Source organism: Monodelphis domestica, chromosome 1, assembly GCF_027887165.1.
Source record: "Monodelphis domestica isolate mMonDom1 chromosome 1, mMonDom1.pri, whole genome shotgun sequence".
Taxonomy (NCBI): Eukaryota; Metazoa; Chordata; class Mammalia; order Didelphimorphia; family Didelphidae; genus Monodelphis; species Monodelphis domestica.
In genome coordinates this window covers 501,124,414-501,196,502 of record NC_077227.1, presented here as the reverse complement: position 1 = coordinate 501,196,502, position 72,089 = coordinate 501,124,414, and the positions used below count along the sequence as shown (strand labels likewise).

Genomic DNA, 72,089 nt, shown 5'->3' with positions numbered 1-72,089 from the left:
TCTAAGGTTACATTGAGAATAAACATCAGAGGTGGGATCTGAATCCAAGTTCCCTGGTAATAGCTTAGCCCACATTAAGTGCTGCTCCCTATATGAAGATGTAAACAAGCATTTATTATGTACCGACAGTGTACCAGGTGCTGTGTTAAACACAACAAATATTATTCCATTTGATCTTCACAACAATCTTGGAGGTAAGGATTATTATTATCTTCGTTTTACAGATGAGGAAACTGAGGCTGACTTGCTCAGAGTCAGCTAGTAGGTATCTAAGGTTAGTCTGTTCAACAGACTCCTGCCCTAGCCCTCTATCTGTTGTGTCACTAACCTGCCTTTCCACCTAGAAGCATTTCCTGAGTTTCTTAATTATCAGTACTTTCATTCCTTCCTCAAAAGATCTCTTACTTATCTTAGAGCCAGCTACACAGTACAATGGATAGAATGTTGGACTTGAAGTCAGGATAACCTGATCAGGTATCTTGCTTTTGGCACAAGCTGTGTGACCCTTGGCAAGTCATTCAACCCCTGTCTCAGTTTCCTCATCTGTAAAATGGGGATAATAATAACAACTCTCTCTCAGAGATGCTTAAATATCAAATAAGAATATGGGTAAAGCACAGTATAAACCTAAAATACTATATAAATGCTAACTATTCTAATTATTGGTATAAGTGTATCTCTGTAATAGAATATAATCTCCCTGAGATCAGGGATGATCTTTCATTTTGTTTTTGTATCCCTCAAACCTAGCATAACGTCTTACACCTAAAGGATGCTATGTTGAATTGGATTATTGAAATGAAAAGTCCCACAGGTAGAATATAATGGTAAACCAGATATAAATATCATAATATACTTTAAAATATATAACTTTCCCTCACATTTGCTTCTCATTAGAACATATATTATTCAAATAATCCAAATCTTTGAAATGTATGGAGAAAGGGAGGAGCCAAAAGCAGGCTTTTAAAACCACAAGATTGGAATCCCTAATTCCCCTGTTCTGGCAGGTCATATAGTTTGGAGGACACCTGTCCAAACTACCTGCCTTCTGACTCTGATAAGATCTATTTTGTGACTTTGGGCAAATCACTTTATGATAACTATCTTCATTTACCTCATCTGCAGAATGGGAATAACCATAACAAGGTAGGCAGAAAGACTTAAAAAAAATTATTTCATTAAAGTTCCCAGGTATCTCCCTCCCCTCACTGAACTAGAGAAGGTGTCATTTGACTCTCTCTCTCTCTCTCTCTCTCTCTCTCTCTGTGTGTGTGTGTGTGTGTGTGTGTGTGTGTGTGTGTCTTGCTTGTTTCCATTTATCAGTTCTTTCTCTCTGGAGGTACATATACATAAATCATTCTCTTCTCCCCTCCATCCATTAGAGATTTCATTTGAGATTTGCAATACACATACACAGATTAAAAAAAAAAACCTATGTCTTACTAATTTCTCTTCATTAGTTCTTTCTCTGGGAGTGGACACACAAGTCATTCCTCATACAATATTTATGTTATTCTTTATAGTTTTTCTTGGTTCTGCTTATTTCATTTTTCATAATTTCTTGTAGGTCTTTTTAGGGTTTTTACAAAAATTTTACCTGTTCATTTCTTACCTTGCAGTAGCATTCCATCACAATCATATGCTACAACTTGTTTAGCCATTCCCTAATTGATGGGTATCTCCTCAATCTCCTACCACAAAGAGAGCTGCTACAAATATTTTAGAACATAGACATTCTTTTCCCTTTTCCCTAATCATCTTGGGAAATAGAGTGGTCTTGTTGGGTTAAAGTGTATACATCTTCAGTTTTACATGAATTAGGGCATAATTCTCAATTGCACTCCAAAATAGGTTGCATTAGTCCACACTTCCACCAGCAGTGTATTAGTGTTCCCATTTTTCTACAGCCCCTTTCAGGCAGCCTCCTAATTGGTCTCCTCTATTGCTCCTCTTCAATCCATGGATACAAGTTGATATTCCTTAAAACACGGATATGACCATCTTTTTCTCCTGTTCAAGAAATTCTGGTGATTTCCTATTGCCTCTAGGATTAAACACAGACTGGCATTTAAAGTCCTTCCCTCTCCAAGCGCTTTTCTTGCCCAAATATGCACTCTAATCTCCAGACAAACTGTCCTATTTACAGTCTCCCATAGAAGACATTCTATTTCCTATCTATCTCAGTGCCTTTGCACATTCTGTTCCCATTGTGTAGGATATTCTCCTCCATCTAGCTCTTAAAATCCATAGTTCTTTTCCAGGTTCAGCTCAATTGCCACGCCTTATTAGGTCATTCCTACTTTCTTCTTTTGAAAGTTCCGTGCCACCTCCCCACTCCCATTACCTCAAAGAAAGCAGAACCAAGAGAACAATATGACAATGGCCACAGTAATGTAAAGGAAAGTAACACTAAAATACTTCAGATCTCATATGAATGCAGTGACCAAAGGATTCCACAGGACTGACGGTGAAATAATATATCCTTTTTCTCTGTGGAGAGGTGATTGATTGCAGGTGCAGAATCAGGTGCTGTCAGCCAAAGTCAAATAATGGCTTTGTTTTGGATAACTCTCTCTGTCTCTGTCTCTGTCTCTGTCTCTGTCTCTGTCTCTGTCTGTCTCTCTCCCCCCCCCCCTTTCTCTCTCTTTGTAAAATCCTCTAACTTAAAATCTTTCTACTACTCAGCAACCCTAGGAGAACTGACTTTCTAAATGCTACATTATTCATTAATATTTCCCTAACAAAAATCCAAGGAAATCTGATGTTTCCTTTAACATGATAACATATTTTCCCTTCTAAAATACTTAATATTGAATTTGTTTGTATTAAAAAAAACTACATGAAGCCATTTTTGCCATGGAAATAGTTTTTATGTCCTCTGTATATCCCTCCTTTTCGTCTTCCCCCCAGGTTTGCCATCCTTCAGATTTATGAATTCTATCAATATATTGATTTTAAGTCCTAATATTCCCTGGTGTGGTAGAAGCAATATTTCCTAGGGTCCTGCCACTTGGGCTTAACTAGCTTTTCCTAAAGCCCTACCCCCTGCAGACCAGGGTTTGTTTTTTTTTCCTTAAAAGGTATGCTAGAGCCAGCTCATTCTGGCTCTTGATAGCCTCCTTAAATTTTCAGTGTGAGTATTTATACTAGGAAATCTGGGAGACTACAAATCAAAATTTGATTTAGTAGTTTGTTTATTATCTAGACTTAAACAAGTGACAGAGAAAATGTTAATAATACAGCCTAAACTTAAAAGTGAATCCTGGTACACAGTTGTTTGTTACACATTTATTATTATACCCCTGGTTATGCCCTACTGAATCAATGCTGTTACAAGGGAATCACTTTAAAAGACTGATATATATTAATTTAAGGTCGCCAAGGAATCAGCTATGTAATTCCTAAATGAAAAACTCAAGTCAGCCGTCAGCCTTTTTTGGAGTTTAATTACAATAGGAGCAAGAAAGGAATTAGAGATATATAGAGAGAGAGAAAGGGGAGAGAAGGGAATAGGGCTTAAATACCCCTTCTGTTTAGGCTGGGCCAAAAGGCCCAAGCCCTTAGATAGCTGGGGCAAAGAAAAGAGATCAGTCCCTATTACTCACGTGTCCAAAATGGAGAAACAGTCTCAGAGGCCCCCACCTTCAGCTTCCTTCAGAGCAAGCTTCCTCAGAGCCCAGGAACCACCGACCAAAAAACTCAACAACCACCACCTCGAGTCTCCAGACCCTCCTATCTTTAAGGAAACCATCCAAGTTGCCTCCCCTCAGTCCTCACATCTACCAATCACTCTTCATCAATTTCCCTGTCAATGGAGGCTCTCGCTTAACCCAGGACCGCCCAGAGGTTTCTGGCTTTTTGCACATGTCTGTTGAAGGTCATATTTTCCAATGATTAAATCTATACTCCTTTGCTACAGCCCTTTCTAAATCCTGTTAACTTGAGTATGGTAGAGATTGGAATAATTAAATTTTGATCTAGGCTGCAGCCCTTACTCAATCCTATTAGGACTGAATAGGGTGGAGATTTATTCCAAGTATCTCCATTGTATCAATTCTAAATCAATCAAGACTCAAAGAAATTCCTGTTCTATGCTTAAGCATAGGTCAAAGTCCTTTCCATTGTTCAGAAAAGGGTTTCTGTCCTAAAGTAATCTTAAGAAGGGAAGAGAAGGAACCTCCCATGCCAATGGAGTTCCCATTCCAATAGACTATCAGTAAGAAATTTTCCAAGTATGAAATATCCCAATGGTGAAATTTCCAACATTTATAAGTCTAAGGAATTTTGAGGTTTACAATCCCCCCTGATGATCATTGGGAGACTAGTCTCCCCATTGATCATTTAACATAATCATTTTGTAGTTCTAAATTCACTTCTAACTAAAGATATACACAATATTCAATTTTCTAAGAGAAATTAGAATAGTGAGAGAGGAAATAGAAAAGAAAAGAAAGCAAAACCAATGTTTGCTAGGCGCATTGACAGAAAGCCAAATTAGGGGCAGTCCCTTTTGGCATAAATGTTACAATAAATGTTCAATCAAAAGTTCAGTCCAATCAATCACATCCAAAGTTCATTCTTGGTCTTCTTGATGAAGTGTAGGTTTTCGGCATCTTTCTGCAACAGTTCATTCTCTGGATATAAAAGTTTCAAGCTTCTTTCTTGAAGATCTTTTCTCGAACAAAATCAAAATCTTTGAAAATTTTTTATAACAGTAAAATCTTAAACAAAAGTCTTGGATTTTTATAAAAATAAAATCTCAAACAAAAAAAAATTCAAAAATTCTTAGATTTTAAATTAAAATACAATCCCCCCTGAAGTAAGTATTAAAAAAAATATATATATATCAAGTTTAGCTCAGAATGCAATGTTCAGTTATGGGGGTGTATGTGTCAATTATCAAAAGGATTGAAGAATAATCAAAAATATAAGAAAAATTCAAAATAGACCTTGTATAGGTCCAGTTTAAAGTAATTTCTATTCCACAAGTATGTAGGACAGAATGCAGTAATATTTCACTTAGCCATTTGTAGCCAAGACTACAGGAAGTTGCCATAATATAAGAAGAAAAGAATTAGAATTCTATTTTGATGGGGAAATGTCATTCCCTTGTCTGATTTTTTTTTCTTCAGAGATATAGGGAGCCAGCATGATAGTCAAGCTTTGTACTTGTTTGAGTATTTTGAAAAGAGTGTAGATACAAGGAAGTCCTACGACTTAAACATAAGTTAAGCGTCGCAACCTTGAGTCTCACTTTAATATTTCATGTGTGCTCTATTGGCACTATTCAGGTTTAGTCTGTGCTCCTTGTTTTTATCCCTTTTCCTGGAATCAGACACAAACATTAATCACAGTCCTATAATATTTTATCAATAAATGGCAGGTTCCCATAGTTTAAAGCTTTTAGGCATATATTGATATTATAGCAAGAGTATATATATTAACTTGTATTACTGCAGGGAAAAAAATATTAATATTAATTATGTGTACCTTCAGTACAAAAAATGAGAAAAAAAATCAAATATTCTGATCAAAAAAATAAAAAGAAATAAGAAAAAATAAGGGAAAAAAATCAGTAATTCAATATATTCTTGAAAAAAAACATCCATTTGTCTATGGATTATTATCTCCAATTCATATGATAAGATAGAGTCACAATTCATATGATAGGATAGAGTCAATCAGTCTCAGCAGAAGATGCTTTCTTCACATGTGAGCAGTGAATCCAAGAGTCTCTTTCTCCAATCTTTATAGATGTTGGAGTAGTTAATAATATTTGGAATGGTCCTTCCCATGAAGGTTGAGTTGCTCCAGTTCGCTTGAAATTCTTGATATAAACTTTATCTCCTGGGTTCAGGTCATGCAGAGAAAAGTCTAATGGTCCAGCTTGTACTGCAGCTCCGGATTCATGAAGTTCACGTAGTTTGTGCTGTAACTCCTGTATATAGGAAGCAATAGTAATATCTCCCCCTAATAGCGATGTATAAGCCGGGGAGAAAGGCTTAGCCTGTATAGGCGGATGTCCAAAAAGCATCTCAAATGGTGAAATATGTAAGTCTCCTCTAGGCCTGCTTCTAAGATAAAATAGGGCCAGAGGGAGAATTTCAGGCCATTTTAAATGGGTCTCAGTGCATAATTTGCCAATCATAGTCTTAAGTTCTTTATTCATCCTCTCCACTTGGCCTGAGCTCTGGGGGTGATATGGAACATGGAATTTTGGAGTTATCCCCAAGCAAGAATATATTTGATTTAAGACAGAATCGGTAAAATGACTCCCTCTATCGGAGTCAATACGTGCTGGTAGGCCAAAACGAGGAATAATTTCTTTTAAAAGTATCTTTGCAACAAAATCTGCTGTGGCTCGGGTCGTAGGAAATGCTTCCGGCCATCTGGTTAGTTGATCTACAATTACTAGACAAAATTTATAACGTCCAGCCTTTGGCATTGTTATGAAATCTATCTGTAGGTGTTCAAAAGGTGTGTAAGCCAGAGGACGTCCCCCAAAGGCTTTTCCACGATATGCATGTTGGTTATATGCCTGGCAAATAGGGCAGGCTGAACATACTTTAGAGGCTACAGTAGTTATACCAGGGGCTATCCATACTCTCTTGACAGAGTCCACAATGCCCTGGGTGCCAAAATGACCATTTTTATGAATAGATTGGCAAATTTGGTTATAGAAACTTCTAGGGAGCAGGGGTTTTCCTTCAGGTGACACCCATACTCCATTAATTTGTTTTGCTTTAAATTTTTGTTTCCATTTTTCCACTTCCTTTTCATTATAGGAGAGTGATAAATTTAAATTATCAGTGGTTGTTAATGTTAAAATTAATCCAGGTCCTTCTATGGCTGCTAGTTTTGCAGCGGCATCTGCTCGGTCATTTCCTCTAGAGACAGGGTCAGAGCCACCTGTATGGGCAGAGCAATGAACTACAGCTAGGGCTTTAGGCAGTTTGAGAGCAGAAAGAACTTCATTAATAATTTCTGCATTAGCTATGGATTTTCCAGCTGAGGTTAAAAATCCTCTTTGGAGCCATAGCATCCCGACTGAGTGACAAATGCCGAAAGCATATCTAGAATCTGTATAAATTGTTGCCTTTTTATCCTTGGCAATTATACAAGCTTGTTTTAGAGCTATGAGTTCTGCTCCTTGAGCGCTAATGTTAGAAGGTAGTGAAGCTGACCATTCAGTGGCAAATTCTGAGACTACGGCAGCTCCAGTGTAACGTATGCCATCCCTCATAAAAGAGGAACCATCGGTAAATAAAATCAGATCTGCATTGTCTAAGGGAGTGTCCAAGAGATTATCTCGAGGCTTTTCTGCCATGGACACTAATGTTTCACAGTTATGTAGTGGTTCTCCTGAAGTGGGTAAATCTGGAAGCAAGGTGGCAGGGTTAAGAGTTGAACAGCGTTTCAAGGTAATATTTTCACTATTTAATAAGGTTATTTCATACCTTGTAATTCTCTGATCCGAGAATGCCTGTGTTCTATGTTTTACCAATAATGCTTCAATCTCATGTGGGCACATTATTGTTAATGGACATCCCAATACTAAATCAACGGTTTTTGTTACTAGTAAGGCTGTAGCAGCTACTCCTCTAAGGCATGGTGGTGCTCCTGCTGCTACTGGGTCTAGTTGGGCAGAATAATAAGCAATTGGGCGCTGAGAAGGTCCCAAAGTCTGAGTTAACACACCAGAGGCTACTCCTCTTCGCTCATGCACATATAAAGTAAATGGCTTGTTGTAATCTGGGATGCCTAGAGCAGGGGCAGACATGATAGCCTTTTTCAGATCTGTTAGAGCTGACAAGTGTTCAGGCTCTAATTTGAGGGGTTCAGGAACTGAATCCTTTGTTAATGCTATAAGGGGTTTAGTGATTTCCCCATAGCAAGGAATCCATTGTCTACAAAACCCTGTTGCTCCTAAAATTGCTCTCAGCTGTTTCTTAGTGGTAGGAGCACTCAATTTTTGAATGTTCTCAATTCGTTTTGGAGAAATATAACGAGCACCCGCAGTCAAGATGAATCCCAAATATTCTACTTTTTGGAGACACCATTGAACTTTATCCTTAGAGATTTTATGTCCTCTTTTGTGCAATTCCAAAAGAAGGTGTTGCTATCTTCTTGACATGTTTCTGCATCTGTTGAAGCCAAGAGTAGATCATCTACATATTTGATTAATTTGCTATTTTTAAATGTTATATTGTCTGTGTCTTGGCTCAAAATTTGCTCAAATAAGCTCGGACTTTCGACATAACCCTGTGGCAGCCGACACCAGGTATATTGTGAGCCCTTCCAGGTGAAAGCAAAAATATGCCTGGAGTTTTCATGTATTGGTATGGAAAAGAAAGCTGAACACAAGTCTACTACTGTAAAGTATGTAGCTGTGCTAGGAATAGATGAAATAATAGTATGTATGTTAGAAACTACGGAGTGTCTCTTTATAACGTGATTATTCACTGCCCTTAGATCCTGTACGAATCTATAGATGTGCTTGCCATCAGGTCCTTTTTTTGGTTTTTTAATTGGCAGGATGGGCGTGTTGTATTCAGATTTGCAAGGGATTATTATTCCCTGTTCTATTAATGAGTTAATAACTGGTGTAATACCCTCAATTGCCTCCTTTGAGAGGGGATAATGAGGGATAGAAGGAGGTGGGCTAGATTTAGTTTTTATCTGCACAGGAACAGCAGATTTAAGTAAGCCTACATCAGAAGAAGATGTGGCCCAAAGAGACTCCGGTATATCTTTAGGTATTTCAAAAATGGAAGGTTCTTTTGCCTCCTGGTTTTCAGAGAGAAGTACAGGGAGTAAATTTAAAGATTCCTCTGGTACTTCTAATGATAATGAGCCATCTGGGGAGCAGGTTATTGTGGCTCTGAGTTTGCATAGAAGGTCCCTTCGTGGTCGCCACAATGTTACAAGGGAATCACTTTAAAAGACTGATATATATTAATTTAAGGTCGCCAAGGAATCAGCTATGTAATTCCTAAATGAAAAACTCAAGTCAGCCGTCAGCCTTTTTTGGAGTTTAATTACAATAGGAGCAAGAAAGGAATTAGAGATATATAGAGAGAGAGAAAGGGGAGAGAAGGGAATAGGGCTTAAATACCCCTTCTGTTTAGGCTGGGCCAAAAGGCCCAAGCCCTTAGATAGCTGGGGCAAAGAAAAGAGATCAGTCCCTATTACTCACGTGTCCAAAATGGAGAAACAGTCTCAGAGGCCCCCACCTTCAGCTTCCTTCAGAGCAAGCTTCCTCAGAGCCCAGGAACCACCGACCAAAAAACTCAACAACCACCACCTCGAGTCTCCAGACCCTCCTATCTTTAAGGAAACCATCCAAGTTGCCTCCCCTCAGTCCTCACATCTACCAATCACTCTTCATCAATTTCCCTGTCAATGGAGGCTCTCGCTTAACCCAGGACCGCCCAGAGGTTTCTGGCTTTTTGCACATGTCTGTTGAAGGTCATATTTTCCAATGATTAAATCTATACTCCTTTGCTACAGCCCTTTCTAAATCCTGTTAACTTGAGTATGGTAGAGATTGGAATAATTAAATTTTGATCTAGGCTGCAGCCCTTACTCAATCCTATTAGGACTGAATAGGGTGGAGATTTATTCCAAGTATCTCCATTGTATCAATTCTAAATCAATCAAGACTCAAAGAAATTCCTGTTCTATGCTTAAGCATAGGTCAAAGTCCTTTCCATTGTTCAGAAAAGGGTTTCTGTCCTAAAGTAATCTTAAGAAGGGAAGAGAAGGAACCTCCCATGCCAATGGAGTTCCCATTCCAATAGACTATCAGTAAGAAATTTTCCAAGTATGAAATATCCCAATGGTGAAATTTCCAACATTTATAAGTCTAAGGAATTTTGAGGTTTACAATGCTGTGTTCTTGCTGAGTATTCTTTCTCTGATTTAAATATCCTTTCTCTTCCAAGCCTAAGTAAATCTCCTCTTATTAACTGTTACATGTTCTCTAAGCACATCATTTTGTTCCAATCTCAAAATTGAGTTACCACCCTAACCTTAGTCAGATCTGGCCTGCTGCACTTGGCCAAACTAATTTCATTAATATTATATACATCATTTGCTCTTTTCTCCCTTTCTCTCCTTCACTGAGATGACTTACCATTTTAATAAGGTTAAGACACACAAAAGATAAATATAATACAAATTAAGTACTGATATTTTGTAGGTAAATTTGCAATTCTCATTCTTGACTTGAGGATTTCTATTAATGGTCACAATAGTATGCCACTATTACTTATACCAGGGCTGGGATAAATGTATTCACTCATTTTAGGAAAGTAGTTTACTTTGACTCTCTTGGTCTGGTTCAGGTACTTATTTTTGTACTTATGACCTTCCATTTGGATTTTCTGGATTCTTATGTGACTTTCTGATAAGGTATAGGTCTTTCTGATAAGGTGTTTCAAGGGCTTTCCTTAATCCAACTTTTAGTTTTCAACTTTCTGTCTCTTGTGCAGCTACTCTAGGGTCTTCTGATGACTCTTTTATGCACTATAGTGTCGAGATTAAAGTGCACTCATTGAATATCTATAATTAGCAGGTAAGCCTGTGATACAGGTAAGAAAATAACCCCCATTCTTTGGTATGTTTTGGGTTTGCCCCTGAGTGTGGCCATTTTCCCCCAGACCACAACTTTCTTCTCCCACATGGATAATTCATGGCATATATATAACTTCCCTTGATAAATGACTACCAAATTTCTCACTCCAGAGGCTTAAAATTAAAACTTCAATGAAATTTCTTCCCTTCATTTACTATTTATTTGCCTTTTCATTTACTTACCAACTTATAACTCCATAGCACAAGAATAAGTGGTCTGAAGTCATGTGGTTTGTCTATCTGTTATTTCGTAGTTTATATGAGTTGTTAATAAATTTTTTAATGTAATATTTTCATTCATTTAGCTCATCTTCCAACTAGTAAGTTTTGGACTGAAGTGCAAATTTCTTTCTTGGTTTGTTCCATGCTATTTTCTGGCTTCTTCCATTATAATCTTCCTAAACACAATTAATACATAAAAATGAATCACAGAGAAATAATGGTCATTGTTATACATGGGACAAATTGGGAATTAGAAATAGCTTAAGGAAATGTAGAAATTATGTAGAAAATGCCTGCTAGTTTTAGGCAAAATGGGAAGGGGAAGGGTAGTTAACCTTTACTGGTATCATTTCCTTAAATCTCAAGGAATAATAACTGGTTTTTAGTTGTAGTCCATTCTAGTCAACTCTATAATTTTTTTAATTGAGCAAAGACTAAGCTGCTGTTTTTTTAAAAAAGCATTTATTAAGTGCCAACTATGTGACAGGTACTGGGCTAAACACTTTACAGATATCTCATTTGATCCTCACAAGCACCTGGGAGGTTTGTGCTATTATTATCCCCATTTTACAGATGTTGAAACTGAGGTAGAGGCTAAGTGTCTTGCCCGGGGTCATGAAGTCATAAATGCCGGGGGATAGATTTGATCTCAGGTCTTACTAAATCTAGGCTTAGCACTCTATCCAGTTTCCCACCTAACTATCTACTAGTGCCAACTCTTCAAAATCTAGTAGGCTTTGAACTCATACCACAGGTTGCCTGCAAGCACTTTTCTCTGTCTTTCTCCATCTGCCAATGCACTACTGCTCCTTTACAAAATTCCAAATGAACTTCCCATCTAGCTCCTTCATCTCTACTTTTTCCCAAACTGAAGCATCTGCCCCCCAAACTCCAAGGAGACTTTATCTAGGACCACGATTTCCAGAATTCAGTTAGGTTTAAGACCCACCCTCTCTGCCCACAGAGGAAGCCTGAGTACTCAGTCGAATATGCATTCTAGAAATCAATAAAGGGACAGAACATTTTTTCATGATGAAAAGTTAAGATTTATGTGTTCATTTTTAATTTTATTGTGGAAATGCATTGAAGATATTTTCTTCCTGTATTTAAGAGTGTAATGTGTTGCCCTATATACAAAGAACACTTTGGTTTATTTTTTAAATTTGATTTGAAGTTGGGAGAGGCTCAACGGGTATTTGGTAACCTTGAACATAGGATCAGAATTCCAACTAAACTAATGCTTTATTTCTCTCAAAGTTGATATTAAACCCATGATACACTGAATTCCTAATGTTGGATTTAGGCTGGCACAAGATATCTGGTGTTAAGGACCTTTCTTCATCAAGACATATGATTTTTTTTCATGGTGGACAGACACAGATACAGACTACAAGCCCTCTGCCACTGAGTAAGTGATCTTTCATGGTTGTTGTAGCTGAAATGTTAACTCTTCTGAGGGTAACCTGGTGATTTGAGCCTCTTGGAACTAGACTAGGTTGGTTCTCAGATGATAGTCACACAGTCCGTAGCTGAGTCTATAATCAGTCAATCACAAGGCACTTATTAACTACCAGGCACTGGGGATACAAAGACAAAAGTGACACAGTCCCTGTATTCAAGAAGTTTACAGTTTAGTTTGGAGAGATAGAATAATGATCAATCAATGAATGAAGCAGTAAGCATTTATAAATGTCTCCTGGTTCTAGTTCTAATTTTCCAGACTTTGCCATAGTTCCTCAGCTGCTAACACTCTGCCAGCTAATGCTGGTCTCCTTATCCCATTGGTGAATTCTTATTGAGACTTCCATTTTGAAGGGCCTGAACCAGCCAACCTTCATTTACCTTCCTGGATCTGCACTAGACCTTTTAGACTTTGATGCCATTCCTCCATAGTGTTTCAAACCTTGTTTTTCAGCCCTCTCTCGTGACTCATCTTCCCCCCATTAAATGTAAACTCCTTTTGTGCAGAGACTGACTTCCTTTTGTTTGTATTTGTATCCCTAATGGTTGGTGCAATGTAATAATAAGTGCTCAGAAAAAAAATTTTTTTTGTCTCATGGATTAGGGATTTCGATAAGAGCTGCTGGGAATAAAAAAGAAAGGCAAAAATGTGTTTCCTTCCCTCAAAGAGCTCACATTCTAATGGGAAAGGCAACATGTAAATAATGGTAACATAGAACATAGATAATAATCATAACCATAATGATAGTGATGACGAACATTTACATAGCACTTTAAGCATTGCAAAGCTATAGATAAAGACAGAGATATATAGACATATTGAGAGATAGAAATATATAGCTATAGCTCTATTTCTCTATATGTGTATGGCAATATAAAGCGCTCTCTCCCTCTCTCTCTCTCTCTCTCTCTCTCTCTCTCTCTCTCTCTCTCTCTCTCTCTCTGTCTTTGTCTGTGTCTGTCTATCTCTAGTTCTAGCTTTATGGTGAATTGACTCATTGGTCCTACTCCGTGTGCCTCCCATCCCCACCCCCACCCCAACTATGGCCATGTCAAGGGATCTCTGCTCCAGACATTAAAGTTGTTCCAGGTGCAGAGCTGGAAGAGAGCCACAAAGAGCCTCCCTGAAAGGTGGGGAGATCTGTTACTTTAAGTGGGAACTATGAGTATAAATAAATATATGTATATAGTGTGCATATATATGTTATATACATATATACACACACCATACATGTATATAGTCATACCTCATTTTATTATACTTTATTGTGCTTCAAAGATATTGCTTTTTTTAAAATTGAAGGTTTGTGGTAACTCTGTTGGGCAAGTCTGTTTGCACCAACAGCATGTGCTCACATCATGTCTCTGTGTCACATTTTGATGATTCTCATAATATGTCTCACTTTTTCATTACTATTACATCTATTACGGTGATTTTTGATGTTATTATTGTAATTTTTGGGGATACTACAAACTGTACCCATGTAAGATGGCAAACTTAATTGATAAATGTTGTGTGTGTTTTGACTTCTGTACTGACCAACAGTCCCCATTTCTCTCTCTCCCTCTCTCCTTGGGCCTCCCAGCTCCCTGAGATACAATAATATTGAAATTGGATTAGTTAATAATCTTTCAATGACCACTAAGTGTTTAAGTGACAGGAAGAGCCAATCAACGTGGCAAACTTCATTGTCTTATTTTTTACAATTGCCACAACTACCACAGTCTTCAGCAACCACCACCTTCATCAGTCAACAGTCAGAGAAGAAACAAGACCTTCGACCAGTCAGAAGATTATGATTTGCTGAAGGCTCAAATGAGGGTTAGCATTTTTTTTTAAGTATTTCTTAGTCAAGGTATATACATTTCTTTTGGGGGCATAATACTATTGCACACATAATAGGCTATGGTAAAGTGTAAGCAAAACTTTTATATGGACTAGGCAACCAAAAAATTCATGTGACTTGCTTTATTCAGATATTTGCTTTATTGTGGTGGTCTAGAACCAAACCCATAATCTCTCTTACTCTCTCTCTCTCTCTCTCTCTCTCTCTCTCTCTCTCACACACACACACACACACACAATCTCTCTCTTTCTCTCTCTCTCTATATATATATATACACACACATATGTATATATATACACATCAAATTAAATAGATCTTCTATATATACACACACACATTATATATATGACTGGAAGATCTATTTAATTTGATCCTGACAGCAATCCAGTGCAGTAGGGACTATTATTGCCTCAATTTTCCATGTGAAGAAATTGAGGCAAATAGATGTTAAATGACTTGCCCAGGATTCTAAAATTAGTGTCTGAAGAGAGATTTAAATTCAGATCTTCCTAAGTACAAGCTGTAAACCTTAAAATTTCTTAGACTTATGAATGTTGGAAATTTCACCTTTGGGAAATTTCATACTGGAAAAAATTTCCTACTGATAGTAAGAACTCTATTGGAATGTGAAACCCCTTGGCATGGGAGGATCCTTCTCCTCCCTACTTAAGACTACTTTAGGACAGAAACCTTTTGCTAAACAATGGAAAGGGCTTTGACCTATGCTTAAGCAAAGAACAGGAAGTTCTTTGAGTCATGAATGATTTTAGAATTGATACAATAGAGATACTTGGAATGACAGAACCAGGTCTTGGAACTACAATCTCCACCCTACTCAGAGTAAAAGAATTTAGGAAGGGCTGCAGCAAAGATCAAGATTTAATTATTTGAGAATATGACCTTCAACAGACATGTGCAAAGCCACAGACCTCTGGGCAGTCCTGGGTTAAGCTAGAGCCACCATTGGCACAGGGGAGACATCGACAGTGATTGGTAGATGTGAGAACTGAGGGGAGGGAACTTAGATGGTTGTCCTTAAAGATAGAGGGTCTGAGGAGAGAGGAGGAGAGCTCCTGGAGAGGTCTTGAAGGAGGCTGTGGAAGGAGAACTCAGGAGGAGTCAGGAGGAGAATTCTCTGGAACATTTCTTGAAAGGAGGCTCTCTTGAAGGTGGAGCCTGAGGTTGACATGAGAAGCCTTACCTAGAGAGATCTTGGGTGAGTGATAAAACCAACTGACTGATTTATTCATTCTTATTCCTTTCTTACTTTCTCTTTTTTTCTATTGATTAATCAGTGTATTATAAATTAAATTTCTCTATAAAACCCAGTTGGCTTGGGCATATTCATAAATTGGGAATATGTTCCCTGGCGACCATCTTATATTTATATAAAACCAAGACACAGTAGAAAACATATTTCAGCGGTCATAATTGTTAGATATTTCCCTTGCTCCCAAAACATTTTAATTATCACAAAGCCTACTGCCCTACTCACTTGCTATATACAGCAGTCTTTCACCTATCATGGGAGTTACATTCCAGGGACCCCTGTGACAGATGACTTCACTATACTGTGAAGTATAGTCACTGAGCCAATCAATGGCCAGGATACAGAACATAGAGCTGTGGTTGGTTGTCTTTCATTCCATCAGCAATAGTGTGCCATGTACAATCTTATGCTGGCAAACTTGCACAAGTGGTAGTGGTTGTACTGCATGTCCAGTTTGTGCAGTACGGTATTCATCTGCAAAATCCCATGATATAGTGAAAACTTTGTGATACAGAGTTATATATATATTTAAACCTGCAATACAGTGAAGCTATGATAAGTGAGGATATATAATATAGTGAGGATAACTGAAACATTGTTTCTCTGTGCATATATAAGTGTACACAAAGTAGATTTATAGCAGTCTGGGCAGAAAGTGCTAGAAGTTGAGGGACTCAGGAAAGGCTTCATGTACTAAAAATCTCTGAGGTTTGGTTGGTCTATTAACCCTTACAGTCTATTGGCCTGGTCTTTGAGAAAGCAGGGCCACCTCTATACCATAATGAGAGGTCAGAGTAGGAATTCAATGGAGAAGAACCTTAACTATTAAAATATATTATTCAAAATATTCTTTATTTGAGGAAACAAATCTCCAAATGACACATTTTTGGAATGTTCAGCAGTCTTCTAACATAATAGATAAATTTGCAGATGATGGAAATATAACACTTCTAAATATTAATGGAAAACATCCCTAGTTGTGGAAGTTTGGCATCTACTATAGACCCAATCTTAGTCCAAATAAGATAATCATTCCTTTTGGTTTCTTCTGCCACTAGCTAACTAGCTATGCAGTCTTGAGCAAGTGTCTCTCTCTGTTTCCAATATGAGAAGTAAATGAGCGAAATGCAAACTACTCCAAAAGTATACGAAGAGAGGAGATGTACCCTATAGATACACCAGTGTAACTCTGGCATCACCACACGTTAGGCTTATGGTCCTATTGAAAAAGCCCCAATCCACAATAGTTCTCCCTTTGAACGTGTAGTTACAAAACTTATGAATGGCTTGTGATGCTGCCCCTGTTAGAAAGGTGATGGTGGAGGGGGAGGGGGCTCTCACAATGGGCTGGGGAATTGGAATCCTAGCCCCCACGAGGGAAGGTCATTCTTAGGATTGTCTTGTGCCTTTCACTGGCAAACAAAGGGACATAAGCAAATGTGCAAGCAGAAGTGTGTGTAAGAAACTTTAAGATTAGCTCAATCAGATTCTGACTTTAAAGGACTAAAAGAACACAACTAGAAAGTCAGGCAAAGGTAGGGGATAAAGATGACTAGTTCTTTCATATTTCCACTTCATTTCTGTTTTGTCCCCCTCAGTGCCTGAAATTAAACCCACACATGCACATACACATTTATGTGGGGATGAGGAAGGGGAATTGCCAAATTGCCACCAATGACAATACCCACTGCCCACTGGGGAGGGCGAGGGGGGGTAATGTCACCTTCTCCCTCCAAGTGTATGACTTACCCTACTTTCCATACACTTTACTCTTCAATCCACCACTCAATAGATCTGCTCTAACTTCCATCCCAGTCCCAAAATTTGTGGACATCTCATCCCAGGAGATGAACAGAAAAACTTGAATCCCCAGAAGTCTTCTTTGCAGGGAAGAATTCTTCCCACATGTAGCCAGAAGAGACATTTTACATGTACCCTCAAAACCAAACCGCGGAGAAGGAAGTGGAATGAGAGATACAATGTGGTTTACTCACTAGTTTAAGATCTAACCAGTAACTCTTTGCTTAAGAGTCTCATCCCTATGTTCTCCGTATTGCCCTGAGCAAGTCAGTGTCTCTAACAATTTTATTTTTTAATTGATATCTTTTGCTTTTATATGGCTAAGATTTCCCCTGTGCCCACTTCTCCCTTGCAGAGAGGGAACCCTTATAATGAAGAATTTTTTAAGGAAGGAAAATGAAAATAGTTCAACATAATTATCAAACAAGCCTTCTTTCTCTTTTTCACAAAGTAAGGACAGTGGAATAATACCAAGCTTGTACAATTTCCACAAAGAGGATAAGAAGACATTTCATTATTTAAGGAACTGAAAACATATTTTCCAAATGTTTCATTAATTTATAATAACTTGATTCTTTACACATTTTAATATGTTATTAACATATAATATATATAACAATTGTGATTACTTCTTGTGTTTTTAGTACTTGGCAATGGCAACTGTACTTTTTATGTGAAAACAAAAGCAAATCAAATAACCAGTAGTTCTACCCATTCTTATATAAACACATCAAAAAAGATATGTAGACTTAAACTCTGATATATCTACCCAATCAGTAAAATAATTAAAAAAAAAAGACAAAGATATAGCCAAGCACTATGAAAATAGCTATATGTGGATAAACATTTCAAAGACATTCATTTAAGGCTTTGTGTTCAGAATCAGGACACAAAGAACTTATGTATTCATTTTTTTCAAACCTAACCTTCTGTCTTAGTATCAATACTGCATGTTGGTTCCAAGGCGACAGGGGTCAAGTGACTTGCTCAGGGTCACATAGCTAGGAAGTATCTGAGGCCCAGGGCCTCCTGTCTCTGGGTCTGACTCAATTTACTGAGTTCACCTAGTTGCCTCCTATATGTATACATTTTAAAAATTATATGGCTTTATAGAAGAGCAAAAACTTATAAATACTCTTTAAATTCCATGGGTTTAACAGGTATTTATTAAACATTTGTTCAGAATTAAGGGCATCTACAAATGACATAAAAATAGAAAATTAGTCCCTGTTAATGAAGTTCATGTGAAGGACTAATGCTAATAGCTAACAGTAATACTGTGAGAAATTCAAGAATGGAGCTGGGATTCCAGGGATGTGGCCAATATTATTAAGTGCTTGCTATGTGCAGGATCACCACAGAATTCTGCACATAGTAGGTATTTAACAAAGCTTGTCAAATTCTAATAGTATTTAGAGTTAGCAAGGACTTAAAGCCTGCCATTTTATAGATGAGGAAACCAAAGCTCAGGAAAAGGAAGTCCACAGCCAAGGTTACATAGCTATCAAGTAAACCCAACATGGATTTGAAATCATCCTTGATGGCTCTAGCTGCCATGCTGTGTCCTAGAGCACTGCATTTGGAACCAAAGGACTTATGTGTTTTTATTTGTTTTTTAAATCAGACTTGGACGAATTTCAATTTCTCTTTGGGTTTCTAAAACTCTCTGAAATATAGATTAAATATTCCATCTGGAAAATATACTATTTTTTTCCAGTGGGAAAAAATTGACTTTACTAATAAATAGATCCTTAACTAAAATGTAATTCTCTCAACCAAATCTGAAAACAAAGAAGAAAGCTATCCCATGTTCTTGTGGTAACCTCACACAGTCATCTTCTTTAGAAATATTAAGCTCCCAACTAGTAGATTATAAAGTTCTCACTCCATTAAATTTTAAAACAGCAAAAACAAATGACCCATCTCCAAGAGTGTCATATTTCTGGAGGGTGGTGTGATTAGGAATCTCTGTTCGCTCCATTAGGCTCAGTTAGGAAGAACAGTTCCAAGCTTTGAGAGACAATTAATATCTCACCGGCAACAACATTTTTGTATTGGCAGCCAGGATTTCAGTTACACCTGAGCAGAAAGTAATGCTTTCTAGTCCTTAGAGGAAACATTCATTCAGAAGTGAAGTTGGTGAGGGTGGGTAGTTGGATGGTTGGGTGGGTGGGGGTGATGGTCATAAAAACTGAGGATTATTTTAGTTAGTCATTTGGAATAGGTAAATGTTAAGTTTTTAACTTTTTGGAGTTGGGGGTTGGAGAAGAGACAAGGCAAAGGGAAAGCTTGGGAGTGAAAGGTCTATGATTTTTCCAGGGTTATGAATACATAAATAACAATGGTCTTGTATGATGGACAGAAGCTTTGGGGTTAACCTTTCTGCACATTTGTGAGTAACCTATTGACCCAGGAAAATATCTTCTGTTGTTGGCTCTCTGAATCAATTATTTCTATAGAAAAAAATGCTGCCATTAAGTCTGAAATAAAAACTAGAAAATAAAAGCCTAAACTAAAAAAGGATATACATATAATAAAATACTGAGAGAATAAAATATGGATTATTTTAAAAATAAATTTGATTAATTTCTTTTGTTTTTATACAACCGACACTTTAATAGTACCAATGGAGAGGTGCTTTTTCATTGCTTATAACAAAGAATAAAATTTTCAACAAAAGTAAGTAATGCATTGAAAAAATTTGACATGATGTGCAGTGTTCTTTGCCCATAGTCTCCAGCTTCTCTAAATGAGGGTGGAGGTGCTTAATAGATGGGGTCTCATTTAGAAACTCAGCACTATAGACATTTAAAATAGTCATACTTTGTTTAGTATGTGGCTATTCTGATTACTCTGGAGTTCCATGAATTGTATAGGACTTGCTGGAATTGGTATGTGATTCCCTTCAAAGCCACAGGAGATCAACAGATCACCTGCAGGTGGAGGAGAGAAAGATCTAATCTATTTTCTGGATAAATGTTATATGATCAATCTGTAATAACTGATTCAAAAAGAGTTTTCATAATAATCATAAAATTAGTCCTTCCCTTTGGAATTAAGATAGTGCAGTAACATACCTGACTGGAGTTGGGAGGAGGGGACAAAAAGAGAAAAAAAAACATTTCTCCATCTTAAGATTTGTCTTTCCCACTAATTCTCTTCCTCCTGAATGGGATGTGGGGTCTATGTGCAAGAAAAACAGGAATGGGAGGCTAAGGGAAATGAACAAGATCTTTGATAACCCCTAACACATCTATTATATATCCATTAGAATACTCAAATTAGAGTTTAAAGATATTCAACAAATTATTTGCACAAGCAGGTTATTCAAGAAGATTATTCAAGAAGAAAATCTATCTCATCATCTTCATCCTCCTCCTCCTCTTCTTGTTCTTCTCCTTCTCTTTCTCCTTTTCCTCCTCCTTATCCTCCTCCTATTTTTTTAAAGCATAATCTTTCCTTATAAAATGAATTCCTGCTTCTCTAATATTTCTAGTCATGTTGTTTTCTGTAACTCTTAAAATAGCCTCCAGGGAATGGGGTTTTATGGTCATATTTTTTAAAATGTGGAAAGAAAACTAGTTTTGAAGCCACAAAGATGTTTCTAAATCCTATTTCTTTTTTTTTTTTAATATACAATATATTTTATTTATATATAATATGTAAGTATATTATAAAAATAATAGTGATACTCTCTAGTGCAGATTTCTCTTATGTCTAAATCCTATTTCTAACACTAGTTAGATACAGTTTTTGGCACATAGTAAGTAGGCAGTTAGCAAATGTTAGACCACTAACTATGGGCAAGTCACCTAACATGTCAGTGCCTTAGGTTTCTTGTTAAACCCTAAATTACAGAGAAGGTTCCAATCTGCACTGGTAGAGGGAATGTCTTCGACCTGCAAGTTCCCTATTACTAAAGAAATAGCAATCTCTATTCCTTCTCAGATTTGTACTATTATCCATTATACCTAAAAAGGGTAACTTAATTAAGCAGCTCCAATAAGTTTTGTTGTCTTATGCCTCTCTATAGCTTTATGTCTTCTACATGTAGTCCCATTAGATTTCAGTATTATTGTGATCAATTCTAACTATAGATTTAATATTAAGAGATAGTTTCAGTTATTCATTGATTGAATAACTATGTATGAAAATCAGTAATCAGTAATCATAAACATAGTGTAAGATAAGTCCTTGTCACAGGGAGTTCAGCATATATGGTACATGCCTTAAACAACTTGGAATATGTCAAAAGACTTGATTTCCTCAACATGCCTAGGTATAGGAGTTTGAGACTAAAATCAGATGTTCCTAAGGCTGTGGGTTCATCATACCTCATTTAGTCTTGATAGAATCACAAAATGACCTTAGTCATCTTTAAATCACCATATATGGCAGCTGTGGCTATATTTTCTGCCTTACCAAAAGGACAGGATGCCTGATCTCCTTAGAGAAGGATGATATAGTCACCTGACTTCCAGAAGAAGGCGAGGCTGTTGTTCAACTCCCTCTAAAGTGAATTCATACAGTCTAGCTCTTTTGCATAAGACATAAGTACCTGTCAGCTGGAAAGCTCAGAATCTCAGACCATATTGGGTGTGACTGTAGACCACTGGCTTGTGTGATTTGCATCCTAACATAGTCAGATTTGCTCAGAAGATCTTTGTCCAGCCTTTTTATTTATACACCACAATAAGAAAAATGATAACCATAGAAGTACTAAAGACTATTAAGAAACTTGATGAAGGTAAAACAAAAGAAGTCTATGAATTATTGAATAGTTGTTGAAAAAATCTTGGTCCTAAAGACCAGATTACAATACAGCTAGAAAAAATCACTTGGAAAGAAAAGTTATAATCTCAACAAAATTACCAGTTGCTCTTCCCTTCCCTTCCCTTCCCTTCCCTTCCCTTCCCTTCCCTTCCCTTCCCTTCCCTTCCCTTCCCTTCCCTTCCCTTCCCTTCCCCTTCCCCTTCCCCTTCCCCTTCCCCTTCCCCTTCCCCTTCCCCTTCCCTTCCCTTCCCTTCTGTCTTAGAATCAATACTGTGCATTAGTTCTAAGGCAGAATAGTGGTAAGGGCTAGGCAATGGGGGTTAAGTGACTTGCCCAGGGTCACACAGCTGGGAAGTGTCTGAGGTCACATTTGAACCTAGGACTTCCCATCTCTAGGCCTGACTCTCAATCCACTGAGCTACCCAGCTGACCCCTACCAGTTGTATTTTCAAGTTGTAATAGGAAGCAAGTATAAAAACTACTTTTTCAAAGCATGATGAGACAGCTTTCATTGCTCCTTAATGTAAAATGATTCCAAATGAATGGTTATATAGAAGAATTACAATTAGTTCTTTTCTCAGAAGAAATCTTAATGTCAAAAAATGCTCCAAGTTCTTTCTACCCACCTAAAGTGGAGTTGTTTTATAAAGACAATGCCAAAAATGACCACCACCACAGTGTTATTAAAAAAAAAAACAAAAAACAGCTCATTGCTGCGCAATGGTGCTTTGCTGGCCTTACTTAGCATGGGTTGAACTGGAGTGAATATCATGAATCATTCCACATATGCTATTTCTGAAATACTGGAAAAATCTTGATATCTCAGCACTATATATTGGTTGATATGAAGATTAAACTTGGTGTTGATGTATCTACCATAGAAATTGTTCTCGACAATGTTATTGTTGATGATGATTCCGGGTGGCTCTGGCCATGTGGTGATCCAACCCAATAGAAAGACAAGCAGTCATACTGGGACCTTAAAGAAGGCCTCTAGATGGTAAAGAAAAACTTTGAATGGGTTACAGGAAGAGTGGAATTACTTCCCAAAATGTAAAGTTGTGGTATGGACAGACTCAACTTCTGACCTTGGACACTGAAAAAATTATGAAGGCTTCTGGAAACTGTAGCATTCCCTGTGAACTTTTAGTAACATCTGCTCATAAAACACAAACAAAAGAAACAAATAAAAATTGAGAGATTAAATCAGAGTATGAAGGAGATGGCATTCCTACTGAATTTATGGCTGAGGTTAGCAGAAGCATCGGTTTGGAACCAATGATACCCAGTAACACTCATTGTATATCTAGCAGTCAACTACCCTCTCCACCTGACTACAGAATTCAGGAAATGTGGGGTCTCACTTCAAATGCCTAATGGTCTTCCTGGTTCAATTATTCTTAGTACTTGAGGGAGCAGCTCAATTTGTACCCCAGATATTTGGATTAAAAAACTATTTCATATGGACTAAACTTTAAGCAAGCATATTAAGCACATAAATTTCCTTGAAGCAGGCGTATAAGAAAATGAGAATGCAATTTACAAGAAGAATGTTGAGCATTTTAAAAAGCAGAGAACAAAAAGATTCCAATTTAGCTTCAAAGACCATTATAGATCAGGTAAGATAGAAGACGATTCTAAACAAATCATGGGAAAATGTTAATAACATTTCTTACTTGGGGTTTTAAAAAAAGAAATCACAGGTCTGGTCCCCATGCCCAATTTTTTAAGAGGTGTGTTTCTTTTCTCCATTAATGCCAATACATGGGTAGAAATCACTGACACTCTCACAGATAAGTATTAAAAAGACTTCAGTTTTAGATGACTTCACTGCCGACTATCTAAAATAAAATTTTTATTTATTTTCAATTTCTGTTTTAAAAGAAATCAAAGCCTAAATTTTGGCAGATTATGATATCATGAAGAGGTAACTGACTAACCTTTTATAGCAAATCATCTGAAAAATTTAATGTAATAAATCTCAAAGTATAAAACTCTTTTTCTTCTTTAAAAGTGTTAATTTTGGAGAGTTCCCAGTAAGGGATTTACCACTAATAAATAAATGCTGGGAAAGTATTTTTTTTTCTAAGTAAAAAATCAAAGTGGAAAAAGCTGACTCCTATATGAAATTTGGTCTGAGTATCATTACAGAATGATTTTTCTTATGTCAGTAACAATAGTTACTTAAAAAGTCTGCATATAAAAATAACAACAAACATATTTTAATGTATTTATTATTGTTATATGTTGTATGTATATTTTAAAATGTACGTATACATTTTTCAGGATTAAAAATAAATTTGTGCAAGGTTTCTGAGTCATAGTTAATGCAAATCTTATGATTTCTAAATTATAGATGTGAAATTGAGACCCAGAGGGATGAAATGGCTTGCCAAAAGCTGGTAAATGTCAGAGCTGGGGCTTAAACTTGGGTTTTTTGACTACAAGTCCAATGAGCTCTTTCTACAATACCACACTGCTTCTTTATTTATTTGGAATCATAGAATTTTAGAATTATTTATAGTTACTATTTCCCTCCCTCTCACTTTCCCCATCTTCCATTATCATCACTTTTAGGCCTGCCTTAAAAAAAGTTTCATATTAAAGATGCTCTATAGATATATTGTTCTGTGTATATATCATTCTGTTAAAATTTTCCAACAGCTATGAAAACTGTTGGGGCAATTAGGTGGCACGGTGGATAAAATATTAGGCCTGAAGTAAAGAAAATTCATCTTCCTGAGTTCTAAATCTATCCTAATACACTTACTAGCTGTATCACTCTTGCCAAGACACTGGTTGCCTCAGTTTCCTCATTTTTAAGATGAGCTGGAGAAGAAAATAGTCAAACTACTCCAGGATATTTGTCGAGAAAACCCCAAATGATTTTGTTAAATAAACTCATAGAAAGTTAGTAATAATAGCAAATTGAAAGATCACTTAATCTGAATCCTTTGCAAAGCTACAAAAAATAGAATTCCGGGGTGAAGAGACTTACCCAGAGATCACTTAGGGAGTTAGTGTCAGTGGCCTGGTTCAGCTTGAAGGCCACTCTACCTTGCTTTCCAGTGCATTGAATTAAAGTACTATGTGATAAGTTTTCAATTCTCCAGTCAGTCAAATAATTAGAATGTAATTACTAGCTTTGGTCTGTTTATAAATAAACCCCTTTTCAAATTCTTGTAAATTGCATCTTATATGATCCAGGATAACTAACTGCCAACCCCCTCACCAAAAAAACCAATCTCTTTAAAAATAAATGACAGATAGGAGGATATTTCCATAAGCCATATATCTTTGGATTTAATAGGACATCTCAGTTCAAATCTTGCTCAACCATTTACTAGCTATGTGATCAAAATCACTTCTCTTCAAGTTTTATTTTTCTAATTGCAAAATAGGGATGGTAATAATATTCATAGTATTTATACAACTGAATATGATAATGAGCATTTATATAGTATTTTAAGATTTGCAAAGAGCTTAACAAATATCGCCTCATTTGATAATCACAACAGCCTTAGGTGCTATTATTATCCCCATTTTAAGAAGAGAAAACTGAGGCAGAGAGAAGTTAAATGATTTGTCCAGAATTATAGGCTTATAGGTATCTAAGGCTGTATTTGAACTCTGGTCTGTCTGATTCAGGAACTAGTGCTCTATCTTTACATATATATGTGTGAATATTAAAAGAATACATGTATATATACATACATGTATGTTTTACATATATATGACTATTATCCTTTTGATAGTAGCTTGTTGTCATTCCTGGTTACAAATGACAACAATAGCTAGTATTTCTATAGCACTTTAAGGTTTGAAAAACATTTTTCAAATATCAGATTTGATTCCTACAATAACCCATGGAAATAGGTGCTGTCTTCATTTTACAGATGAGGAAACTGAGGCATATATAGGTCAATTGACTTTCCCAGGCTCACGTTTCCCAGTTGATGTATAAAGTCAGATTTGAGCATGGGTTTTCTTTACACCAAGCCCCTACCCCAACCTCATTAACCAAATTTAACAAATTAAATGTCAACACTGAAGAACATGATGCTGTTTGCTGGGGAAGACACAGAATTTGCATAAATGAGGATATCTGCCCTCTTGGTGCTTGTAGTCAAATAGGGAAACAACAACAGAGAAAAAAGAATAACCCACACTAATGTAGGCAAGACTAGAAGGAAAGCAGTAAATTGGGGGTGGAGGTGGGATTTATAGACAATTTCTCAGATAGAGATCTCATGTCTAAAATATACAGAGAACTTTGCCATTCCCCAATTGACACATATCAAAAGATATGAAAAGACAGTTATTAGATGAAGAAATCAAAGCTATATATAATTATATAAGAATACTCTAAATCATTTATTAGAGAAATGCAAATTAAAACAACTTTGAGATATCTTACAGTTATACACCTGTCTAACATAAAAGAGCAAAATGGCATATGCCAGAGGAGATTTGGAAAAATGGGGACACTAATACACTGTTGGTGAAACTGTGAATAGATCCTACCATTTTGAAGAGCGATCTAGAATTATACTCAAAGAGTTATAAATCTATGTATACCTTTTGACCCAGCAATACTAGTATTAGGTTTATTTATTAAGGTGATCAGGGAAAAAGGAAAAGAACCTGTTTTCTTTGTGGTAGCAAAGAACTGGAAATAGAAGGGATGCTCATCAATTGGATAATGGCTAAACACATTATAGCAACAACAGTGGGATCACAGGTCCATTGAAGCAATGAAGTTATGTAAAAATATCATAGTAATGGTCTACATTTTTAGTTATGAGTGGTTTTGAATATATAACATCATTTTATCTTAAAAACAACACTGTGAATTTAGTCATCTATTTAGCATACCCATTTTACAGATGAGGAAATTGAGTTCCATAGTCCCCTATCTAGGGAATCATGCCTATGAGTATGGTACTTGAACCCAAAGTTTCTGACTCCAAGTTCAGCACTGATAAAAAGAATTATTTGAAAACTCATGGGGACAGCTAGGTAGCAGTGGATCAATGCCAGGCCTGGAGATAGGAGGACCTGGGCTCAAATCTGGCTTCAAATATTTCTTAGCTGTATTCTGCTGGGCAAGTTTACTTAATCCTGATTGCCTAGCCCTTGCCATTCTTAAAAAAGACAAAGAAAACTCATGAAGAATAGACTTCATTGCCTCACCTAAAAGAATACTTTAGAACTATCCAGTATTTGGGCTAGGGGCTGACTCTGTGACTTCACTGACTTAGGGAACTTCCAGCTGATAAAATTCCTCCTACCATCCCAGGGTACCTTCTCTGCAACTTAGAATCCTAAAGAGTTGGCTAGAGCACTGAGAAGTTAAGTAACTAGCCTGGGGACATCGTATTTGCCAGGGATGGGATTTGAACCCCAGACTCCCTGGCTAGCTTTCTATCCTCCATACTAATGCTGTTGCCATAGCATAATAAACCCCAGGGGAGTGTCTACCTTGTCTCTTAAAACACTTGTCCTCAGGGGTTGTGTCCTGGCCTTGCCTCATCTATCCTTACCTGAGTATATACGTAAAGCATCCCCATCCCCATCCCCATCTTTTTGCCCAGAGATCAACTTACTTATCTAATCCACCTGCCCCATTTCCACCAGGTGACCCCCCCTCTTCTTTTCTAGTCTCATTTGAATTTCAGTGATTTTCAGTTGATCCAGTACAACTAACTCTTCTTACTCATTTTATCACTGATATATGACTGGATTAAGAAGACAGAGTGAGCGCATGAGTGAATCTCTGGCTCTCTATAAGTAGGCATCACAACATCTAGATAACAAAATGAGAGAAATGAATTATTCCCATGCTTTGGTCTATAATAATCATCTGAACACTAGTAAAAATCTCAGAGATCTTTCGCTTTTTATCTGGATCCTTAGGGCTTATGGGCATTCCACATTTTGGTCAAATTGAGTCCAACAATTCTAACGAATAATTTTTCAGTCAGTTTTTGTGACTCCGTTTGGGGTTTTCTTGGCAAAGACTAGTAGTCTGCCATTTCCTTCTCCAGCTCATTTTACAGGTGAAGAACTGAGGAGAACAGTTTGGTTAAGTGACTTGACCAGGGTTACACAGCAGACCCTATTTGAACTCAGAAAGCCGAGACTTTGATTCTTGGTCTGTCACTCCATCCCCTGCGCCACCTAGCTGCGCCAAAGTTAATAAGAGCAATAACCTAATCAGGTTTTCCTAAGCCTAAAGATATCCTTTATATGAAGTGCTTTGCAAACTGGAAAGTGATATATAAATGTTGGGAATTATGATTATTCTTCTTCCTTCCACACTCATAGAGATGGCAGCACTCCTTGCCTTCTCATTTTGTCCTATTCTTATTTGGATATTCTTAGAATCTAACTCTTTTCATGCATTTTCCATGGGGAATCTACCCCCAAAGCTGGAGGCATTCCTCTCTTTTTTATAATATTTTTGACCACCAATGATCACTTTGGCTACAGACCTCTTCTTGCTATCTGGCCAGATCCTTCTGGCTGGATGACAGCTTTTATACCATCATCCTGGGTAAGAGGTGTAACTTTGAGATTCTTTCTAGTAAAATACAAAAATTCTAGATTAAAATGTACTCATATTCCCTCAAAAGCTGAATGAAATAATAATCAGTGGACTGAAGCTGGCCACTCATTTTCATGCATGTATTTATACTGGAAACAAAATCCCGATAGCCCCACTTCTCAGAGAGGCCCAAACACACACTCCCTTCCTCTAAATTCTTATGAAAGGGCCATTAAAGAGTTTGTTTATGGCTTCACCAAAATCAGCATCTAATTCAAAGAACAAAAAAAAAAAGAGGTCAAAACAGTGCAAGACTTTCCAAAAGTTTCTCCATGTTGGCTATGCGGTCTACACAAATGGAAATAGTATTAAAGTTGAGATCTGCATCATAATTGAACCTCCAGATTTCCATTTACAAAAGAAGGATGTAGTCAATAAGGACAAATAACAGCAAGGGAGCCAAAGAGAAGCTTTTAACAAACTTCCACCCTACCCCCACCCAAGGATGGCTACTCACATCCATTTCAGCATAATCACCAAAGATATGATCACGTTTGATGTTTAGGCCATGCTATAAGGAGTCAAAGAAAAGCTCATCTGGGATCCCCCCCCCCCAGATATGAATCACTGATAAATATCTACAATTGCATCTTTTCATACTTTTCATTCATTCTTCAAAAGCAAAAGCCATTCAAGTTAAAGTGTTTCCCCTTGCCCTCCACAAAGAAAAGGTTTCTTTTTTTTTTTAAAGAAGAAAAAGAAGGATGAAAACAGGAGTAAAAAGAAGAAATTTGACATAAGTAAAAGAAATTAAGCCAGCCATAATGTCTATGCTTCATTTTAACCAGGCTGCCCCGTCCTGCTGGGTTGGCCATAATACTCTATCACAAGCTCGGTTTGGGTCTCCTGCTGGGTGGCTAATTAAAACAATTAAAAAGACAAAGGAGGTATCAATGGCATTCCCAGAAGCAAACAAAGAGATAAAGCAGTGAAGATTTAAATTATCAATGGCTGATCTCTTCAGTCTGGTTCTGAAGCAGTTTCAGGTCCCCAGGATTCCTAACTCATCTCTTCTCTCAGTTTCTGTTTGGTTTAGTGGAGATCTTTTCTGTGACCATTTTGAAATCATTCACTTTAGAGACACCAAAATGTTCAATGAAATTATGATAAAAACGAACTGGTCATCCACTGTCATGGGGCACTGGATCTGAATTTTTGATATTGTGTTTAATGATAAACTTCCCAAAGTGTCATTTTTCTTTTTCCTTTTTTTTTCTTCTGCCAAGGAGACCTTTATCAGCAAAGTGTAAATTGCCTTGCTGATGTGGCTGGCCCACCACAAATTTTGGGCCCTAATTCAGAATAAGATGTAAGGTTGAAATTAAAGTGAAACTTTCAGGTAAAAATAAACAAACAAAAACCCGACCTGCAAAGCCGTTGACTGTTAACAAATTGAAGACTATCAAAAAAAAATTTTTTTGTAGAGTCCTACTTTGATATTGAAAAAGAAAAAAAAAGATGTTTGTGATGGCGATTTTTTTATGCTACCCAAGATAGATTGCCTTCTTATATCCACAAAAATGGCAACTTTAATTCTAAGGCTTTGCAGACCAGAGGGAAGGTATTTATTCCATCTCTTTCACACAGAAAGCAACACTCAGTTCTGTCACAACCACCAGCAAGCGGCTGCATAAATGAGTTTGGGAGCCTCTTATTATGTTAAAGATTTTCCAAAGGGTGGTAACCTGAAAGCCACAGGCTAGTTTGCACACAGGGAAATGTCAGGCAATTTTGAGGAGTTTACAGCCCAGGATGTAGTGCTTGTCAAACATGCTGACCTTGATTAAAATGTGTGAAGGACAAGCCTTCTAATGCCTTTATTAAAATACAATCGGTCTTCTTTGAAGCCATGTTGTATACAAACCATGGAAAGGAAGGAGGAGTTTAAAAAAAATTGCCAAACAGAAAACGACTGGCCCCTTTTAAAACCAGCAAAAAATGTCCTGCTGCTGAAAACTATCTCCCAACTCACTTGATCTGGAAGAACCCAAATGCATTGTAAGTTTCTAGCAGTTTCATTCGTTCCATTAATCTGCTTGCTTCCTGCACTAAGGCTATCATAGATGGGGTGTAACAGACCAGCGCCCAAGTCAGCTGTGCTTCTAATCATCAGGAGAAAGAGCCAAATGCTCCAATTAGCCGGAGAGGAACCTTGAAAGAGGGCTGTGAAAGCAACCCACTGCCTTCCTTTTACGGAAGAAGAAAGTAACTGGGGAATACAATCCCGAGAGGAAGACAGTAAAAAGGGGAAGGCAGATTCACTAGAAGTAAGAGTTCAATATTCAAATTTTCTCTTTGTTTCTACGGAAGGGGAATGAGCCTTTGTTTGTTTTTTAAGTTTCCGGATGGCCTTCTAGTCTGTGCTTTGGACCAGTTCACCAAAAAAAAAAAAAAAAGAAGAAGAAGAAGAAGAAGAAGAAGAAGAAGAAAGAAAAAAAGTAGAGTTTTCTTCCCCCCCCCCCCCCACTGCCAAGCACTATGTGTAAAGAAAAAAAAGAGGTCTGTTTAAAAGAGATTTAATGGGCAAGCTGGCCCTAAGAGTTGGGTGATTATTAGATGTATATATACTGAGAAAAATAGAACTGAGCAGTTTACAATTTAATAAGAGGACAAAACAGGTGGCTCAAGACTATTATTTTTGCATCCTACAATTACAGGAATGAAGGGCTTCATTTATGACATTAAATTGAAGCAGTAGTCTGGAAATATAGGGTTTATTGGGGACTTTGCCACTGATGAATGGTTTGTTTGAATTGGTTAGTTATTTAATTTCATGATTTTATTTGAAAAATAGTAAAACTTGTCTCTCCATTTGATTCTAAATGAAGCTGGATCAGAAAAGCAGTCTTCATTTAAAAGAAAACACTCAAATTCTGTCTTCTTCACAAATTTACCTTTCCATTGCCACTCCCTCTACCCTTTAACCCCTCTCCATCTGGTTTTCTTGCCTGCATACATTCTCCAATCTACCTCATATTTAAGTCAAAACCCTTTCAATCATAACTGCTGTAGTTACCCTTCTGCCTCTCTTTGTTTCTCCACCAAACTCCCAGTAAAAGCTATTTGTATTCATAGTCTCCACTTCCTCTCCTCTCCTCTTACTCACTCCTAAACTTTTGCCATCAACCAGGCTTGAGATCTAATCATTTTGCAGAAAGTGTTCTCTCCAAAGTTTAAATTTGGCCTCAGACTAAACTGTGTGACTGAGCAGGTCACTTAATCCCGTTTGCCTAAAGCCTTTGCTCTTCTGTCCTATAGTTGCCAGGCTATCCTTTTGGACATCTCAAATTATATTCAGGATATATTCAGGACTAAATGGAGTCCTGAAGGGTAGGACATGACTGAATAGCTCTGGAGGCTTTCTCCTCTCCCTTTTTGGGGGATACTGCTGTCTCCTAGTTCTCCCCTTTGACTGCTCCTCAATCTCCTTGCTGGCTCATTATTTATATCATGTCTGCTAAATATGAGCATTCCCCAAGGCTCTCTCTCTTTTTAAACCTTACCTTCTCTCTTAGAATCAACACTGTATGTTGGTTCCAAGGCAGAAGAGTGATAAGGATTAGGCAATGAGAGTTAAGTGACTTAGTCAGGGTCAGACTAGGATGTATTGAGTTCATATTTGAACCCAGGACTTCCTGGCTCGCAATCCACAGAACTACCTACCAGCCTCCAGTACTCCCACTTCCCATCTTGAGTTCTTTTTTATTTTCTTTTACCCACTGTCTCTTGATCTCTTGGTGTCCTCATTAACTTACATGGCTTTTATAATCATCTCTATGTAGGTGGCTCACAGCTTCCATGTATCCAGCCCTCCTCAACCCCCGGACTTCCAGTATTCATTCCCAGAATGCCTCCCGAACATTTCAAACTAGATATGTCAGAGACGTCTAAATGCAACATGTCAGAAACAGAACTCATTATCTATGCCACTCTCCCAATCCATATCTCTTCCAGATTTCCCTCTTTCTCTTGTTCTTCCAGCCTCCCAGCATTGTAACTTCCGGATTGCCTTTGATTCCTTGCTCTACCTCAGCCTTCATCTATATACAACCAGTGGCTAAGTCTTTCCATGTACCTACCTTTCCCTACCATCGCTCACATCTATAGAAATTGCGTCCTCTCCACTCACACAATGGCCACTAAAACGAAGGCACTCATTTCCTTTCCTCTAACTTATTGTCCCGACACCCTAATTGGTTTGCCTCAGATCTCTTCTACCAATCCGCCTTCCATAGAGCTGCCCAAGTGATTTCCTTCTATACCAATCTGATCCTATCACTTGTCTACTTAATAAACTCGAGTTGTTCCCCAGTGCCTCTACAATAAAATAGAAACTCTTCCGTTTAGCCTTTAAAGCTTTTTATAACCTGGCTATAACCTATCTTTCCTGACTCATTGTACGTTAGTCCCCTCTTGCACTTAGTATTCTAGCCAAACTGGCCTTTCTGTTTATCACACCCTGTGCTCCATCCCTGTCCTTGTGTACTAGATTTGCTGCAGTAGTTTGATCCCTGATGTGAAGCCTAAATTTGCATCGTTGCAACTTCCTCCCATTGCTCCCAGTTTTGTGCTCTGGAGTCAGAGAACAAATCTATTTCTTCCATATCAGATTCCAAGTATTTGAATATAACTTTATTTCTTTTTTTAAACTTAACCCCCCCCCCCCCAACAAGTTTTACTTTTTATCTAAAGGGTAAGAACTAGGCAATTGGAGTTAAGTGACTTGTCCAGGGTCACACAGGATGTATCTGAGGCCAAATTTGAATCAGGTCCTCTTATCTGCAGCTCTGGCTTTCTATCCACTGGGCTACCTAGCTGCTCTTTGAATATAACTTTCAAGTATCTCATGAGTCTTCAAAAGGTCAAGCATTATTTTTTTCTTCAGTTACTGATAATATAATTTTAAGGTCCTTTTCCATCCTGTTTGCTCTCTTTAGATTAAGTCTTCAGCTTAGTGACCTTTCTTAAAATGTGATTCCCAGCACTGGGCACAATATTCCCTAGTACATAGGATTGATTAGTACACAATACAGCAGGATTATCACTTCTTTATTACTTTTTTATTAATGTAGCCCAAGATTTTTGTTATTTTTGAATCATTTCAGTCACGTTCTATTCTTTGCCAAAGATACTGGAGTGGTTTGCCATTTCCTTCTCCAGCTCATTTGACAAATGGAGAAACTGAGCAAATAGGGTAGAGTGATTTGTTCAAGGTCACATTTGAACTCATGAAAATGAACCATCCTGATTCCAAGTCCGGTGCTCTATCCACTGATCCATCTAGCTACCCATTAGCCCAAGATTATATCTGCCTTTTTTGGCCTCAGTATCATTCTTTCAACAAATACTGAGTTTATAGTACACTAAAACTGTCATATAAACTACTATGTAATCATGCCTCACCTTGTATTTTATAAAGCTGATAGGAACACAATTTTTATTTTTAAAAAATACACTTTGTTGATATCTTTTTTTATATCAATCATATCTCATCTTGCCCCTCCCAATGAACTTTCTAGTATCACAGTTTAAAAAATTTGATCAAAAACATTTGATACAGAAACCCTGTCTGACAATGTATTTACAGCATTCTAACCTAGTAGTCTTTGCTTCTCTATCATGGGGAAGAGCTATGATTTGTTATCATTTCTCCAGTAATTGATTTTCATTAATTTTTTCCCACCTCAGAGTTCAGCTTTCTTTAAGTGATTTTAAAATTTATGTCATTGTAGTCATTATGTAGTTTTCTCTTGGATTCTGCTTGTTTTTCCTCTCCATTAAATTATTCAACTCTTGTTTTTGTCTCTCTGAATTTTTCATATTTGCCATTTTTTTAATGTTATTGTTGTTCAATTGTTTCAGTTGTGCCCAACTCTTTGTAACCTCATTTGAAGTTTTCTTGGCAAAGATACTAGAATAATTGATCATTTCCTTCTCCAGCTCATTTTACAGATGAAGAAACTGAGGCAAACAAGATTAAGTGACTTGCCCAGGGTAACACAACTAGTAGGTGTCTGAGGACAGATTTGAACTTAGGAAGGTAAGTCTTCCTGACTCTAAGCCTGGTACTCTAGCCACTGATTCACCTTGCTACCTAGTTTGCCATTTTACTGCATAATAATATCGATTACATTCATCTACTATAATTTTGTATCTATTCCCTGGTTGATGGGCCCTCATTTTGTTTTTTTTGTCATAAAGATTATCATGTGAATATTTTTTGGCATCCAATGGATCTTTATTTCTTTCTTTATTTGTGTAACCAGGGCTGGTCTGAATACTCCTACTTCAGGTAACAGATAAACCATTGAGAAGCCTTTTGAAGCAAGCCCAGTTTGCCTAACTTGAAGCCTGCTGTGTCTTCTCCCTTGGGTTGGGGTAGCCTCCTTTGATTGACTGCCTACATCTTTTAAACTCATAAAACTCAATTGCTCCTTTTCATCTGCCTCCTCATTTCCGCTATCTTTTCAGTTCTGAGAAATGGGTCTGGGAATGTTTGTTTCTGTTGTCTGATTCATTTTCAGTTTCAGGTACAGGAGAAGAGCCCCATGGGACTCAGGAGATTGAACCACAGTGCCCAGGAGTCAGGACTGCAGGTAGGGTGGGTTAGCCAGTTAGCCTATCACTGAAATCTGGAGAAGCCAGGATGCCTAGGATTTGAGCCCGAGGCAAGTTTGGACTTGGAATTAGGAATGCTTTATAGGAACTAAGTGAAATTTAAACTATGAACCTTATCCCTTCCTTCTGCCCAGAGACTAAGGTGTTGTCATTTTTTTTCCTCTCCCCAGTTGTCAGGAGGGCAACTAGGTGGTAAAGTAGATAAAGCACCAGGCCTGGAGTCAGGAAGACTTATTTTCCTGACTTCAAATATGGCCTCAGACATTTACTAGCGGCAAACCACTTCAAAATCTTTGCCAAGAAAACCCCAAATCGGGGCACCAAGAATTTGACATTACTGAAAAATGATTCAACAATAATGAACATTTTTCCAGATGCCAAGGAAAACCTGAGTTTTTAAAATTCAAATTTCTTTTAATTTTAGTGATTTAGGGCATGTTTCTATGTGATTATAATGTGCAAATCTTCTTTTGAAAATGGTTCTTTTGATAACCTGGGAATAGTTTCTAGTGCCTTATATTTGAGTTCTTCTATGTTTTGGAAATCAGATGTATTTTGGTGACTTGAATATATTTCCCCTCTCCATTTCTCTTATGATAATGATTAATGCAAAAACTTTACATTTTATGCAAAGTTATTTATCTTTAATGATCTAATCCATCTCTTATTTGGTAAGCATTTGCCCTCTCATCATAGTTGTCTGCCATACCTAATCTTGTTCCCTTTGGATTTTTTAAATGGTGTGACTTTTTATAATGTTATGTTATATTCATCAATCTATTTTTGTATTTACTGTGGTATGTGGTATAAGAGGTTGGGGCAATCCAAATTTCTTCCAAACTGCTTTTCAGTTTTTTAAAAAAAGGAATTCTTCTTCAAGTAAATTATGTTTTAGATACTGATTTACTAGTTTAATTTATTTATGCTTCTTATCTTGTCTGATCTGTTTTTTTCTATTTTTTAAAACAGTACCAAATAATTTTGGTGAGTACTGCTTTATAATATATTTCACAGTCCCATAATACCATAGTCCCTTTTTTTTTCATTGTTTCTCTTGAGATTCTGGATTTTTAAACTGGTTTCTGAAGAAAGGCAAATATTTTAATTTTCAAGGAACAGTAGAAAATACAATCTTTAGTTTTAGGTCAGTGAGCTTGATTTTTGTTTTTGGAAACACACTGAGAAAATGAAGAGATAATTAAAAATAGCCAGTATTTTGTTCATCAAGAATAGGTCATGCCAGGGGCAGCTGGTTGGCATAGTGGATAGAGCACAAGGACTAGAGTTGAGAGGACCTGCATTCAAACTAGCCACAGACACTTCCTAGCTTTGTGACCCTAGGCAAGTACTTTATTCCTATTTGCCTAGCTCTTGCTCTCCTGATTTAGAGTTGCCAGACTAACCTTTTGGACATCTCAAATTATAGGATGCTTTATGAGCATCTCAAATTCAACATGTCCAAAACAGAACTCATTAACTTTTCTCCCAAATATTCCTGTTTTCCCAACTTCTCTATTACTATTGAGAACACCATCATCCTCCCAGATAACCAGGTTCTCAAGGTAGGGATAATCCTTGATTGCTCTAAGTACCTAATCCATTGGCCAATCTTGTTGTTTCTATCTTCATGATGTTTCTTCTATAGGTCCTCTTCTTTTCTCTCACATAATCCTGCCCTAATTCAAGCCTTCATCACCTGTTACCAAGACAGACTATTGCAATAGCCTTCTAAATAATATTTCTGCTTCAATTCTCTCACTCTTTTCTACCTAGCCCCTTAGTTTTCCTAAAGTTTATTCTAGCTATGTCCCTCTATTTGATATACTCCACTGGCTCCCTATTATCTTTTGAATAAAATATAAACTCTTCTTTTTTGTTGTTATTTTAAATTCTTTATAACATGGCCTCTTCATGAATTTTCAGTATTCTTGGGCTTTAGATCTTATTCCCTTCCATGTAGTCTTAGATCTAGTCTATTTGCTCTTCCTTGCAAATAAGTATTCATTTCCCATCTCCCTGTCTCCTACACTTGGAATGTTTGGTCTCCTAACCTCTCTGTCTCTTAGTTACCTTGGTTTTCTCCAAGACTTAGTTTATTTGCTACTTTCTGAAGGAAGTCTTTCTTATTGTCCCCAGTTACCATTGCCTTTCCTCTGAGATTACTTCCTATCCATTCTGTATGTATTTTGTATATACTAGTCACATGTCTCCTTCATTAGAATTTGAGGGCAAGGATTCATTGGATACACATACAACCTTGTATAAGTGAGAGGCTGGGTCAACAGCAGATCTCTGGAGATCTCTGGAGAATCCCTAGGTATAGGATATCAGGTTTGGCCAAATAAAGCATGCACACAAAAAGCTGGTAAACCAAACGATCTTACTTTTCCCAAGCTGGTGATGGCTTCAGACCTACCAGTTAGGATTATTCCCCTTTCTACCCACATCAACTTCACTTTTCAAGTCTGTGTCATGATGAGGTCAACTCAATCCTGCACTACATGTATTGGTTCCTTTTTTGTGTCTAATAATTCTAGACAAGGAAGGAAAAAAAGTTGGAGACCAGATCTATGGAAATGATGGAACCCCTCCAATATTAAGTGGCTTAGGGTGGTGGCCATCAGCTCAAGAAAAGAACATGGAAATCAGTGCCAAACTTTCATGGCCCCCAAATTGCTGGAAGTCTTCTCCCAGTGATTTCATACTAAGACATGGTTCTGAACTCTGGAAAGACCATCAGTTTCTTTGATTGCATCTCACTAGATGACCTCTGAGATCTGTTTTGAGTTCAAAATCAGTGATCTTCTGTGTCTTTTTGGCTCTGCCTAACTCATGATTTCTGCCTAGTCCTCTAGATTAATTCTATGCTCTTTCCCTCTACTTTCCACCCATCTTTTTCCATAACCCTTGCTGGATGTGTTTCTTGCCTTTCGGCCCTGTTAATTACCCTGTCATTCTTACTTCTGAATGTCTTTGTTTCGCTGACTTCCTTACTCAGACATTAGAAGGCAGAGATTTGCCAAATAGCAGATCAGATAACATTAGGCTACTGTAATGTGGAAGGCATTATAGTAGGCTATGGGAGTTATAAAGATATACAAGGCAGAGTCCTTATGTAATAACAGGATTTTATAGTATATAATAACAATACTTTATGCTTAGGTAGCACCTTTTTCATTTATGAAGAACTTCTCTTATAACCATGTTATTATAGTACAAGGTCCTGTTAGGATTATTGTTCTAATTTTTTGTTGTTCAGTTGTGTCCAACTCTTCATGACCCCATGGACCATAGCATGCCAGCCCTTCTATACTCCATTATCTCTGGAAGTTTGTCCAAGTTCACGTTCATTGCTTCCATGATATAGCTGTCCATCTCATTTTCTTCTAACCCCTTCTCCTTTTACCTTTAATCTTTCCCAACATCAGGGGCTTTTCCGATGAATTCTATCTTCTTATTATGTGGTCAAAGCTTCAGGTTCAATATTTGAGCTTCCAGTGAATAATCTGAATTAATTTCTTTGAGTATTGACTGATTTGATCTTGCTGTCCAAGGGACTTTCAAAAGTTTTTTCTGGCACCACAATTCAAAAGTGTCAATTCTGCAGCTTTCAGCTTCCCTCATGGCTATAGATTGCTACTGGAAAAGACATAGCATTGACTATATTGAGGCTAGGAGGATGTTGGGGTTGGGATGGTAGAGAGGACCTGGCAGTTGTTATGACTCAGCCACTGATTACCTATGTCATCTTGGGCAAGTCCCTTAGTTTCCTTGGGTTTAAGTTTTCTTGTCTGTAAAAGGACGGGGTTGGACTAAATGGTCTTCTAAAGTCCTTTACGGCTCTAGGACAATGCTTTTTGGTCTGTCAGTCACCAAAGGGAGCCGAAAATGTGTTATTAACAGGTCATTTCCTCTTTTCTGGCCTCCCTTTCAAATGCCTTTACAAACTGGATGAGGAAGCACAAGCTAAGTAAGTCAGTTAGTGACATCTTAAGGTGAAGAGAAGAACTGTCAGCATATAATTATTCATAGTCTTAAAAGTGACCTCAGAGATCTGGGACCTTAGAGAACAGCTGATTTTAGACTCCTATCCTGATTTTATAGGTCAGGAAAACAGAAGCTCAGAGGAGGGGGAAGTGTCTCGCCTAAATCATGCAGTACTTTTCTCTTTAGTCATCATGTTTATAATGATTATAAAGCTTTCCCTGCTAAATCACCATATACGTCTTATTTTTGTGCTGTTATTTTGCTTCAGAGAATAATTACTATGCTTCACGTTAGACAATGAGATTTGTAAAGTACAACAGCTTCATTCGCCTTCCACAAAGAGAAGAGAGAGAAGGTGGAGACAGATTTTGAAAAAAAGCTCCTCATCTTCAGTTCCCCCAAGTATAAAACTAAGATAAGGACGAATCTTCAGGGTTAATATCCTTGTACCTGGATTTTCTGAAGGGCTAAAAAAGTTATGCCCTTTAAGACTTAGACTAGTTCTCTTTTCTAAATTTCCAGGTGGATGGAATAGACAGAGGACATTCTTAAATGGCCAATTTTCACTTTATCTAAAACAACGTTGATTCTGAATATTAGGAATGAAGTCCCCAAGAAATGGGTAACTAGCTGTTCCCTGACCTTGTCAGGCACATGACTTTACATTGCTGAAGCCTCAGCCATATCTATCAAATGTATTTCCTCCCTATCTCCAACTGTTGAAAATCTTTCCAAGATCCTTTTAGGTGCCACCTTCTCTGAGAAGCCTTTGCTTGAATACAATATCTGACTTCTAATATTTCCCAAGAGTTCTTTGCCCAGACCACTCCTTTCTATTGCATTCTACTTTGCATCATACTTCTTGGCATTCTTCTTGTTGTAGACTAAAGGCAGCCTGGTGGTGGTGGTGGTGGTGGTGGTGGTGGTGCTGGACCTGGAGCAAGGAAGACCTGAGTTCAGATTCCATCCCAGAGACATATTAACCAAGTGACCCTAGGTAAGACACTTAACCTCTCTCAGCTTTATCTGTAAAATGAAGATAGCAAAAGCACCTGCCTCCCAGAATGGTTGTGAGGATTAAATGAGCACTTTGTAAACCTTCAGGTGCTATTATATTTAGCTCTTTAAGGGCAAGGACCATCCTGCTTTTCATCTTTGCATTTCTAGTCTCAGCACAATGCCTTCTGTGTAGGCATTGCTTAATAAATGTTTGTTAAACTTCTGAATGAATTGGGTTACTAATTCATGCTTAAACCCTGAGTCTTTGAGCTATAAATACAATCCATGGTGTATAAAATACTCTGACTAGACCTCTCTCTAGAAAATGCATTATCTAGACTGCCTCCAATCAGTTCTGCTCTCATCTCTTGACAGTGGGCAAGAATGGCAGTCACCTGCCTATCATTCCCTGTTAGTAGAGAGAGCATTCTCTTCTATTAACCAATAGATGGGGAACAAAAGATGAAGAGGCTGGAAAGTGGAGGTGGGGAAGGAACTTATAATGTTTTCTCTGACCAGTGGCAAAGTGAAATTTTGCTTTAGTCAAACTCCACATCAAATTATAGTCAAAATGCATTAGGCTCTGCAGGAGGGAATGTAGAATTCAAAGAACTTTAGAACTTGAAAGAATCTTAGAAATAATCTAGCTCAATCCCCTTTTCATACAGGCGGAAATTAATGCCTAAATAAAAGTGATTCATGCCAAAAGGGGTTCTCAAAGGTCTGCAGATTCTTGGGGGCCCCAAAAACACTTTCAGGGAGTCCAAACATCAAAACTATTTTCTTACTAATATGATGATATTAGTTGTCTATTAAAATACTCTCCTAAATACATATCTGTGTAAGGCTAGATTTTCTGTATATACTTCATTCTTCAACCAGAACAACAATTAACAAACAGGATGATTACCGCAGCAGACAATGGGAATCCACCTGTCTTCTAGTGAGTCAGACATTAAAGACATTAAATTTATGAAACAATGTCATTCTTCTCATTAATTTTTGTTTTGTTTTGGAAATACAGTTATTTTCATAAAATATGTTATATATGGCAACATGTCAAATGGATTTATTATTGTTACATTTGAATAGATAAAGATTCTAAAATATCAACTTTAATTCCTAATTTGGTCAATATTAATAAATTTATAACCCTCCCAACAAAAGCTTTTTGGAGTCCTCAATAATTTTTAAGAGTGGAAAGGGGTTCTGAGACCAAAAGTGTTGGTCGCTTGAAACAAAAACTAGTTGTTGGAAGATCAGGGACTAATAATACCTGTTTCTTGACTTCCAGCCCAGTGCTTTTCCCACCATACCCCATTACCTCATAAAGGCTTTGGCTCCTGACCAAGTTAAACAGCTGTTTGAAATGCTACCTTTGGCTCTTTGTCATGATGCTGGTTGGAATCAGCTGCAAGATTGAACTTCAGCTGTCTCTTGATTGTGCCTCTGTGGATTATCTCCTCTGACTCATTATTGGCAAAGGTTTTCTCTGCCACTCATCCCTCTTGGAGAGACTCCTCTCTGCTATCACTTAGCATCTTTGGGAATGAAAACTTATCTAACAAAAGCTTAGGATGCTATGTTTATTGTTATGCACAAATACGGAGGCACAGAGAGAAGAGAAGGAAGACCCACCTCTATCAGGAAGAGAAATATGTTCTATATTTCCAAAAAGGAAGTCAGTATGGTAGAGTGAATAAGAGTCAGGAAAACCTAGTCTTTAACCCTCTCTTTGATACATACTGTGCCTCTGGGTAAGTTACTTAACCCCTTAAGATTCAGGCAGCTCTTTAAGACTATAAATTTTAAGAACTTTTCATGATCAGAAGTTCTCTACACCAGTGGTCTGGTACAGTGAAGTAAAATGAGAAAAGTGTACCTGGAGTCAAAACTGCAATGATTGGTGGATTATCAGCCTATGCCACACTAGCCTAAATGATATGAGTCTTCATCAATGAGTAGTGAATCCACTGTTAAAATTACCTTATATTTATTTTATATAAACATAAATATATAAATAAAACTGTGAGGGAGTTAGGTGACACAGTGAATAAACCACTGGACCTGAATTCAGGAAGACTAGAGTTCAAATCCTGCTCTAGTCACTTACTATGTGATCATGGGCAAGTAACTTAGTCTCTGCCTCCTTCAGTGTCCTTAACTATAAAATGAAAATAATAATAATAGCACCTGTGACCCAGGGGTTTGGCATATAGAAATGGAATTGTAGAAGATATAGATATAGATATAGATATGGATATGGAATGCATGCTATATTTTAATACTACATACTATATATTCCTAGATCCAAGGAAAAATTATATAGGAATATTAGGTATAATATATATGTAACATATATAAGAATGCCATATACTCTGTATAAGTCTAAATATATATATATTTAGCATATAGTATATACTATACTATAGATATAACAATTGTTATGCGATATATACTATATTTGGTGTAATCTATATAATACAACATAGATAATATAGCTGATATACACATGTATATTATGTATATATTATGTTTTATATGATTTTATATATATAGTAAAAAGGAATTCTTTATTCCTTTTTTAATTTAATAGGGAACCTGGAGGTCCTCTTATAAAATGCATAGGGATTAACTAGCCCACAGTGACAGAAAAGATAAACCCTAGAGACAGGAAGGAGGAATCATAGAGATAGGAAGTGAAGGAGGAGAAGGTTATAAAAGGGGCCAAGCATCAGTTCGTTGGCCTGTCAGTTGCTGACAGTTGGGGGGGTCAGTTGCTGACAGTTAGGCCTGTAAGTTGTGGGGAAGTTGGCTGTTGGGTATGAATTGGTCATTGGGGGTTGGTTGCCGGTAGTGTGGGTTGGTGATTAGTTGGTGGTTGGAGTTTAGTTGCTGGAATATAAAGGCAGGCCTGAGCTTAATGAGAGGGATTTTGGCTTTAGCCTTTAGAGGCCTTTTTGCCTTTGGGGGTTTTGGCTTTTAGTTTGAGCTGTTAGGTTTTTTCCCTTCCTTGAACTTTTGGAAGGTGGTTAGTCTTTGTTGACAGACCTAGTTGGGGTTGGATTAAACACTGATTAGGTTGGTTTTGATTCGGGTGGATTGGGTTGGAACTTGGTGGGGTGGTTGTTATTAGTGGTAGTTATAGGTAAATATAGGCAGTTTCGGATAGTAATTATAGGTAGTTATAGATAGTTATAGGATAACTAGTACAGACATCAGGAAAATTTTTTTCAATACTTCTTATATTTCCCTCCTTTACTATATTCTTTTACTATCTCTATAAAACTAAATTGTTAATTGTTAGAAACTGCTAAAAGTTTTCTTTTCTCTCACTTAAAGGGATAATATTAATTTATAACTACTATATTCTCATTAAAACATAACTTATTAAAAGCTGTTCTCTTCTTAAAAACCTTACTTTAATACTTATATTTTATAATATGATATTATATAACATATAATATATTTCATGATAGATATACATATAATATAAAATATATTATATATACACTATATAATATATGTATTATCTATGCTACAAATAATAGAGTATATATGCTATGTATAAAATATAGATTATATTATATACAACAGCACATTTTATACATATAGTATATACTATATACATAATATTATATATAGCTTATAGTATGACATTTCATAGAGAACATATGTAGACATACTATATATACAGATAATATAGACATATGTGCTTATATATTATATATAATGTTATAAAATATATTTTTAATATTAAAGGGTTAAATGACTTGCCTAGAGGCATAGTACCTGTAAGAGAAGCACCAGAACCTAGGTCTTCCTTATTCTCTTATTAGCTCTACCATTCTCTGACTTTTCTTCTGAATATATAGAACAGATTTCTTTTCCTGATATAAGTGGATCTTCCTTCTCTATATTATATGTTGTATTTTGTACATATATGATACATTCCCATACATAGGACTATATGATATAGTTATATTATGGACTATATATTACATATTATACTTAGTATAATATGTAATATATATTATATTATGCATTGTATATTTTTCCCATATATAAAAGACTCACTCTTGTTCTCTTTCTCTTTCACTTATAGGAAGACAAGAGGTACAACAGCATAACATAAAGAGAACTGAACTGGCTGCTTAGAGGCTTGATTTCTTGTCCTTATTACCATTAATTTACCAAAGGCAAATCACTTCCCTTTTCTAATTTTGATTTTCTCCTCTGTAAAATTACAAAGTTGATCTAGATCAGAGGTCATTAACTAGGAGTCTGTGAACAGGTTTAAAATTTTTTTTTATAATTGTATTTTAATAGTATTGATTTCCTTTGTAACTTGACAGCTTTTACTTTATGCATTTAGAAATATTATTTTGAGAAGGACTCCCCAGGTTTAATCAAACTGTCTAAGGGGTTCCATGACACACACAAAAATTTTAAGAACCCCTAGATTCTGGATAATCTTTTTTTTAAAACCCTTACCTTCCATCTTGGATTCAATATTGTATATTGGTTCTAAAGCAGAAGAATAGTAAGGGTTAGGTAATGGGAGTTAAGTGGCTTGCCCAGAGTCACACAGCTAGGAAGGACCTCAGGTCACATTTGAACCCAGGACCTCCCTTTCTTGGCCTGGCTCTCAATCTATTGAGCCACCTAGCTTCCTGATTCTGGATAATATTAAAGATCCTTTTCATATTTAAAATGTTGTGGTTCTATGAAAGTAAAGATGACCACATTACTCCTTTTATACTCCCTTTTATAGGTTCTTTCTGTTGGTTCTAATTCCTATATGAATTTTCCATTCCCTAGGGGTTCTTAAGATGTAGCCTTCTGAAATCCGTCTTTTTTCCCCATCAGTTTTTACTTATCTTCTTGAAGCTTGAGACAAAACTAATATACAACATGAGTGGAGTGGAATGAAAGCAAGGAAGGAATTCTCCATTTCTAACCCCTCATGCCACATCACACAATTGGCTCTGTGTTTTGTGAAGAGTCTTAACCTTTTATAAAGCTAAAGGTATTACTTCCTCACAGTCAAGTTTGAGAGGACAATAGTCCAAGACAGAGAAGTAAGTGACCTTTGGGTATATTTTTGAAATCCTAAGACTGACAGATAGTGTGGAACAGAAAGAAGAGATGATGTATTCTGAAATCATAAGACATTTCATCATGGCACACACCTGAGAAAACAGATTGGGGACTGATGAGAAAACAGAGGTCTTTTTCACAATGATTCAATTTCCCCAAGAGTTGCAGTATTTTAAGATGAAATAATTTTCTCCCTTTTTCCATCCTTCCTCCAACTTGCTCCCAAAATCTGGCAGTGACTAAGAGTTGGTGAGTCAGACTGGCTTAGAATGATGACACAAAGCTGAGTAATAACAAAAACTGGAATTACTGATATATATTTTTGATAAACAATTGTTGTTATCTGTATACAGACTTGACCTTTTATTGTAGCCATGGAAGCTAAAAGAGGAGAAATTAACCTGTTCTGATTGCTTCCTCATTTTATGAAGTTTCTTTAAGGACTGTTAAATTTGGGATTTCAGGTTTATATTACCTCCATCCCTCCCTCCTAAGGCTGTCTCAATTCAATTCAATAAACACTTATTTTTGTTCAATTGTTTGTGACTTTTTTTGACCTTAATTGGGATTTTCTTGGCAATATTGGAGTGGTTTGCCATTTCCTTCTCCAGCTCATTTCATAGATAAGAAATCTGAGGTAAACAGGCTTAGATGACTTGCCTGGGGTCATATAGCCAGTAAGTGTCTGAGATTGGATTTAAACTCGGGTCTTTCTGGCTTCAGATCCAGTAGTCTGTCTACTGTGCTATGTAGCTGTCCAAGAAGGCTCAAGTCACTATTCTAGAGTGGCTACAAAGAAAGAAAACAAAATAAAAAATAAGAGTCTTCTTTACAAGGAGTCTCTATTCTGCTGGAGAGTGTTGGATACTGTTTTGTAAACCATAAAGTACCATAGAAAAATAAATTATCATTACTCTTCCTAGGATCAGGTCTTTATTATCTCTTACCTGGACTATTGTAATAATTTTCCAATGTGTTTCTCCATCTTGGTTTCTTTCCCCTACAATCTTTGATATCTCTCACTACCAGATCAGTCTTTAAGATGAATGAGTTAGATCATGCCATTTTCCTTCTTTAAAGACCTTCATTGGTTTCCCAGAGTCTATTATTTTTTCTAATTAGAATTTTATTATCTCTCCCTTTCACACTTCCTACTCCCATTAGAAAAAGAATACACCCCCCACACACACATACACACACATAAGTATGTATGGTAAAGCAAAATAAATTCCTGTATTGACTGTGTCCAAAATATGTTTTTCTGTCTGTAAAAAGGAGATTTGAACTCCAGACTTCAATCCCCAGAAGTCCTTGGTACTTCCCAGAATTCCCTATAATCTCACCTGAGATTCCCACCTGGAAGAGAACACAAATTGTATTTAAACTGGCTGCAACGCCTACTTTGACCTCTCTCTTCCTCAACTTGAAACATTGCAACGTGTAGTAATTAGGCTGTGAATGGGCTAATCAGCCCTAGGCACGTGGCTTATTAATTTGTATCTTTGATTTCTAATAATCTTTGATAAACCTCATAAAATAGAATACTTTTATCAGTAGAGACTAAATTTAACTTTTACATGTCTTGACTATATCATCTCTCTGGTGGGAAGTAGGCAGCAGGATCTTTCATTTGTCCTCCTGAATTGTGCTCTCAGTGCTTGTACACCAAGTTTAAACTTCTTGCCATAAGTGTTCTCCAAGAGCTGGAACTGTCCTATATTTCTAGGCATTGACTCCTTTTCATTCAATGACAAGTCAACAAACACTTATAAAATGCCTACTATGTTCAAGGCATTGTGCTAGGTATTGGGGATATAAAGAGAGAAAAGGAACATAGTTTATTCTCAAACCCAGGGTGGTCTGTCAAACCTTTTCAGAAAGTCCATGTCAAAAATTTTTCATAATACCAATTTAAATTCTCTTCACTTTTCCAAATACATACTTCTCTGAGGCTAGATAATCTTCATTTATTTCAACCGTAACAACATATCACAACAGAATAAATATAGAAACAGATAGGAGAATCTAGCTCTTTTCTACTAAGGCAAACATTAAAGAGATTTGGGGGCAGCTAGGTGGTACAATGGATAGAGTGCCTGGCCTGGAATTAAGGAGACTTATCTTCCCGAGTCCAAATCTGATTTCAGACACTTAATAGCTATGTGACCCTGGGCAAGTCATTTAACCCTGTTTGTCTCAGTTTTTCCTCATCTGTAAAATGAACTGGGGGAGGAAATTGCAAACCATTCCAGTATCTTTGCCAAGAAAACCCCCAATAGGGGGCAGCTGGGTGGCTCAGTGGATTGAGAGCCAGGCCTAGAGAAGGGAGGTCCTAGGTCCTAGGTTCAAATCTGGCCTCAGACACTTCCCAGCTGTGTGACCCTGGGCAAGTCACTTAACCCCCATTGCCTAGCCCTTACCACTCTTCTGCCTTAGAACAATGGAGTATTGACTCCAAGATGGAAGGTAAGGGTTTAAAAAAAAAAAAGAAAAACCCCAAATGGAGTCATTGAGAGATGGACATGACTGAACAACTAAGGGGATTGGCAAAGATGTAAAAGAAAGTCACTCCTCACTGATTTTTTGGTTATTGTTGTTGTTCTGAAAAATATAGTTATTTTCCATAAAAATATGTTACTTGTGTTAACCTTTGGTAGATTTTTTAGTATTACCTTAAAATGAATGAATGAATGAATAAATAAGGGGTTAAAAATGTATCAGTTTCAACCTCTAATGTAGCAAATGTATAACTCACATAAACAGCAGCTCTTGGAGATCCTTAGTAACTTTTAAGAGTATAAAGGGCTCTGGGGACCAGAAATACCACTTCCTTGGCTAAGATGGTCTAGTTCTGATTTCTGAATCCATCTAGTCTAACTTGTTCTTGTTCATGTAATTTCTGATTGCTCCGACCATCCAAACACTACCCATTTTTATCTTCAAGGCCCAAGCCAAATGCTACCTGTTCTGTAAGAGCCTACCTTGCTTGATCCCTCTCAGACCCAGAAGTGATTCATTCCTGTAAACTCTTAGAGTACTTTGTTTGGCCATGTCTTATGAGCTTCCACACTTGGCTTTATATTGTAGTTATCTGTATACATATCTTAAGCCCTCTGCCACCCGTGGTTGAAAGCTCACGTCTTTATCACTACATCCCTTTGAACAGCAAGCACAATGTCTTGCCCATAGTCAAAAAGATATCTATTTAATAGAAATGAGTTGAAGATTTGATCCTTGGACTCACTTGCTTACTTATGGTATCTAACATCCTACACATTTAAAATGTTTGTTCATTTGTCTCTTGTTCCCCACAATGATCTTTCTTTTCCTTTTATCAGTTCTTTTTTTTTTAAACCCTTACCTTCCCCCGTCTTGGAGTCAATACTGTGTATTGGCTTCAAGCAGAAGAGTGGTAAGGGCTAGGCAATGGGGGTTAAGTGACTTGCCCAAGGTCACACAGCTGGGAAGTGTCTGAGGCCAGATTTGAACCCAGGACCTCCCATCTCTAGGCCTAGCTCTATCCACTGAGCCATTCAGCTGTCCCCGCCTTTTTTTTTTTTAGAGATTTACCTTCCAAAATTAGCAATAGATTTAGCAGTTGATCTATTAATTGTTGCTTCTAGTAAGGTACAGTGGAAAATATGTTGGACCTATACAGTCTAGGGATATGTTGGTTCAAATCTTTCCTTTCATTTGTACTAGCTATGGAAAATTCAATCAACAATTTATTAAGTATCTAATGTATTTCAGGTGCTTTGCTAGGTATGAGGCATACAAATATTAAAGTGAAACATCCCCTGCTCTCAAGGAACTTTTACAAATTCTCTGGAGGGAGTCAGCCAAGTAAATTCATGGGTGGGAGGAAGGCATCAGCCCCTAAGGAGATACAGAAGAGATTTTTTAAAAGGTGGCACTAGAGCAAAGAATGGTAAGCCATTTACGTTCTCTATACTTCAGTTTTTCTCTCAGTAAAATATGCTATAAAAGAACTATATAAATGTTGGCTATGGGCTGTGATAAAGTGAGGAGGAAAGGCCAAAGCATTCAGTGAGGAGAGAGACTCCAAAGCTTTACCTCCCCCTCAAGGGCCATGAAGCCAAGAGCATACACTGTTGCTTCTTTCCTTGTTATCTCTTTTTTCCTGTTTTTAAATGAGGCAGATTGGAGATGGTTATGACTGACTTTATGCATTTCAAAATATCAGGAGAGTGAGCTTACAGAAATGTGGGAGCTGGAATCTATGCCACGATTTGCCGTGGATCCTCAGAGACCTGCTTAGCTTGGTCCTGTGGAGATGTAGTCTTATCCATCCATCCATAAGTCATGCCACATTCTGAGTGAACTTAGAAGGGTGAATGCTATATAGAAACAGTGTTAAGTTGCCCTATTCTCCCCAGGAAACAAAGTGACCTAGAGGAGAATATATTCCCAGGTGTTGGGGGAAATATTTATAGTTCTACTCTTTCCATATCTTTGGAATAAATGTATTTGTCTCTTTGTAAAAGCTATTGATCTTGGCCAAAAGGAACTGGGGGCTAATCAGTAGTAGTTAATAGTGGGGAGGGAGAATCCACCAAAATTGGCTCAAATCATAGCATTGGGAAAAGACACTCTCAAACTCTTAGGGGTACCCCAGAAACTGGAGGGTTAGCTATAGCCTTCCCAGCTCTGAAGGAGTGAGTACAGGGTATAACTACATGCCCAATTCAGAGTTGAAGAATTATTTTTTAGTGCCCTCCCCCCAAAGCTTTGTATGAAAACATCTAAAATGGAAGCTACACAGATGCCATGAGTCTGTAATCACCTTTCTGAAAGGAAAACGGCAAAATTTTGTTTTAGTTACAAAAATGCAAAAGAGAATGGAATGATATTGTGATTATGTTGACCTAACACACATACACACACACACACACACACACACACACACACACACACACAGGTGCTTTCTGCTACTAAATTGTGGCTGTTTTAGGAATTCTTTGTCTATGGATGGCTTAGGTCATCAAGCCATGAATTTCCATTTTCACTCCCTAGTCATACTAAGGAAGTGTGATAGTAACATCTGCTGAGGGACCCTAATGACTGCCCAGCCCAGAGGCACAAATGAGAAGAGGTTTCTTTAAAGCTGAAATTAGTTCATTGTTGATCTCATTGATTTTCACCACCAGAGATTATCTGAAGAATCACTTCCATCCACAGGAAGAACTCTACCAAAAACATGCTAGAGAATATGGTATTCACTTTGGACACCTGGTTACTCAAATGGTAATGCTTGATATATATTAAGCAGAAAAACAAAGCCTTTGCCCCAGTATGTTGTTTATCACTAAGAATCCTGGACTTGGAGGTTTAGGTTTTAAGCATGGCTCTGTAACTGACCCATTGATAGACTAAAGTTATCTGTTTGAGCCTCGGTTTTATTAGAATCTAGATTCAGAACTGGAGGAATCTTAGAGGTCATCAAGTCCAACTCCTACATTTTAAAGATGGGAAAACCGAGGTTGGGAGGGGAATTCCCTTCAGATGCTGGTGCCTTCCCTTCTGAGATGACTTTCAGACTATTCTACACCTGTATCTACCTAGTTAGATACATATTATGTCCCATTCTCAAAGCCCCTTAGAATGTAAGCTTCCTGAAGGCAGGGATTGTTTTATTGTTGCTACTGCTGCCTTTTTTTGTAACCTCAGCTCTCAGCCCAGTATCTAGTATATAGCAACACTCAATAAAAGCTTATTGGTTGATTGATGATTGTTTAAGGTAATAATTTAGTTAATATCTAAGTTATTATTAGAATCAAACTTCCTGTCCCAAGTTCACTGTTCTATATCCACTGAGACACTTTGCTACCTTTTTATCTGTAAAACCAGGGATTTAGACTAAATTATCTCTGGATTACTTTCTAGCTCTGACACTATATAACCTAGAAGAAAGAATAACCACTGTCACTTGTAAATAATTTTTCCCTTTGTAAAGATATTTTATCAATTACATGTAATAGCAAATTACTACATAAGTTTTCTGAAGTTATATGATCCAAATTATCTCCCTCCCTTTCATTCCTCCCCCTCCTGGAGCTGGCAAGCAATTAGATCTGGGTTGTACATATATTATCATGCAAAACTCATTTCCATATTGTTCATTTTTGTAAGAGAATAATCATATAAAACCAACCCCCCAAAATAAAAGTCCAAATAAACTACAGTGAAAAATAGTATACTTTGATCTGTATTCCTACTCCAACAACTCTTTCTCTGGTAATGAATAGCATTCTTTGTCATGAGTCCCTCAGAACTGTCTTGGATCATTGTATTGTTGAGACTAGCTGAGACTAGCGAAGTCTTTCACAACTGATAGATCCTCAATATTGCATTACTGTTACTGTGTATAACGTTTCCCTGGTTCTGCTTATTTCATTCTGCATCAGTTCATGTGGGTCTTTCCAGCTCTTTCTGAAATCATCCTGTTGATTATTAATTACAGCACAATAGTATAGTTGTCTCTCACTATATCACAGTTTACTTATCACAGCTTCACTGTATGATGGGTTTAAAAACTAATTCTATATCATGGAGTTTTCACTATATTGCAGGATTTTGAGGATGAATACCTTATTGTACACAATGGAAATGCAGTACACCACTACTGTTTGTGCAAGTTTGTCAATGTGAGATTGTACATACACACTATTGGCTGATGGAATGAAATGCGACCAAGGGCAACACTGTGTTCTGTATCTTGGGTGCTGATTGGCTCAGTGATTGTAGCATAGGTCTGTTTGCTCTCTCTCATTGTGCCCATATGTTTAGCATCTGTCCTTGTCCACTTCACATTGATGTCTGATCACTGCATGTAGTGTTGCTCTGTGGGGGCGTGTTTTTGTGAAGTTTTCATAAAGGTTTGAATTTATTTCAAGCCCCATGACACCCAAATATTCTGTACCTTCTAAGGCTTCTGGCAGTGAAACCAAGCACCAGAGGAAGATGCTTACCATCAAGGAATAGTAAAATAAATATAATGCCTCTACTTAGCAGATTTTCACTTATCGCAGGAGTCTCTGGAATGTAACTCCTGTAATAGATGAAGGATCATTGTATTCCATCACCAATATATACCATTAGTTGTTCAGCTATAATTTTTTTGTAAATAGTCATTTATAGAGCTTATCATATTTCTGATAAATTATTTATTGCTCATTGTATTCTCCCAAAATCTTTTCCCTTCATGCAACATTCCAGGATTGAGAATATAAAATTCCATCCCACTTATTTGAATCCTGAATCCATCTGCATGACCAATTCCCTAGCCTCAGCAAAAATATGAGTAATCTCATTAACGCTACTTCTTCTGACATTCATTTCAATCATTTGAGAAATATTTTTAGACTGATCTCTAAAAATGTGTGTAAAGGGGCACCTAGATGGCTCACTGGATAGAGAGCCAGGTCTAGAAAGGGGAAGTCTTGGGTTCAAATTTGGTTTCAAACATTTCCTAGCTCTGTGACCCTAGGCAAGTCACTTAACCCAATTGCCTAGCCCTTACTTCTCTTCTGTCTTGGAACTAATACTTACTATGGATTCTAAGACAGAAGGTAAGGGTTTAAAAAAAAATAAAGAAATAAAATGTATGTAAAGATGTCAGTATAAAATAATGAGACTGATTCCAAGTCACCAACTTGTACAAATCCCCCTAGACACCATTCTAGTGCACAGAGAAATATATTCTTCTTTCCCCAATCAGTTGATTTCTTTTGGGAAACATCTAAGACCTGCATGGGCGACCTGTAACAGTTAATCAAACACCATTTAATAAGCATATCTTATGCATCAAGCACTACTAGACTCTGGATCTTGATAATAACCAAATAGTTCCTCACTTTGAGGAGTTTATTCTAGTGGATAATGGAAGAGATGTATTCACAAATAAGTAGATACAGCATACATGCAAATAAAAACAATACAAAACATAACAGAATCAGAATTTTAGAGCTGGACCAGTTCTCAGGAAATTGAAACTATTTTTTATTATTTTAAGAGACATGTTTTAATTCTCTAAGGCTCTGAAGAATATGTAAGTTGAACTCTATATGGCTTAATGAGGCTAAGGAATTGTAAACACGTATGAATAATCCTCATGAATATAACTTTGACCCACTCTTACACTACATATTTTGGATTCTAGAATTGAAGGACTCCCTAGAAATTATCTAGTATAAGTCCCACAATTTATAGAAGAGGAAACTGAGCTTTTCAGAGAGGGAGTGGCTTGCCCTAGGTCTCAGACAGAGCCTGTTAGTGACACATGGTGGAACTTGAAGTCCTCTTGCTTATTGGTTTTTTTTTTCCCCATTAAATGTCTTTCCATAAAATGTCTTTTCAACTTATTGCACTTTTTGAGGCAGAGGAGGACTCAAAACCAATTAGATTAACCTAGAAGAAAATCATTATGTACTACTTCTTGAGAGGTTGGGCATATCTGTAAGATGGAGATAATAAAATTCAAGGGCATTGTTCATACTGCTCAAATGAGTTGGGATCACCCACCAACTCCAACTTTTCTGGTAAGATGGACCACTGCAGAGATTTTTCATCGGCTCTACCGTTTTGTCCAAAAGTTCTCTGGTCCTTGCTGGCCTTGCCATCTACCTGGATTCTGAGCCCTCAGGATTTCTAGGTCTTTTCCTTGCATAGTTTCATTATTTTATATATATATTATTTCTCCTAATTAGAGTATGAGCTCCTTGAGAGCAGAGATTATTTTTTTTCTCTAATTTATGTCCCTAGAAAATTTAGCATAGTGCTTAGCACTTAGTAAACATTTCATAAATGCTTTAAAGTAGTTATTTGTTATATTACTTATTTCATAAGACTTGTTGTGAAGAAAGTACTTTGTAAACTTAAAATGCTAAAAGGAAGGTGAATTATTTTTATCATTGCTAACGCTAATAAAGGAGAAGAAAAAAGAGTTGAGCATAATTTATTTAACTAGCTGGGTACTCTTTTTGGGAGGGTTGATTGATAATGGAGCTACCACTTTTCCAGGAATGAAAATTCCCATTTGTTTAGCACTCCTTCTCTAAGGTTTAGAAAATCCTTTCTCCTGACACTCCAGTGAGGTGAGTAGCACAAATCTTATGATTCCCAGTTTCACTGAAGAGGAGAGTGGGGCTCCCAAGTAATTAATTAATGCACTGTTACATAGCTGGGAAATCTGGGATCCAGGATTCACATACTTCTGACTTCATGTCTGGGCCTTTTTCCACTATGCCTCACTGCTTTAAAATAAACAGCCCCCCAAAGTGAGATGCCTACTTTATTCAGAAACTTAACAGGGTTTTGCCCTGTGATAGATTTCTAGTTATGTTCCTGTAATCAGTTGGCTGCCCCATCACAACAGTCTTTTGTCAGATTATAGCTGAGGTTTTAGGTTGTTTGGGGGCATTTTCAATATCAGTTTCAGAGACACCCACCACGTGCAAATTAATACAGGATTCCTTGTTTGGGCCTTTCTTCATTGAAAAACCAAAACCTAACAAAAACTGCATTCACAGTGTCAGTGCCTGGGCTCAATTGTCAACCTTGCGTATGTCCAGCTGCGGTCCACATAAGCTGTGCCTGCACCAATATTCTGAAGTGTTTCCCCCAGCCCCCATTAATAAATGGGGTGTAAATGCCCGTTGATGGCATTGTGCTGAGTCCTGAAAGCTGTAACCATTCTGTGACTATTCCACATGGACCCCTTCCTTAAAGAGTTTTCATTCACTCCCTGATTGTCAAGCTGGGAGCATTTTAATTTTCCGATTGCTCTCTGACTTGCTTTAAGTTTTGCAAGCTGTACATTTATTTTATTGTGTTCCTCCCTCCCTTTTCTAGATCATCACTTTGTCAAGCTATGAAGATTTACATTTAAATGTAGAAGTGGACTGTCCACAGAAGAGTCTTTGAGGCTATTAGCAATGAAGGATAATCAATTGGAAATGGTTCCCTGCAGGGCAATTTCCAAGCAAAGTCATCCCCAAAAACCAATTTTGCTGGCAGCTTTCTGAGATCATGAACATCACTATCCAATTAGAAGTTATATCCGTTGCTGATCTACATGATTTACAATGCAGGCAGCATTTAATATTGCTTACACAAATTGATGTGAGTGATAAATTCATCATATGTTGGAGGTTAAAAAAATGGAGATTTTCCAATATTTTCCCTTATTACACTAATAGCAGCTCTGGGCTTGAGGAACTCAAGTAGCAAATTTTCATCATAAATACAATGAAGACAAAATCATCTTTCAGTTTTGTTACTCATCTTTTGCTAAAATATTATGTTAAGTACCACTTGGAATTTTGAAAATGTAGGCTGTGTAGGGATCTTTCTTCAATATTTCTGTCCAGTAAGTTGTTTGTGTCTAAAAATAACTAACATGATTAAACTTGTAATAGGAGTGTTGGGTCTTAAATTTACAATAGTGTTTTGGAATAATTAAAAAAAGATAAATCTTATGATGTTATCTTGTTTTTATTACATGTAATAAAATTTAACTCTCTTTTCATTTGTAAAAATGTATGTTTCCTCAAAATAGCATCCTGGCTTATTTCTCCAGAAATGATAAGATGTTTTGTGCTACTCTTTCTTATGATAAAAGGATAGGAATGGAAAGCAAGCTGTAGAAGCAGACAGCTTGACTCAAACCTAGTGACACACTAAGGCTGAGGAGGGGAAAAAATTGCAAAAATGAGGTTTGCTACTGCCAGGACCATTGTACTAATTGAATAAGCTCCTATTTCACCCCGAAGTTATAATCCCCAAGGAATAACAAAGAAAACACATAAAGTCAGTCAATTCAACATAGTTCTTACAGACACACATTTGGAATGCTGGGGGGCTTGGGCAGTTCTTAAACTGAAACAAACATTAAGGCAATTAAAAAAATTTGCATTCTTAAATACTTTGGGGAAGTTAACAAAAGGGAAGACATAAAAATATCACAAAAGCCAGGTTGCACTGGAGAACAGAGCAATTGATCCTTCCTGTACTCCCACTCTTAGCCTCTTGTGCAATTTAAAATAACAGTCATATTTTGATAGAATATAAAGTTTGTAAAGGGTTTTACTAATTCCATCCATACTTGGCTTTTCCTTAATTGAATGAGGGCACCACATTTAATAATGAGCCAGAATGGCCATTCAAGCCATTTTGTGTATGGAATCAAATTATAGCCTGGTAGAACTAGGTGGAAATTATAGGGAATGTGGTTTAGGTTTGCTTTAAACTATCTACTTGTTGCTGAAAACATGATGTCAGGGAAGAAGAGGACTAAGATTTCTCAAAATTTGCCAAATGAATTACAGAATTTTAACTGTAAACCAAGAAATTCAGAAGATGTTTGCAAAAAAAAAATTAAGATTACTCTATTACAAAAATGAATACTATGGAAACAGGCATGATCTTATAAGACCAAAACCCCAAATCACATACCCAAATAAACAAGTGATAAATCGGGAGTTTTCATGTGATAAATACACGTAGAACCCAGTGGAATTGCTTGTCACCTCCAGGAGAAGGGAGAGAAGAGGGGAGGGAGACAACACGAATCGTGTAACTTTGGAAAACCTAAGTGTACATTTGATATTGGAATAAAATAAGAATAAAAAAGAAAGTAGGCCCTTCATTGTATTTCTGAGGTGGGAAAAGTCCCAGATTCTGTTAAACCTTTTTGTACAGATAGAAGGTCAGCAAAGGAGTGTTTCAGGTCACTTAATTTTAGACACTTGTGTAACCCTCGCCTCACAACTGATCAATTTTAGTGAACCAAAATGATGGGGGTGGGGGAAGCTTTCATATTTTAGACATATGTGGCCAAGGTTCTTTGTATTTCCACTGTATAATTAGGAAACTCATTATTCAAACACTTCCTATGTTCATAATGCTACTGTCAGTAATTTTTCAGGAGATAAAAGCTAGGTTTGTAATTAAATACCATGTTTCATAAGTCCTTCTGCATGTCTAGTGTCTAGAATAAAGGCTGAGAAAGAAATGGATATGTGGGAGAAAAAAGCTTTCCCTCCAAAGCCTTTTAATTCACATTGATATCTGAGACATTATTTCCTCGAGGTTTCTGTAGAAACCATTGTCTTATTATGCCAAAGGGTCAAATGGATAATTGATAGAGGGAAAACCAGTTGTGTTTAGACTCTCCCTTCAAAATCCAAATATGTGTAAATATGCTCAAAATGAGTTGCATCTGGAGGGAATGAAGTTTTCTCAAATTTAAAAGGAATAATCTATCGAAATCTCCCAAGGAAAAACCTGGTTTTAATTAGTACCTGCCTTACTAGGTTTTGGTGAGGAAAGAACTTTGTAAATTGTAAATTGCTATATAAATGTGAGCTATGACCAATGATGACGACGATGACTGCTGACTGTGAACATCCAAATTTCAAAAATTTGCCACCGAAATTTCCTAGTGTATTAAACAAGAAAAACGTTTCTTGAGAAGCTCATCTGTTTAAAATTCATAGGGTCAGGGAGGAAGGGAAGGATAGGAATTTGGTCATAATGTATTTACAATCCTTTTTAGTTACTCCCACATGCAGTTGAATCCTGTAATGAAGTACAAAACCTGCACCTGGGACGAGTTGAATACCAATCAGAAAGCTATTTGTGGCCTTTCAGGAAAAATATTCTTTAAAAGAGAGGCCTGGTTTCCATGACACCAGTTAAAATCATTTGATAATTTTACTTTGTGTGTGTGTGTGTGTGTGTGTGTGTGTGTGTGTGTGTGTGTGTGTGTGTGTGTGTGTGTGTGGTTTTTTAATATCTCAAATCAATTCCCCTCTGGCTGGGACATAATTGGGCTGAGAAACTTGGTCCTAAAAGGGAGATTCACAGGTTAGATAAAAAACTAAAACAACATACCTTCCATCTTAGAATCAATCCTGTGTATTGGTTCCAAGGCAGAAGAGCAGTAAGGGCTAGGCAATGGGGGCCAATTGATTTGCCTAGGGTCACACAGCTGAGGTCATATTTGAATCCAGGACCTCCTCTAAGGTCTGCCTCTCAATCCATTGAGCTAATCAGCTACCCCCATTCCGGGTTTTCTAGGCAAAGATAGTGGAATAGTTTGCCATTTTCTTCTCCAGTTTATTTTACAGATGAGGAAACTGAGGTGAACAGGATTAAGTGGCTTGCCCAGGGTCATGAAGCTAGTTAGTGTATGAGACTGGATTTGAATTCAGGAAGAGGAAGTCTTCCTGACTCCAGGCAGACTGCTCTCTCTGTCCATTGTACCACTCTGCTGCCCCTGAAATGGAAGAGCATGTATAAAACACTTTGCAGATTTTAAGTGCTATTTAAATAGGGGTTGACTGTTGTGTCTGGAATTTTTAATTTGAGTTAATTTGAAGAGAGCCAGGTCAGTCCCCCAATGCCTTATATCTCGCTATTCCTAAAAGCCAAACTGGACTACCAGCTGTTCCATGACTAGGACTTGTTTGTAGCTTTCTTTCTGCCTTCAAGACTTTTGCCCGAAGAATGCCCCTTGCCTGGAGTGTTGGCAGTATTCAGCTAAATTCACCATCTGGTTTTGGCGGTGCATTCCTGTCATCCCTGCTGCCGGGGAGAATGAGGCTGGCGGATTGCTTGCATTCTGAACTGTGGTGGGCTAAGCCCAGAACGTGTCCATACAGAGTGCAGGATCAATCTGGTGATCTCCAGGGGGCAGGTGGCCACCAAGTTGCCTAAAGATAGGTGAATCTGGCAAGACAGAAAATAGAATATGTCAAAGCTGCCATAATGGCTAGCGGTGGGACTGGCCCGTGAGTAGCTCCTGAACTTCTTACCTGGACATTATAGGAAGTCTCAGTCTTTTAAAAAATCAATTCAATAAACATTTATGAAGAGCCTCCTTTGAGCTAGGCATTGTCCTAAGTATAGAAGATACAAAGACAAAAATGAAAAACAATGCCTTTTCTCAAGAGGTTCACATTCTAAAAACATGAATAAAGGTTTGTTGTTGATGTTGTCTCATAACATGTCATGATTCTTTCTTTCTTTCTTTCTTTCTTTCTTTCTTTCTTTCTTCCTTCCTTCCTTCCTTCCTTCCTTCCTTCCTTCCTTCCTTCCTTCCTTCCTTCCTTCCTTCCTTCCTTCCTTTCTTTCTTTCTTTCTTTCTTTCTTTCTTTCTTTCTTTCTTTCTTTCTTTCTTTCTTTCTTTCTTTCTTTCTTTCTTTCTTTCTTTCTTTCTTTCTTTCTTTCTTTCTTTCTTTCTTTCTTTCTTTCTTTCTTTCTTTCTTTCTTTCTTTCTTTCTTTCTTTCTTTCTTTCTTTCTTTCTCTCTCCCTTACCTTCCATCTTGGAGTCAATACTGTGTATTGGCTCCAAGGCAGAAGAGTGGTAAGGGCTAGGCAATGGGGGTCAAGTGATTTGCCCAGGGTCACACAGCTAGGAAGTGTCTGAGGCCAGATTTGAACCTCCCATATCTGAGCCTGGCTTCCTATCCATTGAGCCACCCAGCTGCCCGCCATGATCATTTCTGCCTGCAGAAATTCTACCCAACCCTCCAGGTCTAGCTTAGGCTAACAACCACCTCTGCCATTAAGTTACTTCCAGTCATCTCCAAGGAGACATGATCTCTTTCTCCTCTGGGCACTTTCTCTGAACAATTTATTTAGTGTACTCTAAGTCATTGCTTTATATTCTAACAATCTTTTTATGCCTTAGGATGATAGCGTGTTCCCTATGTGTTCTTTTAAGTTTATTAATGCCAGTGTATCATCCTTATTCATATCCCTCATTGCACCTTTCACTAGATTCTTATTAATTCAATTCAATTGATATTTATTGTGTTAAATGTATATAGTGTGGGGTCCTTTGGAAGATATAAAATTTAGATAAGACAAGATATCTCTCCTTATGGAGTTCACAGCTTAGTAATGGGAAAAGATGACAAACACAAATAAGTGTAATATATAATATTGGATGATCAGTGTACCAAGGAGGTGCAGAACATCATATTCTATGTAGGATCTGAGGGAGATAGTCATTAAGAGTCAGAAGAGGGGGCAAATAGATGATTCAGTGGAGAGAGTACCAGGCCAAGAGCTGGGAAGACCTGGATTCAAATCTGGCCACAGATATTTCCTAGCTATGTGACCCTGGGCAAGTCACTTAACCTCATTTGCCTGGCCCTTACTACTCTTCTTCCTTGGAGCCAATAAATAGTATTGATTCTAAGATAGAAAGTAAGAGTTTTAAAAAAAGAATCAGATGGGATCAGGGAAAGTTTTTCTTCTAGAATTGTGTTATAAATATTTAATGATAGAAACAATGGATCAAACAGTTATCAAGCATCTATTATTGTTGTTCAGTTTTGTCAGTCTCTGTGACCTGGTGGATCATACAGTCCACGGGATTTTTCTTGGCAAAGATATTAGAATGGTTTGCCATTTCCTTTTCCAGGGGATTAAGGCAAACAGGATCACACAGCTAGCAAATGTCTGAGGCCAGATTTAAACTTCAGTCTTCTTGACTTTAAGCCTAGAGCTTTCTCCACTGAGCCATCTAGCTGTCTGAAACATCTACTAGGCATCTACTATATGTCAGGAACTGTGGACACTAAGTCTGCAGACACTAAGAAAAAAGTTTGAGATGATTAAGAGGCAGTTGGTGATCTGTTGTTTAATTTATTTCAGTTGTATCTGACCCTTTTGCAACCCATTTGAGGTTTTCTTGGCAAAGATACTGGAGTCATTTGCCATTTTCTCCAACTCATTTTACAGATTAGGAAACTGAGGCAAACAAAGTTAAGTGACTTATCCAGAGTTACATGGCCAGGAAGTGTCTAAGGCCAGATTTGAACTCAGGAAGATGAGTCTTTCTGATTGGAAGCTCAGTGCTCTAACCATTGTACAACCTAGCAGCAGTTGATGATATAAGACTGGAATTTAGGGGAATGGTTAGGGATGGATACATCAATCTGAGAATTATCCTCATAGAAATGATAATTGAACCCAGAGGCTTGAATGAGACTCTATAGAGGAAAAACAGGAGATCAATAACAGAACCTTGGGGGAAACCCACAGTTAGTACATATGACCTGGAGAAAGATTTAACAAAAGAGACTGAGAAGGAGCAGTTAGACAGGTATGAAAAGAACAGAGAGTTAAGAGCCAGTGTTAAAAGTTCCACAGAAGTAAAAAAGGATGAAGATTGAGAAAAGGCCATTCGAACTGTCCATGAAGAGATCTTTGGTAACTTTGAGGAGAGTGGCTTCAGTTGAATGATGAGATTAGATGCCAGATTACAGGATAAAGAATAAGAAAAGGGGGAGTGGGAGGCGTTAGGCACAGGCTTTATCAAGAGCTAGATATATTTATATGAATGATGTATCATATTAGTTAGAGGGAATAACTAGATCAAATGAGAATTTTTTTCAGGATGGGAGAGATATGAGCTCATTTATAGACAGAAAAAGCCAATAGATAAGGAGATATTGAAAATTAGAGTGAGTAGGGATGGTAGAGGGTACAGTCTGTTGGAGAAAAAGGATACAATGGATAGAATTGAGAGTACATATATAGAGAGAGGTTTGCCTTGTCAAAGAGAAGGGCTATTTTTTTTAAATTTTATAATATTTTATTTGATCATTCCAAGCATTATTCATTAAAGACAAAGATCATTTTCTTTTCCTCCCCCCCACCCCAATAGCCATTCCACTGGGTATCACATGTGTTCTTGATTCGAACCCATTGTCATGTTAGTATTTGCATTAGAGTGTTTGTTTAGAGTCTCTCCTCTGTCATGTCCCCTCAACCGCTGTAGTCAGGCAGTTGCTTTTCCTCGGTGTTTCTACTCCCACAGTTTGTCCTCTGCTTATGAATAGTGTTTTTTCTCCTAGATCCCTGCAGATTGTTCAGGGACATTACACTGCTACTAATGGAGAAGTCCATTACGTTCGATTATACCACAGTGTATTAGTCTCTGTGTACAATGTTCTCCTGGTTCTGCTCCTCTCACTCTGCATCACTTCCTGGAGGTTGTTCCAGTCTCCATGGAATTCCTCCACTTTATTATTCCTTTGAGCACAATAGTATGCCATCACCAACAGATACCACAATTTGTTCAGCCATTCCCCAACTGATGGGCATCCCATCGTTTTCCAATTCTTGGCCACCACAAAGAGTGCAGATATGAATATTCTTGTACATGTCTTTTTCTCCATTATCTCTTTGGGGTACAGACCCAGCAGTGCTATAGCTGGATCAAAGGGCAGACAGTCTTTTATTGCCCTTTGGGCATAGTTCCAACTTGCCCTCCAGAATGGTTGGATCAGTTCACAACTCCACCAGCAATGAATTAATGTCGAGAAGGGCTATTTTTTCACGTGAGGGAAGAGTTAGTGGCAGAAGGCATCCAAATGATGTGAGATGAAGAGGAAGAAAGAAGCTAGAACTCTTGGTTTAGGACTTCAAATTTTTCTTTGAAGTATGAGACAACTGACAATTAAGAAGGCAGGAACAGAGTTATATGAGAGGCTTGAGAAGGGATGAAAAGGTTTGGAATACCTGCTGTGGTGAGTGGGAATACAAATCAATCAAGGAGGTATAAAAGGATTGCCTTGCTATGGCAAGGGCCCATTGGAGAGCATGTAACAAATTTGTAGGGGAACTAGTGAGCACAATTTTGTGATTTCTCCAGCTCAGTTCAGCAGTACCTGAATTGGAAAGAAGATAGATTATGGGTGTAATACTAGGTTGGGTTTGGCAGGGTATGATTACTGATAGGCTAAAGGGATGAGAGATTTGAGCAAAAGGCAAAGAGTTAAACTGATTTATTAATGGATTGAGGTAGGGAAGGTAAGAGGGTGTAACCAATTCAGTGGTGATGATCTAGGAACCTGAAAGGTGGAGAGGCTAGAATTTTTTATGAGGATAAAGGATTAATGACTACAAGACAGAAAACTTGAAAGATAAAATATAATGATAGGATAAAAGAATTTCAGAGTTTTTGAACATGGAAGAATACATCTTGGTGAGGGTAAGACCAAGGATATGACAATTTCTATGTGCAATGAAATCATAGGATGGAGTGGGAGGTTGAAGACAATTTATTCCAATAACCATGAAGGTGGCTGAAGCAGGCACTGTGGAGGGTCAGAGGTGTTGAGGGAGCATGGAGAGACATTGAAGATGCCATGGTCATCCACTGCATCCCAGGCCATCAATCTATGAGACTGAAGAAGGGAGGGTAGAGTACTTGTAGGAATATCAATATATATATTTTGAAGTTCTGTAGTATGAGTGCAGGAATTGGGGTTGAGAGAAGACTGTGAGCCAGGCACAGTGAAATCATTAAGGAAAGGAGATTGTCTTGGAGACTTGTATATAACAGTTACCAGTATCTTAACTAGGTGATAAAGTTGAACCAAATGGATCTGAGAGGATACTCCTGAGTGATAATAGTAGATGAAGAGTCCGGAAGTAGCAATGGGGACCAAGAAATATTCTGATTCATCCCAAGACCAGTTAGCAAGAAGAAGACCTTGCCAGCTCTGAGGGATGGAGTAGGAGTGTCTTTCTAAATTCTATAAAACTAATGAGTCCCCACTGGTATCTTTCCTTCCAAGATTATAGTTAAAATTCACTAAAAAAAAAAAAGAAATTAATTTAAACAAGACAGTTTTAAAGTAGCTTTTAGAAGGGAGTATTTTAAAAGGCAGTAGCGTTGGAATTAAACATCCTATCAAAAGTCTGTGATGCATTCTCTCACCATTATAAACAGAGTACAGAAGAAAGCAGGCTCAAGCTGAGAATACACATGAAAAAGGGGTAATTCATAGATCCTGGCTGCTTTCAGTCCTTCCCTCAAGAAGTTCCCCTTAGGCATGGTGTAGCTCCTTTGCTAGGTACTTCCAGGAGCTATACATCTATATTCAGGTTTTCCTTTAATCCCAGTACAAATAATGCCTTCTTCTGATCTGGATATGTGGCCAGGATACAGGACACAGATGGTAAGTTGAGAAGTAACAAATCCTTCAGACCTTTCAAAGTTCATAAAATTGTCTTCCAGCCACAAGATTATAGAGGAGACCTAGACAAGGCCTTTCCTTCCTTTCAAATGGTTCTCCTCATACACTTGCTCTAATCTCTGTAATAACAGCAATCTCTGTAATAATGTAATAATAATAGACAATTCCTTTCAAGTCCTTAAGTTTTAATTATTTATCATTCTGTTTGACTTGTTCAGGTCTGAGTGAGACACATTGAGTACTCCTAGCTTCAAATTTCCTCCTAGCATAGTTCCCTATCATTCTGTGTTCCTATGAGTAATTGACAACATACAATTCAACTAAATTTTTTTAAAAATTGAAATTATTTTATTTGACCTATTGTTTTTTATTTATGTATAAGCATCATTAACATTTATTTAGTAAAATACAACTCCATTAATGTATATGCCATTATAAAACTTGGGTTTTATGGGTGTCTGAAATAGATCAATTCAATTTACATTAATCATTTGGCACTCAAACTTTATGTACTGCACCTATCTTCTTGAACATATTAATAATGAGTACCAAAATACCACTGTAGTTGCTTTTTAAAATATATTCAGAGTTGAAAGACATTTACTTCTTTTGAGTCCCACTTAGGGATAGGAGATGTCAATTATACATATACATTTTTTCACATAAATTTTTTTTCAAGTAATTAAGTTTTAACTATTCATCATTCTGTTAGATTTGTTTAAGTCTGAGTGAGACACATTGAGTTCTTCCAGCTTTGAATACCCTCTCAGCTTAGTCCCTATAATTCCTTGTTCCTATAAGTAATTGACAACATACAATTCAATTCAACAAACATTTCTCAAGACCCACTAATATGCTGAGCACTGGGGATACAAAGAACAAAATAAAACAAACCCTGCTATAACATAGCTTATGTTCTACTGGGTTTAAGAGAAACCATATATTTAAAAAAATGGCAAATGTTATTATGTAAAGCAGGGCAAATTTGATGTTTTAGAGATTACCATTAGGGCACAGCCAAGGTTCTTTAGTCTAGTCAAAATATTATTTCTGTATAACATCATTCCAGTTTGAATGTTTTTTTTTTTGCCTTTAGTCTAAATGATTGAAACTAAAGCCCAAGATTGGAAGACCGATATTTGTTCTCATGTTGTTAACTATCAAGGCATTTCTGTTAAGTGGCAGTGGATGATCTAGTTGATTTACTCGATTATGCCACTCTTGCAAATTGTCTGTTATTTAAAAGAGGACCAATGATATTGTGGGGTGATATCTTGATTTATGAATGAATTGGATTTATGTGAAGTACATTTGAACAGTCAGCCTCATGATCCAGGAATGGCCTCCAGAACACCGGAGAAGAACTTGGGGTGAAGACCAAGACCCCTGAGGCAGGTACTGATAAGATCAGACCTGATATGATATTGCCTGGGAAGACTGTGGAGCAAAAAGGCCAGGGGCAGGTTGCCTAGACCCAAATTTGATGCCATACAGAGTAAAATTTATGTTATATGATACTTTGAAGGCTATATCATTGTTTACTTATTTTGACATAGCTGCATAAGCCAAGTTAAGCACATCATGGAGAATTGATACTCAGTTCCCTTTTGAGTGTTTTTCTACGCATAAAGGGATAATAATGATGTGGTCTGACATTTACATGTATATACGTATATACATAAATATACCCATATATGTTGTTGATATTCAGTTGTGTCTGACTCTTCATGACCCAATGGACCAAACTGTCTGTAAGATTTTCTTTGCAAAGATATTAGAGAAGTTTGCCATTTCCTTCTCCAGGGGATTAAGGCAAATGGAGGTTAAGTAACTGGTCACACAGCTAGTAAGTGTCTGAGGTTAATAGAACCCACTGATATGGGATTCTCTCCTTATTGGTGGTGATAAATGCCCTGTACCTGCATGATGGGGGTGGGGGGGATGTTGGCAAGAGATGGAGAGAAGAAAGCTCTAATTTTTCCAGTCTCTCTGAATCTTTGAGTCTCTTTAACTCTGCAGTTGTTTTGGATATTTATGGCAGCCAGCTTGGAGAGAAAAGATGGACAATATCAATTCTACTTCCTGCTGAAGGGAAGATGAAACTGGGGAAAATCTACATGACAAGAGCTGGTAGTCTTCATCATGTCCCTGCTCCCCAGTTTGCTACACTGTAGAGACTTTGAGGAACTTCCCCTCTGGTGAGATCTCCAGCTCTCTTTCTTGATTGAACTGAGTTACCTGCTCCCAATGAGAGAGCTCCTTCATTCTGTGTTGTCAAATATATTCTTCTCTCTTTCTCTGATTTCTGTTTTGCTATTGACATGATCTTTGCTGCTTACTTTGTATATTCATTGTGGAATTGGCATCCAATAGGGAAAGGGTCAAGCCTTGGATATAAAGCTTGACTCTTCCTTTCCTTAAGAAACAGCTATCAAACAGCATGAACTGAAACCTCACTTTCCTTAAATGAATAAAATTAATGGGTTAGACTGATATATTCTAGCCAGCTATCCCTCTCTCCGAAGGGAACAGAGTGGTCCAGTTTCTTGCTCCAATCTCTTGCTTCCCCTTGTGGCAGGAGAAGGGTCAGGGTAGACGGTAAAGATGTCTATTCTGTCTCCCTTTGAGTCCTACAATACCACCATGTTACATGTGGATAGCCCTTGCCACATCTATCCATCCATCCATCCATTCATCCGACTGTCTGTCTTTCTTTTATCTATAATTTATAAAGAATTTTGCATGTCAAATCTCATTTAATTCTAGTCATTATTCCCCAAGACAGATATTGATGATCTCCCTTTTATAATTTGCAAGGTTAGATAACTTGTTCATTGTTACATAGTTTAGAATTGCCTGACCCAATTCAAAATTCAGATATTCCAATAACAAGCACTATTAAACAAAACCGCTTCCTACAGGTTGATATAACAGACCATTTTGTTTTACATGCAGACCTTAAGTTCTTTAAGGACTTAACCTCATAAAAAATAGCCATAAATCTGAAACAAGAGAGTGCAAATGATTCCAAACTTTCACTTTCAATTTAGTATCTTTTTTGCAGCATCCTTTTTAAACTTGGTAGTGTTGGCATTCTTTTCACCAAGCCATATCATAATCATTTTGGGCCTTCTGTATGTATGTGCTTAATAGTTTTCATTTTAAAAAATTTCTCTGTTGAGGATTTAAGTAATTATTACCATCATTTACCAATCCTATTCCCTCTCTTCATCCCTTCAGTTCCTCTCTCCTTCTACTTTGCTTAGAGCTCTCCCTATGTGTCTTGCAACAACAGAAAGACAAACAGGTCAAACATCTAAGGAACTTATTCCCCAGTGTTTTATTGGTCATAGACTTCTCCCTAAAGTCCAACATCCTGAAATGTCAAGTTTAATTTCCTTCCTGATGAATGCTTCATAGTTCTCTATTCTCCTTTTCCCAAATCTCATTAATTCAGACCCCTGAGCTGCATTTATTATTAGTTTTAATTTTAAATTTAAAAAATTACTAAGCATTTTATTTCTTTCTCTTTTACCACCACTGCCCTAATGTCAAGATGAGAAAAAGAAATGAAGCAAAATCCTTTTAACAAATATGCATAATCAAGCAAAAAAAAAATTCCCCTATTGGCCATAATGTATGGCTCATTCTTCATCTTGAGTCTATCATCTCTCCATCAAGAAAAGGTTAGCATGTTTCATTCTATGTTTCCTGAAATCCTGGTTAGCCATGTATTGTTCATAATTTTCCCATATGTTCTCTGGAGACATTGTTAGTCAATGCACTGATCAGAGTTCCTAATGTTTCTTAGTTTATAAGTGTTTTTTCTTTACAACATCATTGTCTTATTCTTTCAGTTTTTTAAATTTACAATCATCAATACCTCAGATTCTCTGAAACTGTATTTTTCATATTTTCTTCCAGCACAATAATTTTCTATTACATCTATTTCTTCAGCTATTCCTCTTTAGATTCTAGTTCTTTATTTCCCCTCCCTTCCCCATTTAATCTCCCTTTTGGGATGAGGAATTTTGAATTGCTTGTGGCTATTCCCTCCTTGGTGTTATATTCTCTTTTAAATTCCTCCAAGTCATCCCTTCTTGTTTTCCTGTGATTTTGATATAATTCTTCAACAAACACTGTGTGTGTGTCCAACCCTCTATCTCCATTTCAGATAAAAGTAAGACTCCTCTGATACTCTCTCCCTTTATCTCCTACTCTTTGTATACTCTTCTTTTCACACTCCAATTATAAGAAATAAAAACTCCCAGTTCCCATTTCCTCCTTTCTACCCTACTGTATCCCTCCTTTTCTTCTTCCTTTTCTTTCCCACTTTTCAACCTCAGAACAAAATAAATCTTCCCTCCCCCACACCTGGTACCTCTTTTTTTTTTCTTATTAATTTCCTTCAATACCTTCTGAAAAGGGCAAAGTTCTTATAGGACACCAATTTCTTCTTCTCTTTATCAAAATGTCAGCACTATATCATTATATAGTTCTTTCCCATTGCTCAAGTAACTACTTTTTCTCTGGATTTATGCTGTTTTGTAGAAGGGTTTTAGATTTAGTACTTCTAGGACCTTTCCTTTCCCTTAAAATTTTTTTTTGAAGGGGCAGCTAGGTTGTTCAGTGAATTGAGAGCCAGGCCCAGAGATAGGCGTTCCTAGGTTCAAATCTGGCATCAGATACTTCCTAGCTGTGTAACCCTGGGCAATCCACTTAACCCTCATTGCCTAACCCTTACCACTCTTTTGCTTTGGAACCAATACCCAGTATTGATTCAAGCTGGAAGGTAAGGTGCTTTTTTTTTTTTTAATTCTTTTCTTTGAGATTCAACTTGCCCTTTTGTTACTTCAAATAAGTGTCATTATCTTTTTTTTTCTTCTAGTATATATATATATATATAGTATTCCTTGATAGTTTGGTTGGCATGGCACTGAATAAGTACATTAATTTAGGTAGTATTGTCATTATTATTCTGGCATGGCTTATCAATGAACAATTAGTATTTCTCCAGTTATTTAGGTCTGTATTTCTGTAAAGTATTGTGTAATTTTATTCATATAGTTCCTGTGTATGTCTTGTTAGGTAGATTCTCACATATTTTATATATTTAGCAGTTATTTTATTAGAGTTTCTATTTCTGTCTCTTCTTGTTGGGTTTTCTTGGTAAGATACAGAAATGCTCATGAATTATGTAGATTTAGTTTATTTCTTACAATTTTGCTGAAGTTTCATTTCAATTAAATTTTTAGTTGACCTTCTAGGGATCTCTAGCTCAACCATTGTATTATTTGCAAAAAAAAGTAATAATTTTGCTTCCACTTTTTAAAACATTTATACTAATTTTTTGGGGGTCTTTTTTATTTTTTAAGGATATTTTATTTTCCCAATTACATGCAATAATATTTTTCAACATATATTTTCTGAAATTATAAGATCCAAATTGTCTCCTTCCTTCCCTTCTCTTGGATATACAATTTGATCTGGGTTAAATATGTATTATCATGGAAAACATATTTACATAATAGTCATTGTTGTAAGAGAATACTCACATAAAACCCAAACTCCAAAATAAAAACATAAATAAACTAATGTGAAAAATAGTATGTTTTTATTTGCATTCTGACTCTAATAGTTCTGTTTTTGGGGGGTGAGTAACTGCATTATTTATCATAAGTCCTTCAAAATTGTTCTGGTTCATTGTATTGTTGAGAGTAGCTAAATCTTTCACAATGGATCATCCTACAATATTGCTGATACTGTATATAATGGTCTCCTGGTTCTGTTTATTTCACTCTGCATCAGTTCATGTATATCTTTTCAGCTTTTTCTGAAATCATCCTGCTCATCATTTCTTTTAGCACAATAATATTCCATCACTATCATATCCTATAATTTGTTCAGCCATTCCCCAATTGATGGGCAACCCCTCCACTTCCAATTCTTTGCCACCACAAAAAGAGCAGCTATAAATATTTTTATACAAATGGGTCCCTTTTCCCTTTTTTTTATGATCTCTTTGGGATATAGGCCTAGTAGTGGTATTTTTTTTTTGTTTCCCCTTTGTCTGTGCTCATTTCCATAATTTCCTTTTTTAAAACCTGTGCTTATAGCTAACATTTTTTAGTTGCTTTTGTTCACTTGTTTTAGTCATATCTGACTTTTTCTGTTCCCATTTGGGGTTTTATTAGTAAAGATACTAGAGTGGTTTACCATTTCCTTCTTCAGCTTTTTTTTTTAAACAGATGAGTAAACAAGACAAACAAGGTTAAGTGACTTGGCCAGGATCACACAGCTAGTAAGTATCCAATGTTGTAAACTCAAAAAGATGAATTTCCCTGACTCCAGGACTGTACTCTATCCACTGTGCCACCTCACTGCCCTAAACTTAACCAATGAGAATTATAACCCACATTTAATGGGAATTACTTGTTCATGGGGGATAATTGCAATCTCTTATCACCATCATGAATGGGGGTTTAATGGATCACCTATACCTACCAGTATAGAATAGGCACATGCTAAGCCAGTTAGTGTAACAGGAATATCTAAACGCTTCATAGGCATGCTATTGCTCAATCTCTGGCGATTGAACATAATCTAAGAAGTTGAAATGCCCACCATCAGAATTTTGTTCATTATTGGAATGAACCAGACAAATTATTTCACCAACTAAGAATGGGCATACACTATATCCCACAGAACTGAGAAAGAACTATCAACCTGTCACTCCTTTCTGTGTTTGTTCTGGATGAAGTTTTCCATGTTGCTTGCATTTTTAGCACTGTAATAAATTAAAGTGTTTATTCATAAGCAAAGGATAAACTATGGGAGTGGAAACACCGAGGAAAAGCAACTGCCTGAATACAGAGGTTGAGGGGACATGACAGAGGAGAAACTCTAAATGAACACTCTAATGCAAATACTATCAACAAAGCAATGGGTTCAAATCAAGAAAACATGTAATGCCCAGTGGATTTACGCGTCGGCTATGGGGGGGTGGGGAGGAGGAAAAGAAAATGATCTATGTCTTTAACGAATAATGCTTGGAAATGATCAAATAAAATATATTTTAAAAAAATAAATTAATTAAAGTGTTGAAAACAGACATCTTTACTTTAATCTCTGATTTTTTAAAAAGAATTCTAGTTTACTCCTATTATATAATGCTAATTTTTTGTTTTAGATGAATCCTATTTCCTATATTAGGACAGTGAGGTGGTGCATGGGTAGAACATTTGGCCTAGAGTTAGAACACTCATTTTCCAGAGTTCAAATCTTGACTCAGACATTTACTTGCTGAGTGACCATGAGCAAGTTATTTAAGTTTCCTCATCTGTAAAATATGTTGGAGAAGAAAATGGCAGATCCCTTCAGTAACTTTGCCAAGAAAACTCCAAATGAGGTTGTAAAGAATTGGACACAACTGAACAACACAAAATTGACAATATCAAGGAAAGATCCATTTATTCCTAAGTGTTTTTAAAAGTTTTTTCTGCTTCTATTGATATAATCATAATTTTTGTTGTTCTTATTAATATGATCTGTTATGTTAATAATCTTCTTAATATTGAACTGGCTTTCCATTCCTGATACATATATAACCTTGTCCATGTATAATCTTTTTGATATATTATTGTAACGTGGTCACTATATAATCTTTTTGATATGCTATTATAATCTGTTAATATTTTAATATTTTTGAATCAATGTTCATTAGTGTTATTGGACTATAAATTCCTTT

The 72,089-nt window shown here is 37.0% G+C and overlaps 1 pseudogene; it reads left to right on the top strand.

Annotated features, from left to right (window-relative positions):
* Positions 1–21,508: 21,508 nt before the first annotated feature.
* On the top strand, positions 21,509–59,059 carry LOC100618624 (bifunctional phosphoribosylaminoimidazole carboxylase/phosphoribosylaminoimidazole succinocarboxamide synthetase-like; annotated as a pseudogene).
* The last annotated feature ends 13,030 nt before the right edge of the window (positions 59,060–72,089 follow it).